This window comes from Stylophora pistillata, chromosome 2 (genome assembly GCF_964205215.1).
Source record: "Stylophora pistillata chromosome 2, jaStyPist1.2, whole genome shotgun sequence".
NCBI classification, from domain to species: Eukaryota; Metazoa; Cnidaria; class Anthozoa; order Scleractinia; family Pocilloporidae; genus Stylophora; species Stylophora pistillata.
Genome location: NC_142520.1, coordinates 10,262,987 through 10,335,075, shown reverse-complemented (window position 1 = coordinate 10,335,075; position 72,089 = coordinate 10,262,987). Strand labels below are relative to the sequence as shown.

Genomic DNA, 72,089 nt, shown 5'->3' with positions numbered 1-72,089 from the left:
TGTCCAGCTACTAATGATAATCTTTATTACTGCAGTGCGATTGGTATGATTAACAAAAGTAAACATATATTTTCTATATCCATAAACAGGATAATGTATCTAATGTTTGTTAATTAATGATAGGCTCATCTGATATGTCTTTAAAACAAATAAATTCCCAATAAAAATCTTCTCAGCGTTCCAAGGACGCGCAGAACCATTAATAGAGGCAGTCTATATACCTCAGCCTTTCTCTTTTTGGTATTCCACGTAAGTAATTAACTGGTGGACGTTTCTCTTCCAATGAATAAAGCATAATAACTAAAGATTATTTTAAATTATGAGAACTTCTTTAGTGAACTTGGGAGTTAACAACTTTTTTCGAGAAAAGGGGTGGAGGGGGGGGGGGGAGGGAAAGGAGAAGTGGTAGGGTGAGAACTACTCCCCGATGTTCCGAGAAAGGTCTTGCTCACAAAAACTCTACATACTGCACGCCCGTTCTTATCTTATACTTATTACTGAAAACAGTTATCATTATCATATTTATTATTATCATTATGATTATTAGTACCAAGTTCCTCTTTCCATTGCTGATATTTAATACGTGCGCTACGTGTTTTGGTTTTGAGCGATTCTCTTACTCGCTTCTGTCGATGGAAGGCGCATTTTTTTCAACGAATGATGCAGCGACCACAGCGGGTGATTTAAAGGTTTGCCTGGATTTACTGTCACCGAAAGGGGTTCCTAATTGCTTGAGTAGGTATCAAAAGAAAAATAAGGTATAATTTGATAGCAAAAGCTCGTCTCGTTATAAATTAAGAAGTGAAGTGCGTTGTAAGTGGAGAGTTGCCTTTTTTAATTTGAGAGGATAACGGTGGTTTTTAAACCAGAACAAGAAACAGCTGTGATAAGTCTACCAAGGGGAGATATCCTTTCAATTTCCTAAACAGGCTGTGGAAAAAGCATGAACAGACTAGTCATTTATTTTCTTAACAGGCTGTGGAAAAGCATGAACAGACTAGTTATTTATTTCCTTAACAGACTGTGGAAAAAACATGAACAGACTAGTCATTTATTTCCTTAACATGCTGTGGAAAAAGCATGAACAGACTAGTTATTTACTTCCTTAACAGGCTGTGGAAAAATCATAAACAGACTAGTCATTTATTTCCTTAACAGGCTGTGGAAAAAGCATGAACAGACTAGTCATTTATTTCCTTAACAGGCCGTTGAAAAAGTATGAACAGACTAGTCAGTTATTTCCTTAACAGGCTGTGGAAAAAGCATGAATAGACTAGTCAATTATTTCCTTAACAGGCTGTGGAAAAATCATGAACATACTAGCTATTTATTTCCTTAACAGGCTGTGGAAAAAGCATGAACAGACTAGTCGTTTATTTCGTTATTAAGAGCAGATCCGTGTAAGAATCAAACAGAATGGCAAATCTTCGGCAAGTCTGAAAAAAATCAATTCACTCGTCTTTTGCATATAGAGAGCCTTTAGTAAGTACATGAGTGCCATGTAGTTTTTTCCTTGAATTGAAATATCTATTAATTTCTGATAAAAACCATGGAAGCCGTTTTCAATTTAGGCATAATCTGACGATGCCAATCACGTGCAAACAGGGTTGAAATTAGTCATGATTTACTTCACTCGCTTGTCAAAACTGTTGCGTTAAAAAAAAGCTCTCCTACTTCCAGTCTTTTGGATAATATGTAAAGTTTCTTTTGGGGAAATGAATGTGGAATTTTATCGGGCTGTGACCAAAAGTAGGACGGGGACTCGGGGAAGTGGGACTCAGGGACGTGGAACTCAGGGAAGTGGGAATCAGGGACTCGGAGACTTCGAGACTCGGAGACTAGGAGACCCAGGGACGCCAGGACTCTGGGACGTGGGGCGCGAGGAAGTCGGGACTCAGCGACGCGCGGGGACTCGGAGACGTAATAAACAAACAGCACCTGATTTTTGCATTGATTTGTAAAGTGTAATTTTTGATGGTCTCGAGAAAGGTTTTATACTACCGAAACAGGCACACTGCCATTTTTTTTTTTTTTTCTGGAGACGTGCGTAACAGTTGTCGTTAGTAACAAAGGACAAAACTGAGGTGTCTACTTTAGATAATATGATGCGAATCGTAGGGAATAAGTTAGAGCGTCTACAATTAATTCGTGATCAAGAATTGCGGATACAGTACAACTCCAGCGTTTACAATTTATTCTTGATGAACAATTAATAATTTAGAGTGCTAACAATTTATTTTACTTTTTTGTCTGGAAGATTGATGCGAGCTTATAACAAAGGACGCAAGTTGCGATTACTTCGTTACGACAGTATCCTCATCGTCCTTGTACTGAATCCGCAATTCTTCCTCAGGAATGAATTGTAAACACTCTCACTTATAATTATTCCTTACGATTCGCACCAGATCATGGAAGGTAGACACCTTAGTTTCGTCTGTTGTGATTAGTTCGCACAGATTTTCCGGAAAAGAAATATTACGAAACAGGTTGTATTACTAAACGAAAGCGGATAAATTACAACAGGTAGCAAAAGCGCGGGCAAAGAAATGCGAAAGAATGTTGAGTAACTTGACCAAAAAAGAACCCCTTTTGTCGTTAACATTACGCACGTCTCTGTAAAATAAGTCTACCTGTTTCTTAAGTGTAATACCTTTCTCGAGGCCACCGAAAATTATACTTTACAGAATCAGGAGTTGTTTGTTTATCAAGTCACTGAGTCCCTGCGCGTCCCCGAGTCCCCGAGTCCCCGAGTCCCAGAGTCCCAGAGTCCCAGAGTCCCAGAGTCCCCGAGTCCCTGAGTCCTCGATTGCCAAGATTGGGTTTTTTTGCCATATGTCTCGTCTCTTTTGTTTTTGACGATCGTTGTCCAGACGTTTTCAATCAATGAGTTCAAAACAGGAAGGAGGTCACGATGGTTTTAATTGACAGAACTACCCTACGTAATTTGCATAGCGCGACAATATAATATGATGAATTTACGAACATGGACTGCCGACTATACTCCCGAAAGAGCAAAAAACTTCCCTCATTTCCTCAGGGGCAGGAACACCGACAGTATTGTCTTTCTTAAATCTATAATCTTGATTTAGTTCTCGTTGGAAATAAACACCCACTAGTAAGGTTAATTCAATTACATAAAATCGACGTGATCGATTCTTCAGAAATAAGTAACGAGAACGATAAACTCGAGGTAAAATAGTTATTAGCGATCTAAACAGAAATCTCCTGCCTCAAAGTAACGAATTATAGGGAGAGATCGCATACTTCCTCCCCCCCCCCCCCCATGAACAAATTCAGCGAAACAAATTACCATACAGTCTGTTAATCAACGGATAAATGATGAACAGTGTCGAAGATAGAAACCTCTGAACGTAAGCTTTAATTACATAGTCGGCTCGGTCAGTGTTTTAATGAATGTTGTCGCTAAGAACACCGACACGTCGTATCAAGCGCACAAGGAACACAAATTGCAAAGTTTAGACGTTTTCAGGAGCGGCTGTTTTGATCGAGGCGCGACATAAAGCGACGGTGCCGATGTCAAACTTACAGAGACCGCAGAATGGAGAAAATGACAAAACAGAAAAAAACTTTGGACTGCTGCGAACAGCTAAGAATATAATATTTGAGCTAAGGTTATTATATTTACTTTGCTATATGCATCGGAGTCGTGGTAATTTTTACTCTATCAATGTCTTGATGATCACATGTACACAACAGGATGGCCTGATTTTATGTCTTTCTTCACGATTTTCAAACAAATTTTAAAAATCCCAAACTTATTTCCCCAAACTCAACTTTACATATTTTGAAAGATCATCAACTCTAGTATAATTGCAATTTGCAATCTTACGAAATTCTGAACAAAGGCACATACTCAAAATTGGCATTGTTTTTCGTCTACCCTTTTGCGCAACACGGAAGAGCCATAAGCTTTTGACTACATTATTAAAATAAAACAAGTTTTATTTTAATAATTAAAGACTACATTATTAAAATAAAACAAGATAAACTTCAGTTATAAGGTTTCCTGAGCAACAACACTCGATTAGGTCTGTACGTAGGTTTTTCGAAGTTCTTATCACAACTGTAATATGATAAAAAAAGGTGTTTACTGCGGTGAAATTATAAGTTTCGTTTTATGTCTTTCACAAGATTGATTCATTAACGATCTGCTGATAAAAACTTTGTCGGTTGCAAAATTTGGAGAAATAAGACTCAAGACGTAGGTGATTTGCATAGAAAAACATAAGCAATGTTTAGCAAACTTACAAAGTGAAGGATGCATCATCCGGCAAAAAGTACATTAAATTATGAGATCTCAAAAAGTAGCCTATTCTTTCGAAAATTGTCTTCATATGGGCTTGAGGCTCCCAATCTTACTGTTGCTTGGCAACCTGACAGATCAACTGACATGTTCTATCAAAATTAAAACACATTAAGAAAATTGGGATGTGGACCAAATAAAAAAACAAACAAACAAAAAAACACACACACACACACAAAATGAATTAAGCAAGTTTTAACTGTAGAATTTGCTAATCTGATAAGATGAGTACGAGTTAAAAAAAAAGTTGTTTACCATCATCACGTAGTGATATAAAACAATCCTCCACGTAGAGTTTCATTATTAAATAATTGTCAATGCACAATGAAGCGGGGAATATCTATAGCCGTTTCAAAGGTCTTTTCAAAATTATTTATGCAATATCTAAACCTTTTATCTTTTAAACAAGTTGAGTTTTTGTGGTAGATATTATTTTATAAACCAGATTTCGGTTTGGCAATGTATGCCACTCTCTCTATGGGCGATCCTCTCGAATTCCCGTCGAAAGAAAGTTTTCCTTTTTAGTTTGGTTGTTCTCCAATCCTACTTTAACGTGTCTCTGCAAGCTAAAATTGATTTCTGGCAAGACCACCCGTGTGGACAGCGATCTAAAGTGTCGAGCGCGCTCATGAAATTCTCTCTTGCTACAAGTTAAAAGATGCACTTAGTCATTTCACAGACAAAATATGGAAACTTCACTTGGAATGAGGGGAAAACCTTTTCTTCGAATTTAATTTGCATATCAAAAACTCACTTAATTGTAGGAAAGAATACTTAAAACGCAGGTGCAAATCAGGCTAAATATAACTCAGTGCGAATGACACTTAACAAAAGGGTCTACCTCATCGAAGCCATGATCTCTAAAATTGTCTTTTAAAATCCCTCTCTGGTCAAAATACCACAGAGGTATCAATCTGAATCTTAAAAAAAAAAAAAAAAGAAAAAAAAACCTTCTCATGCGCTTGCATTTTCCCAAAGTTTTGTCAATTGATGCTGCTTATAATTATTAAAACAGTTATAAGAAGATAAGAAGCCTCCCTAGAGATAGTGAGTGAAAGATATAAACAGCTGCCTGAGGAGAAAACTAACTAAATTAACTGTTTCAGTAGACATTAATAATTAATCTCACAGCCTCTCTGTGACGGGCGGTGAAACATCTTTCATATATCACGGCCAAATATTATTGGCTAAAACGTTTCTAGGGTAGCGTAGCCTTAAATTGGTGGTACATCTCTGTCAACAACCTGCTGTTAAGCTCCTCAGTTTGCTTAACAGCTTCAAAACATCAAAAGGATTTCTTTTCTGCTTTTTATTGGCAGACATGAGAGTTTTTCCCCACTTGTTCCTTATCTCTGTGGTACTTCCCTTCGGAAAATTTCAGTTCTGCGCAGATGGTATGTTTTAAAGCTTGCATTTGTTTACAAGAAACGTTTGTTTTTCTGCTCTTAATTCTTCAGCTATGCAACTTATTTAAAAAAAAAAAATGGAAACGTACATTTTCCAGGACTAAAATTCTCGTATATAGAGGCTTAACTAACAAGATGGCTACATTGCATAAGTAGTAGAGAGTACTACTTATGCAATGTACTCTCCGGCAGTAGAGAGTACATTGCATAATGTACAATGTACACTCTCGCAGTAGAGAGCACATTAGTACTCTTTCGCAGTAGAGAGCGCTATTACATAAATAGCGCTCTCTACTGCTAGGATCGTGCATCATACGTATCTAATAGCGCAGCTCAAAATATATGAACTTCATATATACATTGTATCTGATTTAACATCACGGGTTTATTACGAATCAACTTAACGGCCTGCTCCCAGTTGGCTTGTTAGCTCAATTGGTAGAGCGCTGCACTAGTATCGCAGAGGTCAGTGGTTCGAATCCCGTACAGGCCTGATTTTTCTCAGATCTGATTTTCGCTATTGCATAAATAGCGCTCTCTACTGCGAGGATCGTGCATCATACGTATCTATAACCGCAGTTCAAAATATATGAACTTCATATATACATTGTATAATATGGCTACTGAAACTCGTTTTCCATTTTAATGCGCTGTCATCTTCTGTTCACTCAAAAATATTCTAGATTCTTTTTTTTTTACGATATGCGAACGTGATTCTGCAAAGTTTTTGGTTATGACCGAACAATGTCTGCAGTTACCAAATTGGTTATCGTTTTTGCAGCTTATGCCCTAGAATTCTTTTGAGACACTCTAAGGTCCACTTAAGTTTTATCAAGGCTATCCAAAACTAATGAACATATTTTCGCAGATTCCGTATATTTGTTTGGTGCTCCCACGAACCCAAGGAAGAGCCTATAGTTAGCCTCGCACTCAGGGAAATAGAAATTGTTATATTAACTAGTTGGAAAGGAAATGTTTTCAATTCGAAAAATTGCCTCCCTTCTTTTTACATTCTCCTGTGGAATAACGACCTCTCTTTGGTACATAATTAGTCGCTGGTATCATATTTAGTTGACATCTTTTGTTTTTATTCGAAGAAAACTTTTGTAGTAAAATTTATACACTTCATAAACATATTTCCGACATGTGTTAAACATATACCAATCGGCACTCGAGGCATATTGTTTTCAGTCGTCGTAGCAACTTTCCTGCGTTAGGTATTACGCAGTCTTTGGAAGCCTAATGAGTAAGTTTTTTTTTTTTTCAAAGGTAATAAAAACAGACAGAAAATTGTTACACGCAGACAGAGCAATTATGTTTCCAATAATGCAAACGTAACTAAGTGCGAATGGGCGGAAATATGAGAACTCCGGATCCTCACTTGACAGGTGGCTATACCAAGAGATGAACGACGTGGATGTCTAACCATGAACATATTGAAATTGGTTATATTTCACAACTCTTTATTAGTGCATTTTCATAATTGAATTAAAACCGATGCACAATGAAGCAACGGGAAGATTTTTACTTCAATAGCGGTTTCCAAGGGTTTTTTTGGATATTAATCCATAAAGATGCAAGTTTTATCGAAATGAGGTTTAATTGATATGGACAATGAGAAAAACAAAACAGGACTAAAACGGAATAAAGATCTTAGCGTAAAATTGAGAATTTGATCGTGCTCGGCGCGTGTATATCGTTCAATGGATGCACGCAAGAGGAAGTTCTCAGTGCACGAGGGTAGCATAAGCGCTCCTTGAGGTGAGGGAAGGAGATATGTTAAGACCAATGCTTTTCCCAAACAAGTGCTAAATTTTCTGCTCGGAGGCGAAAAAACAGCGAATTTCCCGCATTTACGACGCCCGCATAGTACATTTAGCATGCTTGAATCTTTTTTTTTGTTTTTTTTGGCTATAATTTACTACGAGAATGTGTGGCTTTATGTTGAAAATCATAAGGTTTTATGACAAAATAATCAATTCAACAACACTCAATAATTCTTACTATTTCAGGGAAGAGTAAAGAAAGTTTAGTTTCCTCGTTACGGCCTTAACTCGTCCCGCGTTTAGGAATAAAATATTGTTAACTCCAAACTTATTTTCGTCCGTTTACAGAGCTAAAATATCATTGTTTTTTTTTTTTTATGCAAATATTTACTTTTGAAATTGAGCTTCAAAAGGATGTATCTCAATCGGGATGAAACATCGAAAAAATTCTTGAGAGCTTTGAAACCACTCGGCTGAGCCAGATAGGAACTTGCCAGCTGAAGAGAAGTGCACACGTCGTGTTCCGGCCATGCATACGTAGAGATGTAGACCATGGTGGCCCATTAGGAGTTAGGCAGGACTTGCAATTACCGCGCGCATAATAACATTTAAGATGAGCGAGGAAAATAATATGATTTGTCATAATGCATACAAGTTGGGAGTTCAAGACTGAAACTTCTTGCCTCTTTTATTATTTAGCATTGATGGAAGTTATCAAAGTTATCTGGATCAAATTTTCTTCGGAGTTTGGGTTCGTTAAAACTACACTTTGTCGATATCATTTTTAACGACTATGAAGCTATTTGTGTGAGCTGTCCCGCAGAAAGTGACCGAGCTGAGAAAAACAAAAAAAAAAAAACACAAAAAAACGATATGTACTTTGTTTAATGTAAGCTGGTTCAGCAGAGGTCGTCGTGAAAATTATTTGCATTTATATAAAGGAAAGAAAAAAAAGACTTTTTCGGCTCTTGGAGAACATACAACGGTTTCGTGATAAACCTTGAAATGAATTGTCTTCGCTAACTCCTTTATTTCCTTCATCTTTTTCTCTTCTTTTTCTTCTTTTTCCTCTAAAACACAACAAGTTACAGCACCTTCTTATATAGTTGCTTACAATCTTTCCAGAAGATTCTACAGGTCGACAACACGACTATTTTAAGTAAAATTACATCATAGAATTATATAGAATTTACGTTAAACAACTCGAGTTTCTATAAATAGAAGTCACGTGCTCATGTCGAAACCACCAGAACTTTCCTAAAGGACTAATCAAGAATGTTCTGGAAATCATAGGATAATAGATAAACGTGCCAAATAACATGTCTTATGTCCATACAATCCTTTTCTAAAGATCTTCTCTCTCGAAAAAAACTAAAGGATATATATAATTTGATCTTGGTATCTTACTGAATATGTCATAATTATCAAAGCAAGACCCAAGCGCTCGGAAAACGAGTTTAACAGCAACCTAGACCTTTAGAACCCATGACGGTATTTGACTTTTAATGATTTGAATTTTTAGATCAATGCCGTATATTAGCGTTTCCATCGACCCTGTTCTTCGTGGGAGAACGTCTTATTAACCACACCATAGCAAATATCAGTGTGATTGACAGGGACACCTGTGAATACCGTTGCTACCTGAACTATAACTGCGTCAGTGTTAACTTTTATTTTGGAGAAAATGGGGCAGAAGCACACAACTGTGAACTGAATAACTCAACTGCTAAAGAGTATGACGAGGATCTGGTACAAGCATCGAATTATGTGTACCATGGAACTAAGGTACATAGACGAGCTGTTAATTAAATGTCAATTGCACCTCTCTCTTTTTAAGCCATTCATGAGAGCTGAGGGATACTTTCACCCATTATTTGTTATTTTTACATAATTTTAACCACCTGCTAGCGTCGTTACGGATTTTTTGTATGTAAGAAATTACCAAAAACAAAAATCCTTTGAGCGCCTTGAGGACGGACACCCAACACCGTTAACAGAAGCGAGTACTTTGTCGTATTCATTTTAGAGCCATGCTCACCTGCCTTGAGTAAACAATTGATCGCTGTTCTATTAAAGAAAGCACAACCATGCTTCTAATAAGAAAATTCTCGGGAGAAAAGATAACTGGAATGGTGATTTTAAGGCATTTCTGCAAAAGGCAGTTTTATTCCATTGGTTCGAAACTTAAAAACAGTCGCGATAATTAGATCAATTTCATGGCCCGGGAGATGCTAAGAACAGGTAGAGAGATACAATTGAGCTATGACCGGGGTTCCTAGATATTGTTCTTAGGGACGTCACTATACTCTTTAAATCCTATCTACAGGCATCCCTTCCCGATTTTCTTTTTCTTTTTGTATTCAAGTTCTCGGGGAGATGTCGGAGAATGTTGTTAAGGTATTGAATAATTACTTGTGACATCCCATTTCCTTTTTTTTTTTTCTTTTTCTTTTAAAGAATTTTTGTGCTCAATCTCCATGCGAAAACCACGGCACCTGCCAGTCGGGATTCACAAGAAAACGATATCGATGCTTATGTGCGTCTGGGTTCACTGGCCACGATTGTGAAAAAGGCAAGACTTAAAATAATAAAAATTAATTTTGTATTTCATTGCAACACGGGGGCCTATTCCCTCGGATGGTTTATAATTCAAAATCGGCTCTACTTATGACGCGTAATTTCAATTTTCTTGCTCTTTCTTTAGAAAGGATCTCAAGCCAGCCCCATTATGTGTTTTCAAGCTGTAGTGTCACCCCAGCCTATTACAGGCATTCCGTGCCGGGAGAAGTAGAGCGAAGAATGTTCCTCTCCAAAGCCTCGCATTTTTTGTTCTAACTGGCTTCCTCACACACCACTGGCGACAAATAGCATTGCACGTCACACCTCCCCCCCCCGCCCCCATCCTCCCTAGCTCCTGCGACCTCTGTAATTCAGTATTTTGACAAAAGGTTTATTGACTTTATTTTAGACATCGACGAGTGTGCTACAGATACCCACAACTGCAGCAATGAAAACGTCGTTTGCCAAAACACCAAGGGATCATTCAAGTGCATTTGTAAACGTGGATTCACCGGGGATATACACAACTGCACAGGTAATGAACATTGTAGAAACACAAGTTTTATAATCCTAATTATAACGTACTCCGAAAATCACATCTAAGACACAAACGTTTCCGTTAAGACGACTGGATTAACAAGCCGTAGATCTGGTTTTGCATTGCACAGCTCCGCGTTCCCCTTCCCTCCCTCTTAGAGACAACAAAAATAACAAGAAGAATTAACAGACATGATTCTCAATCGGTTGATAAGTGGTAATGGTATCAGACGGTAAAATAATCTAACATAATAATACAATGTCATTCAGAACAGATCAGTATTTATAACAAAATGAATTAGTAAGAATCCAGCTTCATGATGTTATTCGTAGCCAAGCTAATGATCAAGAACAATCTAAGACTAGTTACAAATTCACCATCAACGACCGAAGTAGTCTTTTCGATTGGTATAATGCTTACTTCGAGGTCCAGTTGCTGGTTCAAAAGAATGCCGATGGTACTGCCTTTGGAGCAGACCGATTACTCAAGAAGCGTCGTTATAAATAATCTATGGTACCTGGAAACAGAGCACAGAATAGTTAATGCCAATCAAAACGCTGGATTTGAATCACGACACCTGTTAACAAGTGGAAACAATAATGTAAATGTAATCATTCCTCTCAACCGTTATTCATTTTTCGAAGAGCTTGAAGATCGCACGTTACCAACAATGAAATTGCAATTTCAAATCCAGCTATTAGATGACGCAAATATCATCTGCAAATTGAACGCTGTCGATAATGCTCGCGTTGTTATCGATTGATTCTTTTTATGGGTTGCCAGACTCCAACAAAAAGATAGTCTTTACGAACAATTTCTATCAAACTTTATGAAAACGGATCAGTGAACTTATATGCAAGAAATGTTTGAAAAATCATCTCAGTGACACTATATCATCGGGATTTTCTCAGATCAGTACAACCATCGATAATGTAAAGCATGTCTTTGTATTTCTTCAGCGTAATAAAGACGGTAATGGTGAGGCGAATCCGTATGAATATTATACATTCAATATCAACGCTGACCGTGGTGGTGGTAGTTATCTCGCAACTTGTCGTTTAGAATATGGTAATGGCGTATTTTATCCCGACGTGGAATACGAAAGCGACTCCAAAGTGAGAATATTGAATGATTTGAAGAGTTATACAATGTTTAAGAATGATTAAAATTCAGGCACGGAACTTAATCTCAGTAATTTCAATTCTCTTTTCGGAGTTATTTATTTCGATCTCCGTTATCAAACTGGAAAGGTTACAAGAGATCCCAAGCAGCTTATTTTTAGATATAAACTCAATGTTCAAGCAGCTGCTGATAGTGTTTTCAAAGTGAATGCTGTTGTACTATACGATAAAGAACTAATAATAAAACAAGTCGAAAATGAATTGCTGATAGTGTAAATTATTGAAATGTTTGATTGATTGATTTATCTCTTTTCTTGTTGATTGAATATTTTATATGATTGAATAATTGTATGACGTATATTATATACAAGATGTGACACAGTTATTTGAAGTCAACGTTAAACTATCTCCAAATCAAAAAAAATGAATCTCGGTAGAGCTTATAAAAACAAACAGTCAATAAAATTGAGATCAGCCTCGAACGTATTGACAAGTAATGATAAACTCTTGGTTCTAGAGACAGTAGCCAAACGGTTAACAAACATCGTCAATTGAAAAAAGGTATCGATATAAAATTGGCTCAATCAAGCATCAGAAACCAAATTGGAGGCAGCCTTTTAACATCAATTATTAGACTAAGAACTCTTTTACCAACTGTTGGAAAGACATTTGGACTTTCTGCTTTATCTGGTTTGGCAAGTGAAGGAGCATCTCAGTTAGTTAAAGCAATTTCTGGAAAAGGTGCTCAGTCAGGTGGTTTTCTAATACCAGAGAATAAAATAAATCAACTCATTCAATACAATAATGTATTAACTGAAAAACAGAATAGATATATTTTAGGCGCTTTACAAAGTAGACAAGGTGTTCATACTAAACCAATACAGACTTAAAAAGGAGGAGACCTTGGGACTATTCTTGCTTCAATTGGTATTCCAATGGCTATTGGTTTGGTTAAGAACTTAATTTCTGGACGAGAGGCACCACGGTTGGGATCAAAAGGTGGCAAAGGAGCTCCAAGATTGGGTGCTTGCGCATATCCACCTCCATTTATCGGAAATTGGTCAAATGATCTAGTTGGCAGAGGTTTAAGAAAATCCAAAAAAAAAAAAAACCTAAAAAAAAGGCAAAAGATTACTTCCAGGAAAAAGCAGCCCGTTAAATTCAATTCCATTAATCGGAGCAATTTTGTAAGACCACAATTTCACAAAACAATCCCTTTAACAAACTTTGATCTGATTAAATGGTGTGAATATCTAAAAAAAACTCCAATAAATAATGTTTTAAGCAGAGATGAAAAGGTTCCACAAAACCATAAAAAAAAAATCTATTTATTTACAATCTTTACCCATCATACAAGTCAGGATCACATTGGGTAATTTTAACAACTTTTGTTAAAGATAATGTCACCAATTACTTCCATTCATCTGGAATGCCCCCATTTGGGGACTTTTCGTGAACAATTACATACTTTACATACTTGGTACTATACATACGAAAAGATATATAAGGAGTCGCGATAGGTTAAAGTTAGAGACCTTTTTCAGTTAGTTAGTGTTACTACGAGGAGCCCAGAGGAGCGAGAGCCGGATAGGGTAGTTGGAATTATTTACTGGAATCGTCAGCCGTGTGGAAGGCTGCCCTGGAAAAGTGTTGTGAATATTGATAAGCGACAAGGATCTTTAAAGAGAACCGTGAGTTTTGTAGTAGTACACTGAGATTGAAGTTATAGTATTTATAGAGGGCTGTAAGTTAAGAGGATAGTTATTGTATAGGTATTAATTTCGCTCCGTAGCTAAGTTAAGAGGATAGTTATTGTATTAGTTATTGGTATCGCTCCGTACTACGTCAGTCAATAAATTAGCTGATTTAGTATGGGTTATATCTTTCTGGCGGTTGAGAAAATACCGTAACACTACCTATCATCAAACGATTTACGAGTCGTGAACGACAAATTGTGTTCTTAATTTTAGTTTTAATTGCATTGCATTATTTTTGTTTGGAGTTAAGTCAAGTTTACAATTTTTTTAAGCACAGTTACATTTTCATTCTGTAATCATTGCTAGCAATACAGCACGCACGGTTCGCGCCCTTTTTTTCTCTTAGAAGACGCGTGTCCTTTCTTGATGATGTGCCTGTTAATTAATTAGATTTAAGATTGTTTACTTGCGGATTGACCGTTTCAGTGTAAATTAAATGATAAAGATCATTTAATGCGGGCGCTTTCAGTGATATTTGACACCCACCAAGAATAACTGTTTTACCTGTCGTTTATAATTTGACTGGCCTTACGGGCTTGTCAAAATACGGCACAACTCGTAAAAATACTCAGCGAAAATTGTTTGAAGAGCTAACAAAAGGCTGCATGCCTTGAGATTTTCTAAGAAGTCAGAGTCCTATCATACTAACCTAGTGTAGATACATTGTTCATCAATCAGATCTCTTAGTGAACATGCATCACTTATGTAGATATCTTATCGAAGCAGCTCAGAGGAGGGCATTGAAGATTATCTTTCCAGATAATGGTTATGAGGAATCATTTGTTTTGTCTACTCTCCCAACCCTAAGTAAACGCAGGGATCTTGCCTGCATCAGGTTTTTCAAGGACCTTCACAGGACGAAATGTCAAGAATCCGTAATCGGAAACGTAAAAGAGATTTGTGAAACCGTTGCGGAAACATAACAGGTCACACGTGTATCCGCTGGCGGCTTGGTGACGTTTACTCGTGTTTCCGTTGCTGCGGTAACAACGGAACCGAATCACTTTTTTTACATGTTTCCGTCAGGTTTCAGTTGAAGGAAACAAATGTTTCCACATATGTAACCTCATGTTTACATGTGCGGAAACACATGGTAACGTTCCGGAAACATGAATTTTTTATATTTCCGTCATAACGAAACGTTCACGGAAATACAAGGTTACGTTTCGGAAACATGTTTTCCTGTTGTTTCCGTTGACGTAATAAGACAGAATGTCGACGGAAATACGAGGTTACTTGTAGGAAACATTTTTTCCTCTTGTTCCTGCTGATGTATCCAGACTTAGAGGGGAGGAAGTACAATGTTCTGTTTCAGAAACACTTTTTTTTTTTTCAGCATGCGCAGTAGTGGTTTTTTCTCTTGCTTTTTCATTATTACAGGACAGGTTAATATGTTGTGATTGTGCGTTCTTCTATAACCTATACCAGACTTATACTGTTCGTTTGCGAAATCTGTGCTTCATTACTATTGTGTAAAATCACACATACACTTCAGTCGATGGATCGGTGACACATAATTGACTTTTGTTATTTAAAAAGTACATCGTCTTCGAATATCGTCCTCGTTATTTGAGCAAAATGTGCCTACAATTCCTTTCTTAACAAATGAACATCAATAAAATATTTCGGCTAGTATATAGAAAATGTCAAATGTGCTGAAAAAAATGTCTCGACTTAGTCGCTGCGGACAGCCCAACGCGAGCCGTTAGTTGGGTGAGGGCGTGATCGGGCGTGATGATTCATCCTCAGTCCGGTTGACACGTGCACTTGTACGACGTTGCTTCTCAGTTACTGCGGCAAAATACGCCTCATCCAGTATCACTTTAATGTTCCTCAGTTTGCTCCTCTCCCATGAAAGTCTTCTGACTTTTCGTGGTGTTGGACCAACCCTTGGTTCTACTGCCTCTTCTTCGCAGCTTTCTTCCGACGACATAAAATGTAATGCGTCTGGGGAAGACAGAATTTCTCGTGCCCTTTTCTTGTCTCCATCAGACAGCACTGTCGAGTTGTCCAGAGTATACAGTCGTCGAGAAAGTTTCTAAAGGGAATAAAAGATCGAGACAAGTGAGAGCCTTGTCGGACCACTATTGAGAAGTCAAATAACTGCCAAAGTTGCCATAACTGCCATTTCAGTGACACGAAAAGCTCGATTATGAGCTTGCTAAGATTGAAATAGACGAAAGACAAAACAATCAGCCACTTAGCTCAAGCTTTGGAAGAAAACCATGTTGACATTGTAGCAGTTAAACAGCAGCGGAGGCTGCTATTAAGCAACTGATTTAATACACGCGCAGAGTTGTTACCAAGAAAAAATAATAACTGTTTTAATCATATTTTCTCTTCTTGTACTGGATGTAAGTGACTTGTTTCAAAACATAAGAGACAAAGTAGTAAACCTTAACAGTCTGGCCTTATATAATTGATGTAAAATACTTACCCTCTTTAAAAGATTGCTTCGCTTGATTCGCCATCGGTGCTTCTTAAAGCTGTTGTTTGCTTTCTTTATTTTATCATCTCTTATAGATCTCCAATGCTGATGAACCGCACCTAATTTAAAACAAACAGAGTATGTTAGTTGAGGAAGCATGCTGTCGACACGAATTAGTAGAAATTACTCTGAGAAAAATTGGTTGCCACCCAACATTATTCACTCAGCGATAGCACCTTATGGCATTGGCAGCTTTCGACTCGCTTTAAAAATTGACTTGTGTTCAAATATAGATTCAACCGTTTCAACCCTTCAATCCAGTTTTGGAAACAACATCTTTTTATATAGCTACATCACACAAGCAATCTGGCCGGGACATAACGTACGTATAGTTGAGGGCGAATCAAGATTTGAATGGATGAATTTTACTTGTTAGTCAGTATACTTAGATTCGCTACAGGTAGGGTTATGACGCTAATTTGACCTAAGCCTACAAGCAGTCTCTCTTTTGCTCTAAGGAAAGCCAGTGAGGACAAATAAGAAAATAAGTAAAAGTACTGGCAGAGTTAAGCTGGAGCCCGAAAGATGTGTACCGCACATCTTCGATATTGTCACCTTCATTGCCCGGGATTTTAGAGCAAAGAAACTGCTCGCAGTCTATTTTGACCCACTTGTCTAAGAGGCTCGATTGCCTGCACATAGTACCTTCAAAACGGCTCTTATAGAGAAATATTAATAGCAATATAAATTCGATATGGCCAGCTGGTATCTTATTGGAGGAACTTTCACTGCTCTTGTTAAAGAAATTATGAGAGAGGCTTACTTTTGATGGCTGACTTCCTCCACTTCTTCTTACCGTAAACTGCCCGTACTTCAATTAAGAGTTTCTTGGCCAAGGCTTGATTTGATGAAACGTCGAAACTACATGTACACATACAATAGAGAAAAAGGAGAAGATTAAGAATAGAAAAACGATAGCTAGAAAGGTAAATTTTTTAAATCATTGTCCCAAAAAGGCACAGGCCGCGATGAAACAGTTATTCACATCTGCGTAGAGCAAGACGAGTGGAATAAATCATCAACCAAGTGAGAGAAAAAAGAAATTTATAAAGACAGCTTTTGAGCAGCAGTTAACAAATTGTCCCAAAGCAGATCTAGACAGACTAGGGTTGAGAAACATTTCTTCAGAGCCCTGAAAAACTTTTTAACTTTAAATAATTGCGATTAGGTTGAAAAGTTTAAAAAATTAAAAACCATTTTGGTTAAATGTTTAAGACGAATGCTACGACGTTTCAACGTTCGCTTAGCGTCATTATCAAGTCAATAATGATTATTAGTATATACAAAAACAGTGGATAGCGTTCAAGGCGCGCTCTAATTGGCTAGTCAAACTCCGAATATCATTTGCTATTTACCTCCGAGCAACTCGGGAAAAAATGGCGTGCCGGTTTGCAACCGTGACAAGCGAATAAATCACTCAAATAACGACGAAGGAGTCCCTGAAAACACAGAGAAAGCGACTAAATTTGGTTTGGCCGTGTTTAAAGGTAATGGTAACCGGGAGTTTATCGATAAAAACCAATGAAAAATATTTTGTTTACAAATGCAAATTAATCTTGCGTAACCTCACTTGTTCACTTGAAAATCAAAGTTGAATGGTATTTTTTACAGAATGGTTTCAAATACAGAAAGAGTTTGCAACACCATTTGAAGAAATGTCACCACCAGAGCTAAACAAATGTCTTCGGAAATTTTATCTTTCAGCGAAATAACGTGACGGCAGTTTTCACAACAAAAAATCTTTTACCGCGATCCGAGCCGCGTTGGATCGTTACGCGCGGGAAAATGTTGGAATCGTTGCTGGAATGTATGAATTAAAATAAACTTTTGGTGGTGTAGATTATCTCACTGTTTTAGTATATACTAAAACAACTATTCACCTCATTGTCGATGGTTAGCGGTGGATATTTACCTCGCCGCTTCGCGGCTCGGTAAATATCCACCACTAACCACCTCCACTTCGGTGAATAGTTGTTAATTATTTCTGTGTAAGTTTAAATAAAAATTGACTTGACTTAACTTGAATGAGTGAAGTGAGAAAGAATATAAATATAAGAGAATTCCAAGGAGACATGGATAACAAGATGAAATTATGCGTGGTTTACAATTTGAAATAGAGAACTTAAGCACCAGGCTATTTTGCGACGGCGACGGCAACCGGATGTGACTTTTTGTTCCGGTGGGCGTTCTGGAGTTGTCTGTCAAGTCGCCTTCGTTTCGCGCGAACGTGAGAACCTTCATTAGTTTTGGCGTTGTATCCAGAACGTGAGTATTTTTCCCTCGCTAGCTTGTCTCAAACTTGTTGTAACATTTTATTTTGCTCTTGTTAGTATTTTAGAATTATTTTCTTTCATGTTGTTCAAATTGTATACTTAAACATAGATAAACACATGGACATTTTCAATTCTCGTAGCTTTGAGCAAAAGATGTCGGCGCCCGCCTCCGATGGAAAGCCAAAGTAAGCTTAACTATTGAGTCTTTAGAAGAAATTTCAGCGGAAAATATTTTTATGTTTATCTTAATAAGTTTACATTTTTCCTCGACCATAGGGTCAAATAGATGAATCGTCGTAATTTGCTTTTAGAGCTATGGAGTGGACTGAAGATCATGATGTTATTTTGCTTCGAGAAATTCTGGCGAGCGATTTATTTTCGTTCAAAAATGGAAGTTTTGCCAGGCAAGAAAGGTGGGAATCGATCACAGAAAAGTTAAATCAAGTGAAGACACTCTGTTTTCATCTGAAAGATAAAAGGGCAGTAAGAGACCGATGGGTTCTTCTCCAGAAGAAGTATAAGGCTAAGATGCATCAAGAAGAAACTGCATGTGGAATATCTGTGGACGACATGTCTGAAATAGATGTTTTACTTGAAGAATTTGTCGGGAAAGAAGAAAGCTTAAACAAAGTTAGTGATGCTCAGTCAAGAAAGCAAAATGAAGATAAAAGCAAGGCAGAGGACATAAGGCAGAAAGCTTTAGAGCGATACAGTGAAACGAAAAAGCGCAAGTCAACAGAGAATGGCGATGGATGCCAGGAGAAACCGAAGCGCCAAAGGAGAAGTGCTGGCACCGAACCACTAGTTCAATTCATGCAAGAGAAAGTCAAGACTGAGCGAGAATTACGACAACAAGAACTGGACCTAAGAAGACTAGAGCAAGAGCAGAATCAGCAAGTGATGGTGACTGTCTTACAGCAACAACAACAAACAAATCAAGCCATTTTGTCGGTTATTCAAAATCTTCTTTAGAAGAAAGAATGACATTTTCCCTAAGTATTCAGTGTTCTTTTGTTTCAGCAACAAGACAGGTATTTGTTGAAATTGATGTCTTATTATTTACTTGCGTTTTGTGAATTGGAAAAAAAAAAGTTCATTTATTGTTATTGTTACAAGTTTGATCACTTCTGCATTGTTGACCACCAAGAAGAATTCAAGTACTTAATGAATTTATGTTGAATTATAATGGCCTTCATTTCTGCTCGGTTTATAAGAGAGAATTCATCTAAAATAATACTGCAATGAAGGAGGGTCTAGACCAAAACACTCTGAGGTTTTGTTTCCATATAGGCAGGTACCAGCATTATTAAGAAGTGCACATACAAGATACATTTTTCCCACTGAACTCGTTCCAATTCTCAGGTTTTTCTTAAAGTTCAAAAACTTAAGGTCGTTGATGATGTCACCAGATAGCCTCTCCACAGTTACTCTAACAGAACTCATGTCAAAATTGTATTGTTCCATCATCGGTGTTAGGACACCATGGCGAAATGGTGCCTGTAGGTGTATTCGCAGCGGATAGGCGGGATCACCATGAACACTCATGGGTTGGCCAGTTGGGGAAAATGCGTTCCTTTCCAATTCCTGGAGAAGATTGGAATCTACCAAGGTGCTTGCATCATGTTTTCTTCCCTCTGCATACCAAAACGGAAAAATAAAATTAATAAACGAGAGAGACCTTCTGTGGCAGCTTATATTCATGGCATCCCAGTAAACATAACTTACCGAAAAGCCCATACATATTTCCAATGAGTCCATTTGGTAGAGCGACGGACTGAAACTTGAGGGAATGTACCCATTTATGGCCATTGCACACTATTGTTTGGTGTTGGCCTGGGCGAGAAATTGATCTGACTGTTCCATCAATAAACCCAAAGCAGTTGCTGAGAGGTGCACCCTTTGCATGAGTAACATCTGCATACTCCTGTGGCATTGGCGGAATCAATATATCAAAGTTCCATTGTGAAATAGGATGACCATGGCTCAAAAAAATATCATCCATCATCGTATTGGTAATCATACTTATTTCAGGAACTGGTCGTGCGAAACGATGAATCGTGTCTGGATAGCGACATGGATACGAGAAGCGCTTCAGAAGCATACTAAGCCCTTCAGTTCGGTCACACGTTGTTCTTTGTGGACTGCGTATAGTGTCTGGTAATTGAAGGACATTTGCCAATAACGTTATGTCCTGTTTTCGCAGTCTCAACTCCGCTAAACACTCTGATTCATCCATCTGGTGGAAATCAAACTTAGGGTAGGAGCTGTAAGGGATTTCTGGATTCTTGGAACTGTAACTTTCGTACAAGGTCAAAAATTCTTCATCACTGATGATTTTACTATCGTACAAAAAAAAAGCAGGTTTCTCATCTCACTGAAGGATGACATGAAATTGTGGTGCATGCCGTTGAAATATGACTCTTTAAGGATTATTCATCATATCGCACGCAGCACGTGTGGGAAAGATGATGTAAATCCTGTGTTCTAATTGGCTACTCGAGCAGGCAAGATGGGCCCATCTTACCCGCTCAGGATTGCCCGTATTGATCCCGCGCATGAGAAAAATAGAATAAGAACTACGTTCGTAACTCTTGGAGAATTTCGGCGACGGAAAGGCAAAAAGCGGCAGAAGATAGTCAAAACAAAGAAAATAGAAGCAGCTCTCGTGAGTTTGTTGTGCAACAAAACTTGTTGGCTTTCATTCCCAGCTCTCGAAGGAAAAGGTCATTCTTAACTCGTAATAAAGCGATATCTTTTGTAATATAATAAATCCTTTATTAACCAAGCTTGTCCGGTCAAGATGGCTGGATATTAGCCTTGTTCCTTTTTCAAAATTTTATGCACTTCGACTTCGTCTCGGTCTATAGAAATGCAAAGAAAGAACTCGGCCAATATCCAGCCATTTTGACCTCACGCTTGGTTAATAACCCACATACAAATTATTCACACATGAGAAATTGCTCAAATATTATCAGTGCTATTTGTATCATTGTTATAGTGTGTACATACTGCACTGTAATTCAGCTCTGCCTACAAAAGAGTTGATTAAGCATATCTATCTGTCTATCTATCTGTCTATCTAACTATCTATCTATCTATCTATCCACTTCTTTTTGTCTTCTTTTCTTTAACCTACGTACCTGCATGTTAATATCGTGTCAAGCAATAGCTTAGAAATTTAACCTTGCTTTACCACAAGAAGAAAAACCCGATCAAACTGAAAATGTTTCAAAAGATAAGAATTCAACTGTTCTATTAACTTACCAAACCGAATTCTCATAGGGATCGATAATTCCTAATTTCTAAATTTGTTGAGGTCACGTGAAAAGCAAGAATGAAATCCCCCGGTTTAATAGACCCGGACTCTAAATCAGAATTTTACGGTTTGCTCAACTCTCGACTTTTTTCACGCAGAATGGCTGGAGATCATCAGTTACTCGTTAGCACTGAAGCGGAAAATGTGAATTAATGCAATAGCGCATGGAAAAGCCCAACGGAAGGGGAGAAAGGACTTAAACTAGCCCAGTAGCATTGATAAATCTCGTTTTTACGATTTAAAGAAGCAATAAGTTAGAAATCCAAGAGTGGCTTTTTTAGAGGTTGGGTTTATCTATAATTAAAACTTAAGAAGGGAAAGTTTAAAGAAGTATATTAGTAATCTTTGGACTGAAATGAGGAAAAGAAGGGACAGTTCTAGTTGGAGGCCTATTTCAAAAGCGATCTGTTTTAACAAAGAAGATCGACACAACATTTCAATCACAATCAGATGCGATGCTTGATAAACTTTTGGGGGAAAATATTTTCGTGACTAGCGGGTACACGTCCATTGAGAGACAAATAATTGAATAAATGATCAAATAAAAAAAGTTGAATATTAAATAACTTAATGATTGCTAGAATGGTGATTTTAACTGTTCCATGTCCTTTTTGTAGATGCAAATTGACCTCTAATGAAAGAAAAAAGCTAAAACAATTATGGTTATAACGATGTAGATAACTTAACTCTTCCCTTTCAGCTTTCAAGGCCGTTTTTACAAACCTCGACGCCAGTGGAAGAATTGGTCCAACAACGCTAGGCAGTCACTACAAAGGACAGGATCATGACGGACAAGTTACGCTGTCCAGCGGAGTTCAACAGTGGACTGTGCCGTACACTGGTGACTACAGAATAGAGGCAATAGCAGCTGGAGGAGGGTACGATATACGCGCTAACAGTATTCAGTACCGAGGAAGAGGAGCAAGAATGATTGGAACGTTCCGCTTAAACAAGCGTGAAGTCATTCAAGTACTTGTTGGTCAAGAAGGAGGAATAAACACGAATTCATATTCTTCTGGAGGTGGTGGAGGAACGTTTGTGGTGAGAGGAGCCAACACACCATTGATAATAGCTGGAGGCGGAGGAGGGACAGATTATGCATCGTCAAGACATGAAGGATGTGACGCAAGTACAAACACAACAGGGAATCCTGGATACAAATCATGGTCAGGGGGGAGCAATGGACATGGTGCACAGACTGCTGATGATGGATGGTCAGGTTAGAGTATATCGTGATGATTCCTTACATCTCAGCTTTTCATTTAATATTATATCATAATCATATGATAACTGCGCTCTAATTAGCTTATAATTTATCAAAAAGAGATAGAGATGGCTTAGACTGACGTCATTGTTAGCGAGGATTTACCATCGAGTTTACCCGCGAAGTTTCAAAACTTTCAAGATTGTTTTCCCTTTAACCTCTTGGAGCTCTATTTGAAAAGAGGATGTGCTAAAATGATAATCGTTTCTAAGAACAATGAGCATCAGGTAACTCTTAAAAGCCACGGAATTAGTTTTGGAGTCGACGATATTTTATATGCCAAACGCGATGCGTGAATGTGGGTGAAAGCAAAACTGAGCTTTTTTACTTCGACTGAGGCTTCGCGACGTTGGGGTGAATGTTATTCTGAAGAGCTGCTGCATGTATGTACCAAAAGTGTTGTTGAATAGATGATTTTCCTTTGAAATCGTACAATTTTTAAGATTTTCAACACAAAGCGACGCAATCTCTGATCGTCAATTCTAGTAACCAACAATTCAAGGGGGTAAATCTATCACATGGGACTCGTAAATTTAGGAAATTTCCTCTTAGTTTTCTGAACGGCCGGTATTAGTTTTAATGTTGCATTGATAACTCCGAACGCTCCCGGCTGCGCTTCGAGCAACTCCTCTCTTGTGCTCTCCAAAGTTTCCGCGTGCACCATAACTCGAAATATTCATCGGAGGCACATAAATCTTTAATAAATCTCGGATAAACTATGAATATCCCGAGATAAATAAAAACATGTGGGGAGCCCTGAAATATACACATGTGAAAAATATAACTCGCGGCTTACTTAGAAAAGATCATGTCTAAAAATTAAACTATGTAGTTTTAATCTATAAACAATCAACAACATCTAGGTTACTTCTCACATATAAACAGCAGTTCCGCCTTTTTCCCTCAAAACCCCTCTTGACCAGTTCTTGTTCCGTCTGAATATGTTGTAGATAGGCATGCTGACAATAGATTCAGGTTTATCTGGCTCAAGGTGTATCTCGGAGGCGACGCAAACCTCAATATCGTTCTTCTTTAAATGATCTTGAGTGTACAGCCGCTCTAAAGGGGTTCTTTGTTTTAGTTGGGCTACAAATGTTAGTAAATAAAAATTTTGAAACAGCAAACTCGCATTTCGGGCTTTGCTGACTTGTCGATGAGGTCGATTGTCTCGTGTTTTAAATAAGGCAGCAGTCTCGCTGTATACGCTTAGCCGGGGTGTTTGGATGTCTCTGAGTGATGACAACTGGTATCCGATAAGCTTTCGTGCTTTCAGAATTAATGCGTCTTCATCCTCCTCTGTTTCTCGAGATTTTCAGAATGCCAAGTAATTTCAGAAAATATAACGTGTCGTTATTTTGGTCGACAAGCTCGAGCTCGTGATCGAGGGTCGTCTGGGATGGTCTCAATAGGGGCGAAGAGGGTGATGTTCACGGTTGACGGTAAAATTTTAAGTCATTTGACGGTTGATGATTAATTTTTTGGAATATTGTTTATGAAACGAACTAAACGCACGAATTTGGCTGTAAATTTTCATAATGACGCGTTTGTAAAGAACTGTTAGTTCATGACACCTTTCATTGATAAATGACTAACGTCTTAGGACACCGGAAATATTTCCAAACCGGAAACCAGTTCTGTCGCTAGCCAGTTTTACTTGCGAATAGAGGTTAAAGGACTTCCATAAATGTATTTTTTTGATATATCAAAAATTTTATTATAAAAAATATAACTTGACCCTAATTAAGGCAGTCGCATAGTTCTTAATTAAGGATATCTGAGACATTTGACGGCCAACATTGGTTTGCTTATTTGGCAGCTGACGGTAAAAATATTGCGTTTTTGGGTCAAGGTCATGACGCACGGGCCGAATGCGGCGCGGTCCGTGCTACAATTCGTGACCGTAAGCCAAATATCTTCCCGTTTAGCATAATCAAACATGATTAACCACCTCAAAAATTTGGTTTCACACTAAAAGGAGGCGATGCACAAGCGCACACTGAACAATCACTATGAAGATCCTGCAGGAAAAACTTTTTTCTTTGTTTTTTCGTGTCAGAACAAGAAACCCACAGTTCATTAACCCGTCCGACCCTGCGCACGTCAGCTTTCACTATGACTTTAAATGGGGATACGCGCGCCATGATACATATGCGAAAAGTAGAACTTGCTGCGCGTTTATAAAAGATCATATCTAAAACTTAAACTATGTAGTTGTAATCTATAAACATCAAAAACATCTAGGTTACTTCTCACATAAACAGCAATTCCGCCTTTTTCCCTCAAAACCACTCTTGACCAGTTCCTGTCCCGTCTGAATATGTTTTAGATCGGTACGTTGACAATTGATTCAGGTTTATCTAGCTCAAGGTGTGTTTAGGAGGCGACGCAAACATCAATATCGTTCTTATTTAAATGATCTTCAAGTGTACAGCCGCTCTAAACTGGTTCTTTGTTTTAGTTGGTCTCAAATGCTTGTAAATAAAAATTTTGGAACAGCAAACTCGCATATCGGGCTTTACTGACTTGGTGTAGATGAGGTCGATTGTCTGGTGTTCAAAATCAAGCAGCGGTCTCGTTGTATAGGCTTAGCCGTGGAGTTTGGCAGTAGTGTCTCTCTGAGTGATGACCACTGGCATGGTATCCAATCTATAAGTAGTTTACGGTTGGTGGTTAATTAGTTTAGTTTAGTTTATTGAGATTTGCCACTGAAAAATATAATTTACAAGTAAATACATGAACAGAGGCACGCAATAAATAAACAAAAATATAATGGTAGGACTACAGGGCCAGCCCCAATTGACATTTGTCCCCTTAAAAAAAATACAAAGAATAGAAAAATATGGGTTACATATGCACTTATGTACTTTGTCTATAGAATAAAATAATTAGCCGACCAACTGCGACACTTAGTTAGGGCGGAGTATAAATCGTGAGCTTTTCTCTATAAAACCGCTTAACTCAGGCTTTAAAGTTATGTAAATAGCTAGCTTGCTTAATGTTGTTCGGTAAATCGTTCCATAATTTAATTGTGCGAGGAAAGAAAGAGTTTGTAAAATACCGCTGAGTATGAGTAAATTAAGGGCGGATGTTTAAAGGATGATGACGTCGGGTTGCGTATGTATGGTTAGCAGGAAGCAGAAGATGGTTAAAACTAGCGTTGATAAGACCTGACCTAATTTTGTATAAAATGACAATATCATGGACTTCTCTTCTGAATTCAAGCGGCAGTAGGCTAAGAGTTCTCAGTCTCGCAGTGTAGCTGGTTTTCCTATCTGGGTGGTTTAGTATAAATTTAGTAGCCCGTCGCTGTATATTTTCTATTAGCCTACGATGCCTACGGTGCTTTGCTGTGTAAGGAGACCATACAGAGGATACGTACTCGACAATTGGGCGAACTAACGCAGTGTACATCATTTTCCTAGTTGATACGTTAACAATGTCTCTACCGCATACACGCTTTACAAGACCAAGAACATTGTTACACTTAGCACATATCTCTTCGATGTGCGTCGTCCATGATAGTGGAGTCGTCCATGACAGTCACGCCTAAAATGCTTGGTGTCAGGAGGCGAGTCCAAGGTCTGGCCGTCTAAATGGTATGTATGCTTCTCTCTTTGGCGCGAGGCCCTCTTTGACACGTTTAGAACTTTGCATTTGTTTGTGCTGAAAGACATACCATTGTCGTTAGACCAAGTTTTGGAATTGTCCAAGTCAGCTTGCAGCAGGGAGGCACATCCATTGGAAACAATTGGGCGATATAGCTTATTATCGTCCGCAAAGAGGTCAAGTTTACTTTCGTGGGTAATGGATCACGACATGTCATTAAGGAAGACAAGCAATAAAAGCGGACCCAGGATGGAGCCCTGGGTTACTCCTGATGTGAGCGGGAGCCAGTCTGAGGATATGCTGTCAACAACAACTCGTTGCTATCTGTCAGAAAGATAGCTTGAGAACCACAACAAAACAGGACCGGATATACCAAGGAGCTGAGGCTTCGAGAGGAGTAGCCTGTGTGGAACCTTATCAAATGCCTTTGACAGGTCAAAATGGATTACGTCCACTTCTTGGCCATTGGCTAGTTTGTCTAAAATATCGTTATACACCTCAAGTAGTTGCGTTTCTGTAGATTTTCGTTGTCGTCACACTGTCATGGAAGTGTTAGGAATTTATTTATTAAATGTAAATTATTTTTTTTATTCTCTTAGGATCAGTGTAGTTCGTGATTATTTGTATCTGTTACGTAATTTTTATTCTTCACTTGTGTAAACTGTTGTGTAATTAACCTTTATTGTGTATATCAAATAGTTTTCTTCATTCTTTTCGGGCACCTTGCGTCCATGTGTATTTAAGGATTTGGGTGGTTTGGTACGGTGTGGTTTTTTTTTTGAGAGAAGGTCACCGGCGGTGAAGGTTTGAAAGTTACCAAGACTCGTTCGGATCAGAGCACGTTTTAATCACTGAAGAGTCATTCAGCAAAACCGTTCCTTTACACGACAAAAGATCCATTTGTCGGGGAGCACATGTGTGCCGAGAAGCTGGCCGAAGAAATTAAAGCGCAGAACTTGAAGGAAAAGGAGAAGATTATCTTCTGTTAGACAGTAAGCCAGTGAAGACAACTGAGTCAAGAAAGATCTGAGCGAAGACCGAATTACGTGAGGTTGGAAACTTCTACGTTTAGCTGGGTTAAACGTGAGTTCGGTTTGTGAATTGTGAATTTGGTTTGTCAGTCGTTTGTTGGTGGAGCGTGGTGATTTGTGGACAAGAGAAGAACACGGACGCGGGCGTAAGGTGAAACCCAACCGAACTGAACTAAAAAAAAAAAACCTTTTCTTTATCTTAATAGTAATAATCTTGTAAATAGTTTTAGTGTACTGTAGTTTAAGTTAGCGTATTCCTGTAAATTAATTAGATCATTGGACTATCGTTATTGTTAGTCGCTTTATTGTTGTAATTAGCATAATAAATATCTCTAGGCCTACGTTTAGTTGTATTGTGGCGTGTGTTCTCGGGCTCGTTTATGTTCTATGTTTTGTTTGTGTTAGGGGGCACCCACCTTTGTGGCGCGGATTCGTCACATATTTTTGGTGTCAGGAGTGGGATCGCTCCTTAACAGTTTACATAAACAGCTCAACAGGAGACACGCAAGGTAATAGTATACGATTATTTAATATGGCTACTGCAGCGATCGGCTATGATTCCTGGGTCCTTAAAGATCTTAGAGCTGAGGCTATCAAACGAGGTATTCATTTTTCTCCTAAGGATGGTGTTAAGACTTTAGCGAGCAAACTCAGAACTTCAGATCGCATAGGTCAGAGTTTCGATGCACCAGAAGAAAACCTTGCGGAGGAAACTTTGGAGACTGGTCTTAGTTTTGAGCAGAGATTACAGTTACAAGAGCGTGAGCTGCAGATGTTAGAACTGCGGAAGAGAATTAGTCAGGAACACAGAGAAATGAGGGAGTTAGAAAGGGAGGTGGAGAGAGAAAGGCGTCAGGCTGAAAGGGAATTAGAGAGGGAGAGAAGGGAGTTTGAAACTCAAAAAGCCCAAGAAGAAGAAAGGCGTTTGGTACGAGAGGAGGAGAGACTCAGAAACCTTAGAGCTGAAAAGGAAGAATTTGCTATAAGGGAGTTTGAAAGGAAACAGGTAAGTGACAATGAGGTTAAAAGGCCCAAGTTTATCAAAATCAGGGAAATGAGGGAGAGTGAAGATATAGATGATTTTTTCCGGATTTTTGAAATGACTGCAAGGGCGCAATCCTTACCCGAGGGGGAATGGGTTGGTAATTTAGTACCCAAGCTCACTGAAAAGGCTAAGTCTATTTATTTAGAAATCCCAGACCCTGCATGCCAGGATTACCACGAGAGTAAGGCAAGCATTATTAAAGCCTACCAGTTAACCGCAGATCACTATAGATATAGGTTTCGAACCTCAGAGAAAAAGCCCGACGAGGACTTCGTCCAGTGGGGAAACAGAACCCGAAGGTATCTCAGCCGCTGGATAGCTGTTGCCGAGGCTACTGGTGATGCGGATAAGATAATTGAACAGGTATTGATGGAGCGACTTCTTGATGCGGTAAGTCCTGAGCTTAGAGCTTGGTTAAAGGAGCAAAAGCCCAAAACTGCTGAAGAACTTGGCAACCTTGCTAATTTACATGTTCAATCTAGGAAAGGGCCACTTGTTGATGGTAAGTATATGTCAACCGCTAGTTATGAGAAATTTGGGAAAAAGAAGAGGCCAGATGTTAAGGCGGATAACTTATTGTCTGAACAGAAACAAGACCAATACCATGTAAGACCCTCCAAACCATCCTCCCCTCCAGCCCGTAGAACCACGAGGCCTGAAATTAAATGTTACAAATGTGGTAAACCAGGTCACATGTCGTTCAACTGTGGAAAGGGCCGTGGGAAGCCTTCACAGGGATACCTCCTGTGTATGACACCCCTAACGTCAGAACAATCTCAGTTCCCTCCTTGCAATGTTAGAGGTAAAATAAACGGGAAAATTGCAGAAATGGTCATTGATTCTGGTTGTACTAGGACTCTAGTCCAGAAAAGATATGTAAACAATACAGCCTTCACAGGGGAGAATATCACAGTATTAACAGCTGCGGGAGAACGTCTTACAGTCCCACTTGCAAACGTTGAATTTGACAGCAAAGAAGGTAAACACGTAGAATTAGTAGGAGTGTTGGAGAGGCTACCCGTAGATTGCTTACTTGGCAGGTCGTCTTTTGGAAGAACACTGTCGAGACAAAATGTTTTGGACCAATGGGAGAGAAATGTTCTAGCTGATGACATTGGTGGAGATGAGGCCTTCGTGATGACTAGGAGACAGAAAGCATTACAAGAAGCCCAATTAAAAGCAGACGAGCTAATTGACAGGGAAAATTCACTCGCCGTCAAGAGTTTAGCGAAGAAAGAAATAAAGCCTGTAGCTCCAGAGGAAGGAGATTTGCAAAGGTTATTTGAGGGCATGGTTCAGGAAGAGACAAGTAAGAAGAATCCTGAGAGTGATACTTTGATAATAGAACCTAGTAAAGTTAAACCTCCAGTAAACATCCTAGATAGAGACAGAAACCAGCTGATAGCGGATCAGAAGTCAGACGTGACTCTCGAGAAAGTACGCAAGAAATCATCCAAAATGGCACCACAAGAATCGGATGGGTACTTCTTCACTAACGACCTCCTGATGCACCGTAAATATCTTCCCGAAGAACATAATGGAACAAGGTTTGTTGATCGAATTGTAGTACCAGAATCCTATAGGAATGAAATCCTGCGTGTTGGTCACACAATCCCCTTGTCAGGTCATATGGGTAGCAAGAAGACAGTTGAACGCATAACCGCACATTTTTTCTGGCCTGGTCTAAGCTTTGATGTTCGCAAATATTGCGCAACTTGCCCGCAATGTCAGGTGGTAGCCAGGAAGCTGAAGTCAAAAGGGGCACCCTTGAGGCCTGTAGATATTGTTACTGAACCCTTTAAGAAAATTGCCATCGACATTGTAGGAGAATTACCCAGGACAACAACGGGTTACAGGTACATTTTAACAATCGTAGATTATGCTACACGGTACCCAGAGGCCATTCCTTTACGGTCAACGAGCTCGAAAGCGGTCGCAGATGCATTGATTCAGTATTTCTCTAGGGTGGGTATCCCCGATAAGATAGTGTCTGACCAGGGCTCCAATTTCATGAGTAAGCTTATGGCCCAGCTGTATGAGCAATTAGGCATAACTAAGATTAAGACATCAGTGTACCACCCCCAGGCAAATGGGTTAGTGGAGCGTTTCAACGGCACTTTAAAGAGTATGCTGAGGAAGTTTGTTCGAGAGCGGGTTCAAACCTGGGACAAGTATCTCCCATACTTACTCTTTGCTTATAGAGAGATTCCTTGTGAGTCCACTGGTTACTCGCCCTTTGAATTACTTTATGGACATACGGTGAAGGACCCCTCGCCGTTATCAAGGAGACTTGGTCGGAAGGATCATCTTTAGAAGACAATCTGATAACTCATGTCCTTGAGATCCGAAGAAGACTTGCAACGATGCAACAAGTTGTTCAAGAAAACTTGAAGCAAGCCCAAGGTAAGCAGAAACGGTTGTATGATATTCATAGTTCAAAACGACACTTAGAAGTTGGAGACAAAGCCTTAGTTTTGCTTCCCACCCCTGGGAGTAAATTAGAAATGAGATGGCAAGGACCCTTCAAAGTCACTAGAGCACTAGAGGACGGATTGAATTATGAGCTTGATACAGGCAAGATGTACAAACAGCATCGCACTTATCACATTAATTTGCTTAGCAAATGGCAGAGCCGTGATGAAATGGCTGCTTTAGTAATGGCGGAGTCCCCAGAGATGTCACTGCCGCACGAAAGCAACGTTTTCCCATTTGGTCACGATGAGACTTGTAAAGATGTAGTGATCTCTGATAATTTGACAGAAGATCAAAGACGACAGGTAAAAAACTTGCTACATGAGTATTCTGATGTATTTTCAGGAAAACCAAATTTAACCAATGTAGCGGTGCATAAAATTGACACGGGTGATTCCCCACCCATTAGGTGCGCCCCTTATAAGGTCCCTCAAAAACTTGAGGAGGAGGTTAACAAAGAGATTGAAAATATGCTGGAAATGGGCATAATACGCCATTCTACTAGTCCATGGGCGGCCCCTGTTGTCATTGTTCCCAAACCAGATGGTACAATACGACTGTGTGTTGATTACAGAAAAATGAATTCTGTCACAAAGATGGATGCTTATCCTATTCCCTCCATGGAACGTATGATTGAGAAGATTGCCTCTGCTAAGTACATTAGTACAATTGATCTCACAAAAGGTTACTGGCAGATTCCCTTGGAGACCTCTACCATCGAAAAGTCCGCATTTATTACTACCAAAGGCTTGTATGAGTTCTTAGTTATGCCATTTGGTATGAAAACAGCTCCAGCATCCTTTCAGAGGATGATGTCTGAGAAAGTCTTGCAGGGGTTAGATTTTGCAGATGCCTACATTGATGATGTCGAGGTTGACACGTCAACATCTTTTCCCCAACACCTTTTTGAGCTCCAACAGGTTTTACAACGTTTACGAGAGTGCAAACTGAATGCTAGGCCGTCCAAATGTAAGATCGCGATGTCAACGGTCGATTTTGTTGGTCACAGAGTTGGAGGTGATAGAATTCAGCCCCGCACAGCTTTGGTTCAAGCCATTAAAGAATATCCCAGACCAGAAACTAAGAAGCAGGTAAGATCTTTTCTTGGCTTAATCGGGTATTATAGGAAATTTATCCCAAATTTTTCGGAACGGGCTGCTGTCCTTACCGACCTCACTAAGGGTAAAAATCCCTCTAAGGTTCAATGGAGTACTAATCATGAATCAGCTTTTCAGGATTTGAAAGTTGCAATGCAGACTCCCCCTGTTTTGAGGCCACCACACTGGAATGACGAGTTCATTTTGCAAGTAGATGCGTCAAATAGAGGTCTTGGGGCCATCTTAAGTCAGAAAGATCAGGACGGGGAGGAACACCCCATAGCATATGCTAGTAGAAAGTTACAGCCTAGAGAGGAAAAGTTGTCTACCACAGAAAAAGAATGTTTAGGAATTGTTTGGGCTGTAGAGCTATTTCGCTATTATTTATATGGCCGCACTTTTAAGCTGCAAACGGATCACAATCCCCTTGTGTGGTTAAAGCAGGTTCGCGACAAGAGTAGGAAACTATTAAGGTGGAGCATTACCTTACAGGAGTACGACATAAAAATAGAACATAAGAGTGGTAAGCAAAATTGTAACGTAGATGCCCTTAGTAGGGCGTAAATACCTCATATTGCTCTACAGTATATTAATGTGATCTTTAATTAAGCACTATTTTTGTGTTTCCATGTCCCCAAAAAATAGCTATTTAAGGGGGGAGGTGTCATGGAAGTGTTAGGAATTTATTTATTAAATGTAAATATTTTTTTTATTCTCTTAGGATCAGTGTAGTTCGTGATTATTTGTATCTGTTACGTAATTTTTATTCTTCACTTGTGTAAACTGTTGTGTAATTAACCTTTATTGTGTATATCAAATAGTTTTCTTCATTCTTTTCGGGCACCTTGCGTCCATGTGTATTTAAGGATTTGGGTGGTTTGGTACGGTGTGGTTTTTTTTTTTGAGAGAAGGTCACCGGCGGTGAAGGTTTGAAAGTTACCAAGACTCGTTCGGATCAGAGCACGTTTTAATCACTGAAGAGTCATTCAGCAAAACCGTTCCTTTACACGACAAAAGATCCATTTGTCGGGGAGCACATGTGTGCCGAGAAGCTGGCCGAAGAAATTAAAGCGCAGAACTTGAAGGAAAAGGAGAAGATTATCTTCTGTTAGACAGTAAGCCAGTGAAGACAACTGAGTCAAGAAAGATCTGAGCGAAGACCGAATTACGTGAGGTTGGAAACTTCTACGTTTAGCTGGGTTAAACGTGAGTTCGGTTTGTGAATTGTGAATTTGGTTTGTCAGTCGTTTGTTGGTGGAGCGTGGTGATTTGTGGACAAGAGAAGAACACGGACGCGGGCGTAAGGTGAAACCCAACCGAACTGAACTAAAAAAAAAAAACCTTTTCTTTATCTTAATAGTAATAATCTTGTAAATAGTTTTAGTGTACTGTAGTTTAAGTTAGCGTATTCCTGTAAATTAATTAGATCATTGGACTATCGTTATTGTTAGTCGCTTTATTGTTGTAATTAGCATAATAAATATCTCTAGGCCTACGTTTAGTTGTATTGTGGCGTGTGTTCTCGGGCTCGTTTATGTTCTATGTTTTGTTTGTGTTAGGGGGCACCCACCTTTGTGGCGCGGATTCGTCACACACACCAAGTTTCGGAGTTGTTCAAGTCAGCTTGCAGCAGGGAGGCACATCTATTGGAGTTGGTGAAGAAAAGACGATAAATGAGGGTAGCAGTGATTAAACACGCATCGTTCCATAACTTTAGAGACAATGCATAAAAGAGAAACTAGCGTGTAATTCTACGTTAGTGTAGGATCGCCCTTTTTAAAGACGGGTGCAATGTTCGCGCGCTTCCAATTTGCTGGAAAACAGCCCGTAGGCAGCGACATGTTAAAGAGCCTGCATAATGAACGGGCAATTTCAGCAGCAGTATGTTTTAGGAGTGAACCGGGGATATCATCTGGTCTACCGGCCTTACTTGGATCAATATTCGACAAAGCATCCATCACTTTAGCAACTATAAGCATAACATTTTTTGGAATGTCGTTTAGATACCAAACTAAACGCGAATTTGGCTGTAGATTTTCATGATGACGCGTTTGTAAAGAACTGTTCATTTATGACACCTTTTATTGATAACTTACCAAAGTTTTAAGACACCGGAGGTGTTTACAAATCGGAAGTCAGCTCTGTCGCTAACCAGTTTTACTAGCGAATAGAAGTTAAAGGTCTTACATAAACGTCTTTTTGTGATTATCAAAAATTTTATTCGTAAAAAATGGAACTTGATCCCAATTAAGGCAATAGTATGACTCTTATTTAAGGATATCTGAGACATTTTACAGCTAATATTGGCCTGCTTATTTGACGGTTGACGGCAAAATATTGCGATTTTGACAGTTGACGGTTAATATTTTTGCCATTTGACGGTTGACGGTTAACCCAATTGAGAGCCTCGTAGACGTCATATTTACTGTAAAGACGAGTCAGGGTAGCGGTACCTGTGTTGGCGGAAGAACAGAAATCATTTGGTTCGAGGTCGTGACGTACGGACCGAATGTAGCACGTTCCGTGCCTCCTGACCGAGAGCCAAATATTTTCCCATCCAGCCCGACCAAACTCGATTAACAAGCATCTTATCATATGATCACTTTGAAAATTTGGTTTCAACCTAAATAGGAGGCGGTGCAAGAGCGCACGCTGAACAATCACAATAAAGATCCTGGAGGAATAAAAAATTCATTTGCTTTTTCGTGTCAGAACAAGAAACTCACCGTTCATTAACTCGTTCAACCTTACACACGTCAGCTTTCACTTTGACGGTTTTTAATGGGATTATGCGCGTGGGGCCGTACTGGTCAAATAATCATCAGGCATAAACCTGCAATTTAGCATTAGGTACTGCGTTAAATCAACTTATAGTATGTTGGACAAGGGAAGTAAGACAAAACAGTTTATACAACTAGGTATTACAGATGCTATACACAAATATCAAACCTCATGGATAGCGGCTCAATTAAAATACATTACGTAAGGTTTGGCCAAACTGATATGGGTTTACTGAAGCGTTTTACAATACTAGTAAAAAATTCCAAAAATCGAATGGGTTAGCATCCCATTTAAATATAGTTTCGCTTCAGTTTACAAAAATATTGAAATTTATTCATTGTTTTCCAGGTGGTGGTGGTGGCGGGTTTTATTCAAGTGGAAGAAGTGGAAAGAATTTTAATGGAATAAAAGGATTGGGTGGAGAAGGTGGTAAGGGATTTAATCAGGGAGGAGCGGGTGGAAGAGCCAGGTATTACTATGTCGATGGTGGGTTTGGTGGAGGTGGTGGAAGCTATGGATGGGGAGGAGGAGGAGAAGGAGGAGGAGGAGGAGGAGGAGGAGGATATTCAGGGGGAAGCAGTGGAAAAGGGACTCCTGATTCCTGTGGGGGTGGGGGAGGCTCTTACAACAATGGAAACAACCAGGACAATGAATGTTGTTTTAACAACGCTGGTCATGGTCAAGTGACTATTTCGTTCCTGAAGTAAAAAAAACGTTTATCTAATATGATAATGGCACTATAAATTCAGCTTTCATTGATTGGCATTCTAATTGACTGATAGCACTCATTTAAAAGGCCAAATAAAGTGTAAATGTTTAATTTTTTAACGTTCTGAAAAACACAAAAGTCACACATCTTATTTTTCATTTGGTTTTCTTTTAGCCATCATTTCTTTCCGTCATCTATTACATTAACTGAGGTCTGTGCTATTTTAGAGTTGAAAACTACAGATAGGGTTCTAAAACTTGAGATAATGAAGAAAGTTTTTTTTTGCAGAAGTCGAGTCTCACTCGTTATACTTTTTCACCAGGGTCTTAAGGAAAGGTCACAATATCGCAGAGACCAATTATCACACTGTACAACCTAAAACGATTAGAAATAATTCCAGATGATTATATCTTCTGGAAGCCTAGGATTGAGTTTTGCCTGATCTTTCAAATCAATCCTTTGATACGAATCTTCACTGACCTTCTTTTACCGATGTTCAGTGAGATCAGTAAAGATTTTGAGATCAAACAGTAAAGACGCCTATTACAATGTAACAGTCTGGAATCAGTCTGGCTGTTCGAACGTAACACTAATCTTAACATTGAAAACGTGTTGTCAAATGATGAAGACTATCATGAGGGGATAATGACACGCATGATTTTGTCAAAATTGAGATCCCTCCCGGGCCCATTAAGGAAGGAAATCATTTGCAAATTGGTATAACAACCGGAAAACCCAATGAGTTGCTACGGAAACTTTGTAAATTTGCTTGTGAAATTGTAAATTATGGACCAGAATTAAGTAGGAAGTATTCACAAGTACTTCAATTAACGACAGTTGTTTAAAAGTATCGCTAGCTTCGTAAAAAACTGTTCTTTTAATGTGTGAGGTATGCATACTTTTTTGAATAATGGAATAATATTCCCTATCTATCTGTAATAATAATTTATATCATACGCTTTGACAGTCTGTTCTGAATTTAAGAAAAAACATATTATGTATTTCGTAGAAGTACTTGTTATAAAGAGAAATATGTCGTTGCCATCGGCGAAGAAGGTGTCTGTTTGACCCATAACCTTTCCGTTGAATAATGAATTGTTTTAGCCACCTATCAAGCAATTGCAAAAAAGACCACGGCCTCTTACAGGGAGCTAGAAACATTTGGAAAAGAATTATTTTCTTATAAAGATGTTGAAATAGAAGATAAGTGTCAAAAGGGTTTTATGAAATGGCAGCAATGTCTGTGGTGGCCGGGGACATTACTTACATTTACTATTTAACAATTATTCCACGAGCGCGCGTTGGGTAGGAGATGATAGATAGCCAACGAGGCGCGTAGCGCCTCGTTGGCTATAATCATTTCATATCCAACAAGCGCGAGTGGAATAATTGTTTTATTAAAAACGCCCCCAAGAAATTATTATTTTGTGAGAAGAAACTGGATTTCTTAGCTCCCTTTTGATTTTAAGCTTCTGCGTACGCTTACCATATTTGTAAATTATGGTATATTGGCTGATATACCATAGTGGCTAAGCCAATAAAAAGTCTCGGATTGCGTTATCCAATGATCCAATTTTTAATAATAAGAAATATATTGTCAAATAAACAAACGTGAGGTTAAAACTTTCATTCAAAGCTGTTGCTAATAGTTAATACTGGAAACTTAGTGCAAAGCTATTAATAAAAAAAAAGTTCTCTAGTATATCGTTTGTGAACTTCATGATCTTCTAATGGAAATATTTCAAATGTCCTTAAAACTGCGGACAAATAACGTGACATTTTAGATTTAATAACACGAGAAAAGAAGAATAATAGCAAAGGGACAAACGAAGAGTCAGGGGTCAAGATGACTTTCACACAGGTTGTCCAAACGTACGTCACAACCATCGACAACAGTCCTTCTCAAGACTATGCTCACCCGGACGATCACATGATACTTTCACATGTTACCCCCGGGTTCAAGTCATTTACTGAAGAAACAAACCTTGACAAATAGAGAGATTTAAGTGGATGGGGGGAGGGGTGGGGGTAAGAAGGGTTTTCTATATTTCGAGGCACCTCGCTAAGTTACAACTCATCCCTTCCTGCCTACCACCAAACCTTGTCTGTGAGAAAAAGGAGGGGGGGGGGGAGGGGGGAGGGTGTCTAGAACAAAAAACATACATTTGAGATGACAATGTCGAAAAGGATTATGACTTGTACGTGTGCCGGACAGACACTTTTCCCTGTGGGAATCTAAGCCAATGACAATATAACTAGTATCTGTAACTAATATTTGTTATGTAATATTTTGTAATGTTGATGTTATGTCAAGGAAAAAAAAAATGTATGCAAGTCTGATTATGGAGTTCCAGATCATAAAAGTGAGTTACCATGAAAGTAAGCTCTCATAGGTTATGGCTGACTCATTTATCGGAAGGGTTAAATCAACGTTGGGCATACCATCGATTCCCGGGTGCTCTGAAGATATAAGAAAAAGAGGGAAATTGAAAAGTAAAAATACCACCCTTTATGTTTTCCGAAAAATGTGCTCAGACAATTGGGTAATGTTTATAATTGTGATAGAGGTTGGATACAACGTGCGCTCTCATTGGTCAAAAGGGCGTGCTTTATCAGAGTTTACAGTTCAGCACTAAATTTTTTCCGATTCTTATTGTTTTAAATTGATAACGTGACGCGATAGTATCCATCCGTGGAGAGACACTATCAGCCCTTATAGTTCACCACTAAATTTTCTCTGGTTCTTATAGGTTTAAATCGGTTGCGAGTTATTGAAATTTGTGACAGGCTGTAAGCATGAATAAATATTTGATTGACCTGCATTTAGTGGGTTTTGACTGTTTTTCAACTGGTGCGCGGAACAATAATGACAATAGAGCGTTTATGTCTCGGAAGTAGTGGTCTGATAGTTGCCCCATGGAAATTTGATGTTCTTAAAACTAGCATATTTTCCCTCGAAGCTTTGCTTCTGAGGCAAATATTTGTTTTTAGAACATTAAATTTTCGAGGGGCAACTACCAGCCAATAGTTCCTCGACAGAAATACTCTATTGTGTCTGGCGTTTGTTCGTTGATTAATTAAAAGTGAATTTTGGAATAAGTGAGCGAGAAGAAGAACCAATCAAAGGTATGTAGGCACGCCAAGTACCGGGATTTGCAATATTACAACGCGTACAAGGACGAAAATCCTTCAAGAGAAAGCAGAATGGACAACTTGAGTTCCGAAGGCTTTCATGCCTAGTCAGACTATAAAGTTACATACGGTAATAAAAATTGAACACAGCTAACACCTGTCTGGTAGATGTAGTTTCGTGTTTTTGTGATCCATTCGATTTCCCTAGAGCTGAATAAATGAAATCAATCGGCAGTAAATAAGAAAAACTTGGCTTTCACCACGTGACCTCAGTCATTGACAACCTTCGTTAACCGCCATTCCAGGGTTGTGGAGCCCCTCAAAAAGTAAACAGAGACGTTTAGAGAGAGATGGGCGTGAGTTGTATTGCTATGGCTCTCTGTATAATACTTGGCTGTGGAGTAAAATCTGGAAACAAGGAAAGTATTAGTCTGTTCCGTATACCTATAGTTGTTGAGAAGAACGGTGAAAGTTACAAACAGCTAACAGAAGCTCGCCGAAACGCGTGGATTTCACAGATAAGCCGAGACGACACGAGATCGAAAGACATCTTGAGTGTATTCAGACAAATGATTATAAAATGTTCACTCAAGAAATATTTACAAAATGGCTAGACAGTGGAAATGATACGATAACAGGTAAAATGTGTCTGTCCCAGCGACATCAAATACCATTTAGGCATTACTGTTCATATTTATTACCACTTTTTACTAATCTCTGCAGTATGCACCAAAGAAACTCAATGTTGCAATGGGAAATATGATGTTTAGCCGATTAGTTAAACCAAAATGCTATATTGAGATATACTTCGATTCTCAGATAGTCTGCATTAACTACCAAATCAACTGATGGATTTATGCTACCCTTTTGATTGCTGGAATGATTTCTTTCTGTTTGCAATTTCCATCTTTAAAATTGCCTTATAACATTGAATTTTGAGGGGTGATCAAGTGTGCTGGCTACATTCCACAGAGAAACCAGTGGTTCACCAAGTTGTTATATCATTGCAAATGTGGAATTAATAAATATTTGCCAGTGTAATTACATCAACATTGTATAAATGATCCAATGATAATTTCTATAGTAAATGAATGGCATATCAATTGATACTATTTTCTTTATTCATCCGGCACTTTTCCAAAAAAATATTTTATCTTGGGAAACTACTTGTTTCCCTGTGAATTCACTGCATTTGGTTTGTAAAGTCATTGTTCACAGAAAAAAAAATTAAATATTAGTGAGACTGTTTCAAATAGTTCACATCTTTTAAAAAAGAAAGGAATGCAGTCCTATTTTTCAGTAGAATCCAGGCTCAAAACATGACAAGAGGACCAGCCAAATGAGGTATCAATACGCTGTGAAAATATTTTCTGAAATGCTTGCATTTAGCTCAATGAGGTATCAATACTTCAATCATTATTTTTGTAATATCTAAATATCAGCATTTGTGACATACAGCTATTTCAGAAAAGATTATCAGTTGGTGATTGAGTAGTGCTCAACTGAGGGAGATTATGAAAAACAGTATAATTTTAATTTTCAGTAACACTGTGAAAATCTTTTCTGAAATGCTTGCATTTAGCTCTGATCAGATAAAGTGTCTGATGCGCACTAGACATTTACTTTCTGACTGGCACAAGGAAAAAACAGCAGAGGGGTATGCTATGTTGCTATGCCACTAGTGTGCATCAGACTTTTACAAAGAAAATGATGTGTGTGGTTCTATAAAATAATATCCATAAATCCCTTCCTCACCTCGTGGAAGGGATTGGAAATTATAGGGGCGTGGGGGTAGTGGTTAGAATTTTTCATATATACTCTGTAAGAGGAGTGGGGGTTGGATGGACATTATCGGGAGTCTTCAAAACTCTGATATTGCCTAGAATTGTGGAAACAAAGAAATGTTTTTTTTTTGTGTGTGTGTTTAAGGCATGTTGCCAGATGTGGCCGCCTTTTGGGTACATCAAATATCATATGAGCAGTATTTTCACCAAATGCAAGGTATATTGCAAAAGCAATCGCAACTGAATACACCGCAGTCACTGCCATTGGTCTGTAACAAATCCGCTAACGATCTGGTTGTAAGCCTCCAAGCTTTTGGGGCATTTAAACTGCTGCTTAGTGTAGTAACTAGTTTCTCAAACTAGGTAGCTAACCAAGTCTGTAGCCTCGACAGATGGCAAGCATTCGGGATCGAACTGATCGCTGGAGATACTAGCAGGGTCGACTCCAACTTGTGAGATTTTTTGGAAATATCTCCTCTTAACGTGCGTTTGTAAACCTTTTGCGTACTCAGAAAGCACTGGTATATCTTTAGAAAGACTATCCAGGTCCTCATGGCAGTTTTCCTGTGAAGTATTCATGATCAAATCGAAAAGTACTGCGAGACTCGTGTGAACTGGCTAGCATCAGATTACGCTGCCGAGGGGCTCCATAATGGCGGACACCTAATTATGGATACCCCGTGACGTCAAATGAAAACAGGCAATACACAGTTAGGAGAGCTAGATAACAAATATTTTTGGTTGCAGCGCCTATTAAACATGCTAGGCAACACCTCGAGATGCGATTGTTATTGCATCGACTGATCCACCCTATCGGACGTGAGACTCAGACGTGATGCCTTACGATTAGCAATACCTATATTTCAACGTCAAAAAACTCGCACAATGATTGCACTTGACTGAGTTTTTGCTTTTGTTAATCTTCCCTTGGCAAAGAGTTCGCGAAATTTGAAACCCTCATAGAAAAGAAAATTAAAAAACCATCATACTATATTAAAACATGTGCCCTAAACCCTTTTCATACGAAAAAATTAAGGAAATATTTTTCTAAGGACCGCTCTTTGCAAGAGTGGCGCTAAAAAAGCCATTTGCTACATATATGCGCGTGTATGAGCCCTTTCGTATATTTTTAATTGCCTGTACTTGTAGCTTTGGTATCAACCGATCTTCCTCTCGCCCCAGACTCACCTGAACCCTTTTACTTGTGTTTTAACCGAGCAAGACAACAAACAACAAAGGAGTCATTTCTGTTTCGTGTAGATCCCAGGACGCCGCACCACATTGATCATTTAGCCCTCCAAAGTAACAAAGCGCCATCGTAAAATTTTTATGAAACTTTTCATCACTATACTTTTAATACTTTAATAATTGTGCTAATCAATGATGTTATCATGTACAGCTCAGCGCTAGCCTGTTTATTCATAGAGCCTGTTTCATTGTGTCGTCGTTATGCCCACGGATTTACACCACACATTTTAACAACAAAAAATAACCCTCTTATGTCGTTAACGTTTATTCTACAAGTTCTTATCACTAGCGTAAATCAGACTTGGGTTATTGCGTCGCAAAAAAGGGCTAAATCTTAGTTTTTTATTGTTTGCATTAATAACATCTGATGTTGGATTAAAATGTTATTACTTTTGGTTTTGCCATGCGTTGAACGATGAAAATTGTCTCGAGATTACATTGATTATTTACAAGAAGTGCCTCAAACTGTCTGACAAAATAATACAGCCGGAATGGGAACGTATTTTATAACACTAGTGGCGTTAACGGGATTTTACAGCTGTCAAACTCTTCTCTTCTAAAAATTGTTGTTTTCGATCGTTTTCCATCCCCAGCAACGGATAGTGATCCACCCCCTGATTCGAGATGAAGTAAATTAGAAAAGAAACGTTTGTGAACTTAAGTTGATGGCCTTCTGGCATGTAAGGTTGTTCTTTCTTCACTTAGGCAATGGTTTATTTGTCCACAAAACTTGCAAACTTGCGTAAGAACTTAATAAAAATAATGAGTTTGTGTACACTTCATTATGATAATAATCGTGATGAACATTCTAAAAGCTTGGCTGACATGACAGTAATTTGTTTTTTAACTGTTACGCACCGCTGTCGTTTAAACAGACTTATTTTCGCCTGTTAAAATCAATGTAACTTATTTTCTTTATTGGCGATAAAAAAAGCTTGGGAAAAGATCCAAAAAGAATATTTTTGGGACCTAGTTCACATTGCGTGATGTTTCAGAACTTTTTCTTTATTGAATGTTGAAATAATCATTCTACCCCCAAATGCCAAGTCATTGAATGGGAAAACACCAAACCCGGTAGTCGCTTATGTGTTTTTATTTAAGGAGCTTTTTCAATTGTGGAATTGTTTTGACATAGAATACAAAAGACTTACATTAGTCAAAATTGGCTCCAATGGCTAAGAATCTACGTACCCCAAGGGAAGTTAATGAGTAACATTAGAAATAATCATCGCTAGTTAGTATCTGGATTTTTCTCTTCTTCTTTTTGTTTTCTTTTTCCGTCGTTCTTTCATTTCGTTTTGATCAATGTTTCAGAGAAATTACTCTTTTAAAATTCCACAAAACAAGAGGCTTGTAATGGGAACATATCATGCACAAATGATGTTTGAAGAAGATAGTAAACATGAAACGGTTACGAATCTTATTATCCCGCCTAATTTGGTTAATAATAAATGACGGTAAGAATAAAACTTCGCTGTTCAAGAACCTAGCAGTGCCAGAGATGGGTAATTGATGGTTGCTACATTTTACTCACTTTATTGAAAATATTTTTAAAAAGCAAACTACCGTGATAGTGGGTTAAGAAAGTTTTTTTTTTTTTTTTTTTTTTTTTTTTAACAATACTCTGAAGATGGTCCGCCGTCGCTGCCCGATGCTCGCTTTCATATTTCTTCTTTTTTTGTTTGGAGGTTGGTTCTACACCTTAACAGTTGCAAACCATGGTGAGTTAAATTTGACATTCTTTTGTGTGGGTTAGATGAAAATGTAGACTTTGGCAACTCCGAAGCTTGCAAATCTGGAGTTGCAGGAAAGCAAGGGCCCGAAACTTAAGTGAAAAAAATTTGCTATTGTCAATAAGAGTAACTAATTAGAAATGATGAAGAAGGAAACCACGGTTTTACAAAGCGCTGAAAAATTTAAAAACTCTCAAAACGAGTTGGAACAAACTCGATCGTGTGCGGGAACTTCATTTGGGGTATTTTGGTTGAAACTTTTCCGCGACGTTTCCTAAGTTTTGAATTTTTACAATATTTATTCAGATCAATTTCATCATTAAGCAATCAGAAATACGCAATAAAAACTATCTTTTGGAGGGAAAGAAATATTTTACCTGGTTGTTATTAACCAGCAATTCAAATCAAGCTTGCAGAGAAACACTGATGAATTATTCGGATGGCAATGAATAAGAGACACTCAGACTTTTGTAACTTGAGGAGAGAAAATCAAATAATGTAGTTGTATCTAAAGGTTTTTGATGCTCAAGATTTATCTGTTGCAGTTTTTATTTGAGTCTCTAAAACCATCAGATTCGTAAAAATACTCATTGCGTTAGCTAAAGGAAATGGAATGAGTACGAAAACTCTGAGTAGCACTTCATATCATCGTAGCTTTTAACAGCAGGTGGTTCAAAAGTGTTTGACTTCAGTTCTATCTCCATGTCTTAAAATAACAGAGTATTCATTCGAATCGTTTCATGAACGGAAGAAACAAAGGTATCTCCAAGAATGCGGAACACAAGGAAAAACGTCTCGATTATTGTGATTTTTACATTGAAACACCTTCACATGTTTTTGATCAATGAGGAAAACCACCAGTAATATTTTCCTTCATTTACGCTAAAGTCTTCAACTTTCAAGAGAACTAAGCCATACATACATACCTACATATACTTTATTTAATCTCGATTTGGAATAGCTAAAGGATAAGCTAGTATCTTCGAGTTACAATTATAATTCTAAATACTACTAAAATGTAAAATGTAAAATGTAAAGTTGTAACAGTCTAAAATTTAACTATGAGAAAGAGTCATACTGTAGAATCTTCCGCTTGAAATCAGAAAAGTCAGACGTCTTAAAAGAGTCGGGAAGAGAGTTCCTTAGTTTTGAAGCCATATATGAAAAGGAGTGAAGACCATAAGTAGTAGTTTTTGTAGACGGTAGAGACAAATTATAATTTCCGCGTAGATTATAGGATACTGACCGGAAACTAAATATATTCCTTAGATAGCCTGGATGGCAGTTAAAAAACAAGCTCTTGTACAATATAATTAAGAAAGTCTGAAGGCGTCTTTTATACAGAGATTTGGAGTTAACTTTGCTCAGTAGAGAGTCATAGGGAGAATTATAATCCTGCAAGATAACTCTAAGAATTCGCTTGTTTAAAGTACCTATCTTATCGGTACTACGCGCACCACAAAAGTGCCATACAGACGAACATCATCAAGCTAGTATGAGAATTATTTATTTCCGTTATCGTTTCCTTCATTTGAGAAATACCCTATACCTAAACAATATCTTTGCTTGTCCAAACTCCAGGAAGCTTTTTCAAACAGACTACTTTGAAAATTTTGAAATTGGGATTTAGTCTACGGCGAAAAATTAAAAAGCAAACAAAAACTTCATCAGTTATATTGTAGAGACGTTTGTCTCAGTATCATGCCCCCTAGGCAGTATTGTGAAAACTTAGACGCAATTTATTGATATGCCATTATATACTCAGCCTGTGTAAGGAAATAAAAGAACTCCTGCAGGGTAAGGTAGGTCCGTGAGAGCACCTTTACAAGCAAAAAATTGCCTGACCTAACTCACACAGGACGAAATCCCACGTTTCCACATCGCCATTTTTACGATGAGAGATGTATGGCCTACCATCTTACGGAAGGTATTTGCGCTACCTGGGTGCGTTGCGAGCTGTGTTGCAAAGAATACACGCCTTCTGACGACCCGCATGAATGTTATACCGGGCGATGTCGCGCATGCAGGGAAGATGTAGATTTGACATCGCATCAGTGTTACATCCAACGTGTGGAAGAAGAGGAAGACGAGCCCGTGAAAAAACCCAAAGACCTGTACAAAAAGGAGAAACAACAAAATCCCGATGTCAGCCCTTACATAGACCCACCCATTTTTGTCTACGCCCATTTTGAAGCGATGATCGAGTCTGACGTTACCCATGTCCCCATCTTGGTGCGCGCCGAAAAGGGGGATTCGGACGAGTGCCACACCTTTTACGGTCCAGAATGCACTGGGGAATTTTTGTAATTTTTAGATACCCCGATCTACGGCACCGACACTCACCCCATTCCTAAAGAAGAGAGCCGTGACGTCACATGCATATTTCACAACCTCAAAGGATACGATAGTGTTTTTTTACAAGCACAACTCTTAAAAGAAGACCGGAGATTTGAATTCATGATCCCTAACGGAACGAAACAGTTGTCTCTATTATATGGAAGAGTGCAATTCAAAGATTCCTTCTGTTTCATTCCATCTTCGCTCACCCAATTTTCCAGCACGTTTGGAATCGAAGAACTGAAGAAAGGGTTTTTCTCACACGCTTTTCACACTCCCGACAATGCGGAATATGTGGGTGCCTTACCGGATCGCATTTATTTCGACCAGCGTCCATGTCAGAGAAAAAAATGATCGAGTTTGAGGAGTGGTACAGAGAAGAATCTGCCCGTTGTCAACCGCCTGCCGTGTACGATCTAAAACGTGAGTTGATCGAATATTGCGGTTCGGATGTTAAATTATTGAAAGCCGGATGTCAAAAATTTGTGGCCGAATTTCGAGCGGTCGCTGGCTTTGACCCGCTCGAAAAATGTGTCACCATCGCCCAAGCGTGCAATCGCTACTGGTGCAAACGAGTCATGGAGGAAGATAGCATCGCCTTAGAACCGTGTAGTGTTGGCATGGGGCTCGTCCACCGCATTCTTTGAAATCTTTAGAGTGGCTGTTGTGGGAAGAGAGGCGGCGTTGAATTCGCATACGTCACGCAAGAAATGGCGGTGAAGTGGGCTTACGTTTGGCTGGTCACACCTATCACGTGGACGGATATCACCAAGAATCGCGCACCTGTTTCGAGTTTCAAGGGTGTTTGTGCCACAGATGCCGTACCTGCTTTCCCGATAGAAAACAAGTCACTCACTGTACCATGGATTTAAACGTGGAAGGGTTAAGGCGTCAGACGGTTCAAAAACTCAAAGCGTTTCGTGACGCCGGGTATACGGTCGTGGAAATGTGGATTTGGGAGTTTTCCGATCTGAAAAAGCAAGTTGGGGAGTGCCGTGACTTTGTTGCAGATTTGCATCTGGTGGAACCGTAAGAACTGCGCGTGGCATTTTTTGGTGGGCGTACTGGTGCCGTTTCGCTCTATCATCGGGTCACAGGCGATGAACAGATACGTTACGTCGACGTGACAAGCGAATACCCGTGGGTAAACAAGAATGGTGTGTACCCTGTAGGGCACCCCGTCATCTTGTACGAGCCCGAAAATCAAGATTCCTCAGCCTATTTTGGTCTATTGAAAGTGGACGTGTTACCCCCCGCTCAGTTGATTCACCCCTTGTTACCATACAGACACAAGATGGGCTCTGGTTCGTACAAGCTGACGTTTCCCTTATGCACCAAGTGCGTTGAAGAAGAAAGTGGTAAACCGCTGCTGGAAAAATCTTACGAGTGCGCTCACACGGACGCCGAACGCACCTTGCGAGGTACTTGGTGTTCGTCACAACTTGAAAAAGCTGTGTCTCTAGGGTATCGCGTGCTTCGCATTCACGAAGTGTGGCACTTTAAAGAATCTCAAGAAGGATTGTTTGCGCCGTACGTCGACACTTGGCTCAAAATAAAACAAGAGAGCGCTGGTTACCCTCCCTGGTGTCGAAAAGAAACAGATCGCATGCGATATGTGAGTGAATGCGTGAGAAAAGAGGGAATTCATTTAGACGCCGCCAAGATCACGAGAAACCCAGGGAGTAAAGCAGTCGCCAAACTGATGTAAAATTCGTTTTGGGGAAAATTCCGACAGCAGACCAACAAGTCGCAAACCTGCCAAATGACCGAAGCCTGCGGACTGCTGGACATATTGGACGACCCGTTAGTGCACGTACAAGAAGTAAGAATTTTATCGCCTGAAATTGTGGAAGTCATACATCGGCGAGATTCAAAGGATCCTCTCAAAGGTATGACCGGAAAAATTTTCATCGCAGCGTTTACCACGGCGTTAACGCGTTTAAAACTATACGAATCGCTAGAAAGAGTACGACAGCAGGTGTTGTACTACGACACAGATTCTGTCTTGTACCGTTGGAAACCCGGTTTGGCCGAAATTCCGCTAAGCGATCATTTAGGCGATATGACAAATGAATTGGACGAGGGGGACTGGATCAAGGAATTTGTGAGTGCAGGCGCGAAAAATTACGGGTATCGCACGCGACTCGGACATGTGTGTACCAAAGTGAAAGGGTTTTTGTTAAATGTGAGGGGTAGGCAACAACTTAATTTTCAAGTTCTAAAAGACAATGTGTTGCAAGAGCTCATAGATCATCATCACGCAGTCACCCAGGAGTACAACCCGGTGCATTTCGTAAGAGATCTCGTAGAAAAGAAAATTCGCACGGAACCGAAAATAAAAACTTACCAACTAGTATTCGATAAAAGGGTGATAGAGCCTGGAAGTTACGTGAGTTTTCCTTACGGATACCAAAGAATAGTGTGAACCATTTGTAGATATATTAAAGCGGAAAGTGACGCGAGTTTTCCTTACGGATACCAAAGAATAGTGTAAACCGTTTGTAGATATATTAGAGTGGAAATTGCCATGCGGATACCATAGAAACGTGTAAACCATACATATTAAACAACTTTTATTTTAAAACCTGCCCATCTCTTGTTTTTTTACAAGTATCGCCACGGACATTTTGATGGCTTCCAGTGTCGCCTCGGTTTCTCGAAGTTTTTCGACCAAAAACTTGAGGATGCGAATCTTGGCTTCTTCCTTTTCCGCTTGTTGTTTGGCTGCTTCGGTCAACACCTTGTAGACGTGCGCTTCAAATTCCCCCTCGGACATGTCTTCACAGCTTTTCACTTTTTCGTCAATTTCCCTTCTTCTCTGCCTCTCCTTTTCCTGCTCCTCTCTCGGTTCCTGTACCGGTTAACTGCATCGTTGTAGGAGTACATGATCCAGAAACTCCCATTTTGTAGCAGGTATCATTAGTACTGCTATTATTATCATTATCGTGAACGTTTTACCATTTAAGCCGTTAAAAGGGCGATGGTGTCACTAGGTAAAGGAGCAAATGAGATATTTCATATTCTTCCTGTTTAATTTCTTTTTTCGTTTCTCATGATGATGATGATGATGATGATGATGATGATGATTATTATTATTATCATTATTATTGAATTTATTTGTTATCCTCTAAGATTTTGACGAGAGCCGAGCTTCTATTGGCATGTGCAGCAATATCAGTGCCGAATTCCGCTCTCGTCGCTGTTCCTGTAAAACTGGTTTTATTGGAAATGGAAACACATGCACAATTAAAAATCATATAAACCCTGTTGTTATCGTAGACTGGATTTGCATCTCATGACAGAACTGGCACACTTTATTTCTTTACAAACGCACACGATTTCTTATCGTGATTCTGAAACTATAGAATAAAATGCTGATGGAAAAATAGCTAGACTCGTATCCAAGAAAAATTGACGAGGACAGAGTATTTAACCCTAGTAACACTGGAGACCTTAGCAATTCAGCCTATGCTGCTATTAAGGTATCGAATCATTCACTCTCACTTTCACTTTCACTTTCACTTAACATGTCATATATTTTCTTTCAACAAACATTACACCTGGAGCACTTCGACGGGGCGATAGAAAGAATCGGCATATCTCAAATTGTGTCAGGCGTCCTATTAAACCAGAAACTTCGATGACGAAATACCTTGTGTCACTGTTCATCATAATTTTCAACAACCTACTAATTTGTACGGACAGATATTGAAGAGTACGCCAGTGGTATTCAAGATCATCTCTTTCACAATTCAGCCTCCTGCGTCGATACTCTCAAAACGTCTTTAGGGCATGGATGGCCCTTGCGTGGTCGATTTAATGTCGGGATGATGCTTTTGGGAAAAGAGACAAATATGCGCTTAGATGGCAGAGGTAAAGGAGGGAGAGGGGAATGGGGGGAGGGGGCTTAGATCCAACCCAAACATGGTGCTAGATACTGCAGACAAACTTTAACTGAAAGAGCCCAGTCTAGCAAACTGCTGAATTAATTCCTGCCGATTCTTGAAAAGTTGAGGAAGGGTACTCCACAATACATTGTTACGCACGTCTTTGCTATTCTAAGTGTTATTTTAAGGTGATAGAAGGTTGCGTAGGAGAGATGTATCTTTGAAGTTATAAAATTAGTTTGGAAGGAAGCAAGAAAAATCGCTTTTATTTGAGGAATGAGCCCTGGTCAGAAGTTCTTAGAAGTGTCTGAGAAAAAATCGGGAAAAAAATCATTCTTTTTCACCGATATCGACGAGTGTACCGCTTCTCCATCCGTATGTGGCATTAACGCTCATTGCCAGAACACCGTAGGATCTTATCGCTGTGCCTGCAAAACTGGATTTTTCGGAAATGGAAAAACTTATGAAGGTAAGAGTCTTTGGATTCTAAGGGAGACCACATCTCTCTGGAGAAAAAGAAAAACTAAAAAAGGTCCAGACGGACAGGTAGATAGGCAAAAGGACTAAGCCACAGACTGAAGTTAATCCACATTTCCATTGGCATTTGTCACTTATATTAGCAAATTTAAGTCCCTTTTATTTATTTATATAGCTGGATTTGGGGTTGGTGCATATAGAGGACGCTTTGTACTATACAAAAGTTTACTGTTCCTCGGAGCGCCCGCTATCTCATCAAAGCCTGGGGCGCTCGGGGATGAACCCATTCGTACGCTTATGGATACTTTCCAGGGACATATTATGGTGGAAAAGAGGTGTTTAAAGAAGGGAAGTTTAGACTAAGTAATGCAACTGTACTAAATATTGTGGTGGGACAAAGAGGAGGAGATTAGGTGGAGGTCGAGGGCGGACAAAACACTAGCCAAACTGCCGCTCAGCTTGGAAAATCTGGGAAGGACAATGCTGGCACTGGAGGAGGGGGAGGAGGTTTTGTTTACACTACCGATGATGTGGTGTTATTGGCTGCCAGAGCTGGAGGAGGTGCATCCGGTGGATACAATGCTATGGATGGTCAGGCAGGATCAAATGGCACCAGTAGTGTGTGGAAGGTATTGACACAAGTTCGAGATGGAACTCATCCGAAGCGCAGCCAGGTGAATGCAACGGTGAGGGAGCTAGCTACCATGGAGGAATAGGTGCGGGTTGGTTTGGTAAGGATTCTGCCTGACTTGTCCCCTCCCATGGGGAAAGAGGTAATTCACGTGCCGAAGCCTGGGTCGGAGGTAAAGCCGGAAAAATGAATAGTGGTAATAACGGGTGCCCTGCACCAGGAGAAATTGGAGGGTTTGGTGATGGTGGAGGGGGATCAGAGGATAATTGCGTATCAGGTGGAGGTGGTGGATACTCTGGGGGAGGTAGTGGTACCTATGGAAATCAAGCTGGAGGGGGAAGAGGCTGGTATTGTAATGGGGAAGGCTGTTCCGGTTTGACTTGTGGCAACACATATGAAGATGGCCCTGTACAAATTTATGAATGGCTGGGCTTATTTCAAAACATTATTTGATCATTGAATTTGGTTTTCTTGAACAGATTCTCTGTATTGCAAAGAGATATACATCGGCGAAACAGGAAGACAGCTAGATTCTGAGAACACCTTCTGCGATGTAGAAAGGAATGACAAGGACGCATCAAAACCAGTCGCTAGACATTTAAACCTACCTAATCATTCTAAGCAACATATGGCAATCTGCGGTCTTTCCTTGCATTTAGGTAGCTCGGATAGCCGCAAAACTCTTGAACAAAAGTTTATCTTTCAAATCCACACTCTTAATCCCACAGGTATCAGCGAAAACTTTTCATTCTACTAACTTATTCGTGTTTTTCTCGTCGCCATGTTCCCACCAATGGCGTAGCTCCACTTTCTGAACATGAATCCACACACAACCCACAATTCCTCCATTCGCTCTGACGAAGGGCTAACACTCGAAATGTTATTCCTGGGGAAGTCTCTTACCCCTGTTGACTCAGCAAGAGACTTGAGTGTGATCACTGACTCACACCTGACCTATGATAGTCACATTTCCTACTTAGTCTCTTTTTTTAATCAAAACTAGTCCAGATTAACAGAGTTAAAAACAGTTTCGACAAGGAAACACTAATGCTTGTTATTTTATCCCTGGTATTCAGCAAAATGTTTTATTGTTCAACAGTGTGGTCAAGTACATCCTCCACTAATATAAATAAACTGCAACTGATCCAAAACTTTGCTTGTAGGATCATCACCGGCTCCAAGAAGCACGAACATGTCACTCCCCTATTGCACCAACTTAACTGGTTGTCAGTGGGCCAGACACTTCACCTTAGAGATACAATTATGGCCCATAAGTGTGCCAATAATTTAGCACCCGACTACTTAGGTAACAAGTTACAAAAACGCACCACCATACATGATCGAGCCACGCGGCATAGCATTTTATGAGTCCGCGAACGGCTAACGAACCTTTTCCTACAGAGCAGTTTCACTATTAAATTCCCTGAGTAGTGACCTAGTGAACTTCTCTTCAGTAAGGTCACTGACACATTCTTTGAAGGACTCCCTAAGAGGGGCACATTAATAGTCTTTGTATGATACCCATTGGACATATATATATATATATTTTTTTTTTTTCATTTTTATTACCCTATTTTAAGTTGTTCATTTGTGTTTGTAAATTATCTACCATTGTAAATAGTTTCCGAAAAGCCTGTACAGGAGTGATTATAAAAGTTTATTCATTCATTCATGTCAGCTTTTTAACTCTTTATGGTCGCCAATTTACTATTTCAACTTGGTTGACATTACCAAATTATCTAGAAAAAGAGAGATCACTAAGACGAGCACACACACAAAAAAGAAAATGTGTGTACGAGTTTTCTTGGTCATGGACAGTGTCTTCACAAACATATCCGACAGTGGCTGAGTCGATTTAAGGTAGCTCATTCTGAAAGAAACTTATCACCTTTCGTAAAAACACTTGCAACTCGGAAGCGGCAAAGAAGTATCTGGTCCCGTCGAAAGGTAACTTGAAACAAATCTGGCAAAACACTATCGAAGATACAGTTGTTTACCTCTTTCCAGGAAAAGACTGCACTTGTTTTGGTACTGTTACGAAATTTAGACCGCAACGTCTTCTCTCGGATTCCCTCGCACTCATGGCCGGGGTGTGTGGGACAGATGATGATATTTTTGTACATCGCTTTACCGTTTCGAAAGACCTCTGACTTTCACTTATTATCGTTTTGAAAGAAATACAATTTTTGGTGGGGGAGTTTTCGCGTGCGCGACAACGTCGGAAAGGGCTGCAAGGGAGACTAGTCGTCACGATGCCTTTCGCCGATCGTGACGCGCTCGATAGCTACTTCTCCCTCCCCCCCTCCCTCTAACCTAACGTAGGGCTACCAATGATAATTTTCATTACTGCAGTGCGATTGGTGTGATTAACAAAAGTAAACATATATTTTCTATATCCATGAACAGGATAATGTATCTAATGTTTGTTAATTAATGCTAGGCTCATCCGAATGTCATTAAAACAAATAAAATCCCAATAAAAATCTTCTCAGCGTTCCAAGGACGCGCAGAACCATTAACAGAGGCAGTCTATATACCTCAGTCTTTCTATTTTTGCTATTCCACGTAAGTAATTAACTGGTCGACGTTTCTCTTCCAATGAATAAAGCATGTTATTAAAAACTGGATCATTGGATAATGCAATTCGAGACTTTTTATTGGCTCAGCCATTATGGTATATGAGCCAATATACCATAATCTAATTTCTGTACATTGTTAAATCCGGTTTCCTCTCACAAAATAAAGTCGAGAAGATTCTTGGGGGCGTTTTTTTTTAATAAAACAATTATTCCCCTCTCGTTTGTTGGATATGAGATGATTATAGCCAACTCGGCGCTACGCGCCTCGTTGGCTATCTATCATCTCATATCCAACGCGCGCTCGTGGAATAATTGTTAAATAACGAAAGATTATTTTATATTATGAGAACTTCTTTAGTGAACTTGAGAGTTAACAACCTTTTTCGGGAACAGGGGTGGGGGAAGGGGGGAGGGAAAGAGAGGAGAATTGGTAGGATAAGACCTACTCCCCGATGTTCCGAGAAAGGTCTTGCTCACAAAAACTCTACATACTGCACGTCCGTTCTTATCTTGTTCTTATTACTGAATACAGTTATCGTTATCATAATTATTATTATCATTATGATTATTAGTACCTAGTTCCTCTTTGCATTGCTCATATCTAATCCGTGAACGAGGTGTTTTGGTTTTGAGCGATTCTCTTACTCGCTGCTGTCGATGGAAGGCGCATTTTTTTTTGACGAATGATGCAGCGACCACAGTGGGTGATTTAAAGGTTTGCCTGGATTTACTGTCACCGAAAGGGGTTCCTAATTGGTTGAGTAGGTGTCAAAAGAAAAATAAGGTATAATTTGATAGCAAAAGCTCGTCACGTTATAAATTAAGAAGTGAAGGGTGTTGAAAGTAGAGAGTTACCTTTTCTAATTTGAGAGGAAAACGGTGGTTTTGAAACCCGAACAAGAAACAGCTGTGATAAGTGTACCTAGGGTAGAAGATGTCCTTTCAATTTCCTCAACAGGCTGTGGAAAAAGCATGAACAGACTAGTTATTTATTTCCTTAACAAGCTGTGGAAAAAGCACGAACAGACTAGTTATTTATTACCTTCACAGGCTGTGGAAAAAGCATGAACAGACTAGTTATTTATTTCCTTAACAGGCTGTGGAAAAAGCATGAACAGACTAGTCATTCATTTCCTTAACAGGCTGTGGAAAAAGCATAAACAGACTATATATTTATTTCCTTCGCAGGCTGTGGAAAAAGCATGAACAAACTAGTTATTTATTTCCTTAACAGGGTGTGGAAAAAGCATGAACAGACTAGTCATTTATTTCCTTAACAGGCTATGGAAAAAGCATGAACGGACTAGTTATTCATTTCCTTAACAGGCTGTGGAAAAAGCATGAACAGACTAGTTATTTATTTCCTTAACAGGCTGTGGAGAAAGCATGAACAGACTAGTCATTTATTTCCTTAACAGACTGTGGAAAAAGCATGAACAGACTAGTTATTTATTTCCTTAACATGCTGTGGAAAAAGCATGAACAGACTAGTCATTTATTTCCTTAACAGGCTGTGGAAAAGGCATGAACAGACTAGTCGTTTATTTCGTTATTAAGAGCAGATCCGTGAAAGAATCAAACAGAATCGCAAATCTTCGGCAAATCTGAAAAAAATCAAATTCACTCGTCTGTCGCATATAGATAGCCTTTAGTAAGAACGTGAGTGCCATGTTGTTTTTTTCCTTGAATTGAAATATCTATTAATTTCTGAGAAAAACGATGGAAGCCGTTTTCAATTTAGGCACAGTTTGGCGATCCCAATCACGTGCAAACGGGGTTGAAATTAGTCATGATTCACTTCACCCGCTTGTCAAAACTGTTGCGTTAGAAAAAGCTCTCCCACCTCCAATCTTTTGGATAACTTGCCTTGGCCTAAATGCCACGGTTTTATAAACATTAGGTATATCTGAGTAATCAAGAGAAGTATAGAAGTCATGGCTCTCCCATGCTTCGTAAAACCGTAGGCGAAAAATAACGATAATTTTGAGGGTGTGCATTTGTTTAGAATTTCGTAAGATTAAGAGTGACAATACCCGAGGTAACGATCTTTCAAAATATGTAAAGTTTCTTTTGGGGAAATGAATGTGGAATTTTATCAGGCTGTGACCAAAAGTAGGACGGGGACTCGGGGACGTGGGACTCAGGGACGTGGAACTCAGGGAAGTGGAAATCAGGGACTCGGAGACTCGGAGACTTGGAGACTAGGAGACTCAGGGACGCTGGGACTCTTGGACGTGGGGCGCGAGGAGGTCGGAACTCAGCGACGCGCGGGGACTCAGAGACGTAATAAACAAACAGCACCTGATTTTTGCATTGTTTTGTAAAGTGTATTTTTTGATGGTCTCGAGAAAGGTACTACCGAAACAGGCACACTGTTTTTTTTTTTTTTTTTTTTTTTCTTTCTTCTGGAGACGTGCGTAACAGTTGTCGTTAGCAACAAAGGACAAAAGTGAGGTGTCTACCTTAGATGATCTGATGCGAATCGTAGGGAATAAATTAGAGCGTCTATAATTAATTCGTGATGAAGAATTGCGGATTCAGTACAACTCCAGCGTTTACAATTGATATTTGATGAAGAATTAATAAATTAGAGTGTTAGCAATTTATTTTACTTTTTTTTTTTCTGGAAGATTGATGCGAGCTTATAACAACGGACGCAAGTTGCGATTACTTCGTTACGGAAGTATCCTCATCGTCCTTGTAATGAAGGAATGAATTGTTATCACTCTCACTTATAATTATTCCTTACGATTCGCATCAGATCATGGAAGGTAGACACCTTAGTTTCGTCTGTTGTAATTAGTTCGCATTGACTTTCCGGAAAAGAAATATTACGAAACATGTTGTATTACTAAACGAAAGTGGATAAATTACAACAGCCAACAAAAGCGCGGGCAAAGAAATGCGAAAGAATATTGAGTCACTTGACCAAAAAGGATCACTTTTGTCATTAACATTACGCACGTTTCTGGAAAAGCAGTCTACCTGTTTCGGAAGTGTAATAACTTTCTCGAGGCCACCGAAAATTATACTTTACAGAATCAGGAGTTGTTTGCTTATCACGTCACTGAGTCCCTGCGCGTCCTCGAGTCCCCGAGTCCCCGAGTCCCCGAGTGCCCGAGTGCCCGAGTCCCCGAGTCCCCGAGTCCCCAAGTCCCCAAGTCCCCAAGTCCCCGAGTCCCCAAGTCCCCAAGTCCCCGAGTCCCCGAGTCTCTGAGTCAACGAATCCCCGAGTCCCTGAGTCCTCGATTGAAAAGATTGGTTTTTTTTTGCCATATGTCTCTTCTCTTTTGTTTTTGACTATCGTTGTCCAGAAGTTTTCAATCAATGAGTTCAAAACAGGAAAGAGGTCACGATGGTTTTAATTGACAGAACTACCCTACGTAATTTGAATAGCGCGACAATATAATATGATAAATCTACGAACATGGACTGCCGACTATACTCCCGAAAGAGCAAAACACTTCCATCATTTCCTCAATTGCAGGAACACCGAAAGTATTGTCTTTCTTAAATTTATAATCTTTATTCAGTCCTCGTTGGAAATAAACACGCACTAGTAAGGTTAATTCAATTACATAAAATTGACGTGATCGATTCTTCAGAAGTAAGTAACGAGAACGATAAATTCGTGGTTAAATTAACAAATGGTAAACACCACAGCGTACACTATTGAATTATGGATGCACGCAGGAGGTTGCTAAGCACGAAAGAAGCGTAAGAGTCGCTCGAGGCGATAGCCGAGAGCGACTGTAGCTTCTTGAGTGCTTAGCAAACCTCCCAAGTGCATCCATAACTCAATAGTGTACGCTGTGGTGTTTACCATTTGTTTTATAACATAACATTAACACATTGTAGCTAAAGAGTTCCCTTTTATTTAACAAATCTTACGTGACCAGAAAAAAACAAGCGCGCGCGGAAAAATAGTCTTTGCATTTGCTCACGTCAGCAGCGTACACCCATCAGAGCGCGCGCTTTACTTTGGTTATATTATAATAGTTATTAGCCATCTAAAGAGAAATCTGCTGCCCCAAAGTAACGAATTATAGGGAGAGATCGCAGGGTCGAAGATAGAAAACTCTGAACGTAAGCTTTAATTAAATAGTCGGCTCGATCAGTGTTTTAATGAATGTTGTCGCTAAGAACACCGACACGTAGTATCAAGCGCACATGGAACACAAATTGCAAAGTTTAGACGTTTTCCGGAGCAGCTGTTTTGATCGAGGCGCGACATAAAGCGACGGTGCCGATGTCAAACTTACGGAGATCCCAGAATGGAGAAAACGACAAAACGGAAAAAAAACTTTGGACTGTTGCGAACAGCTAAGAATATAATATTTGAGCTAAGGTTATTATATTTACTTTGCTATATGCATCGGAGTCGTGGTAATTTCTACTCTATCAATGTCTTGATGATCACATGTACACAAGAGGATGGCGTGATTTTATGTCTTTCTTCACGATTTTCAAAAAAATTTAAAAATCCCAAACTTATTTCCCCAAACTCAACTCTACATATTTTAAGCAATCTTACGAAATTCTGAACAAAGGCACATGCTCAAAATTGTCATTGTTTTTCGTCTACCCTTTTACGCAACACGGGAGAGCCATCAGCTTTTGACTTCTCTTGAATACTGGGATTTATCCAATCTTTATGAAATCGCGGTGTTTAGACTGTGACAAGTTGTACAACCACTTGGAACTATGATAGCTTTTTATAGCACAATTGTTTTAATACGCGAATCATGACCTTTTTAAACCTGTTCGGTCTCACCAAATCGATCCTGGGACTGAAAACGAAACGTTTTCGTTTTTTCTGAAACAAATAATGTTTTCAAGGAAAAAACTTCAGCAATTGCATACTTTCTAAAGGATACTTGTATGCAAAAGAACAGCGAATTGTAGTTTTTTTAACTTTGCAATGTAATGTTTGATTTTTGCACGGATTTGCTCTTAAATTGTATTATTGCCAACCAACTTGCACAAGTAGGTGTCTGTACAGCACTGGTGAAGCTTGAGTGCTGCGTTTGCTGCAGACTTCCAATCTTTGAAAAAGCGATGATTGCTTCTTAACTTGCGACCTCATGGCCTGCACATTTCTGTAGGATAACTTAGATAAATGCTCAACCGAAAACCAAGTTCACTACATAACTCGTACAAAGTTTTGTTCTCTATGTCGTGAAACTCAAGGCCTCTGTAATCCTTTATTATGGGGATCAAAAATTAATTTTCTTTGAAATGTTAGTGTTTCCCTATCGGAAGACTAGCCTGGTTATACACTCCTCGTTTAATACTTTATTTGTCGATTTCAAATTTTTTACCGCTTAATTTGGTGTCACTGCGCCGTACCGTTCGCGATCACCCCTGACACGTGAATACTTTATTTTGGCAGTATGACACGTTCGTAAGTTTTAGACACGAGGTTCCATTTCATTCCATCTGATACTTCCTTCAAGAATGCGTGACATTTCGGGGATACCATGCAGTGTATAGGGAGCGGTTGGTGAGAAATGATGGGTTTCGGGCAGGCGTTTTATTCCACTTCCTCCCTTCCCCGCGCTTTCAAATGGCGACCGAATATTCGCCGCGCTGAGTCTCGCGCTTGCAGACGCAAACTATCGCCTGCTAGCAAGCTAGAGGCTGTCAGAATAATTGCTGTACAATTATTCTTAAACTTTGAGGAGATTTTTCACCTTTAATTCTAGATCCTTGTGGTTCTTCCTTTTCATTCGTTACAGTAATCATGAGAAATATTCTAACTATCATCGATGCACTGTGAAACGCATGCATAAATAATTAAGTCTATCTTGTGTTTTACCTGGAATAACTTTGATACTGACCGCCAATAAACGTTGTAGATGCTATGCAATTACTATGGAAACACTCACAATGACTTTCTCATATTTCGATTATCGCCCATATCCAGTGAGGCCAAGAGAATATTTCGACTTTAGTTAAAGGACTTCTAATTTTTATTGGATGTGTAGACGTTTTATCTTGAACAAGGTTAACTGACATGAATAATAAGAATGGGTAATATTGTTATACAAAGCAACTTTGAGAATAATTATGGAAATTTCTATTTTAAAAATTAATGTGAAAAAGTCGGGACTTAAAGACTACATTATTAAAAAAAAACAAGATTAACTTCAGTTATGAGGTTTTCTGAGCGACAACACTCGATTAGGTCTGTACGTAGGTTTTTCGAAGTTCTTATACAACTGTAATATGATAAAAAAAAGTGTTTACTGCGGTGAAATTATAAGTTTCGTTTTATGTCTTTCACAAGACTGATTCATTAACGATCTGCTGATAAAAACTTTGTCGGTTGCGAAATTTGGAGAAATAAAACCCAAGACGTAGATGATTTGCATAGAAAAACATAAGCAATGTTTAGCAAACTTACAAAGTGAAGGATGCATCATCCGGCAAAAAGTATATTAAATTATGAGATCTCAAAAAGTAGCCTATTCTTTCGAAAATTGTCTTCATATGGGCTTGAGGCTCCCAATCTTACTGTTGCTTGGTAACCTGACATATCATCTGACATGTTCCAGCAAAATTAAAAGACATTAAAAAATTGGGATGTGGACCAAATAATAAAACAAACAAAAAAAAAAAACACAAACACACAAAAAATGAATTTAGCAAGTTTTAACTGTAGAATTTGCTAATCTGATAAGATGAGTACGAGTTAAGAAAAAAAGTTGTTTACCATCATCACGTAGTGATATAAAACAATCCTCCACGTAGAGTTTCATTATTAAATAATTGTCAATGCACAAAGAAGCGAGGAATATCTATAGCCGTTCAAAGGTCTTTTCAAAATTATTTATGCAATATCTAAACCTTTTATCGTTTAAACAAGTTGAGTTTTTGTGGTAGATATTATTTTATAAACCAGATTTCGGTTTGGCAATGTATGCCACTCTCTCTATGGGCAATCCTCTCGAATTCCCGTCAAAAGAAAGTTTTCCTTTTTAGTTTGGTTGTTCTCCAATCCTACTTTTTCGTGTCTATGCAAGCTAAAATTGATTTCTGGCAAGACCACCCGTGTGGACAGCGATCTAAAGTGTCGAGCGCGCTCATGAAATTCTCTCTTGCTACAAGTTAAAAGATGCACTTAGTCATTTCACAAACAAAATATGGAAACTTCACTTGGATTCAGGGGAAAACCTTCTCTTCGAAATTAATTTGCATATCAAAAACTCACTTAATTGTACGAAAGAATACTTAAAATGCAGGTGCAAATCAGGCTAAAAATAACTCAGTGCGAATGACACTTAACAAAAGGGTCTACCTCATTGAAGCCAGGATCTCTAAAATTGTCTTTTAAAATCCCTCTCTGGTCAAAATACCACAGAGGTATCAATTTGAATCTTAAAAAAACAAAAAATAAAAAAAATAAAAAAAACCTTTTCATGCGCTTCCATTTTCACAAAGTTTTGTCAATTGATGCTGCTAATAATTATTAAAACAGTTAGAAGAAGATAAGAAGCCTCCCTAGAGATAGTGAGTGAAAGATATAAATAGCTGCCTGAGGAGAAAACTAACCAAATTAACTGTTTCAGTAGACATTAACAATTAATCTCACAGCCTCTCTGTGACGGGCGGTGAAACATCCTTTTATATATCACGGCCAAATGTTATTGGTTAACACGTTTCTAGGGTAGCGTAGCCTTATATTGGTGGTACATCTCTGTCAACAAACTGCTGTTAAGCTCCTCAGTTTGCTTAACAGCTTCAAAACATCGAAAGGATTTCTCTTCTGCTGTTTTTTGGCAGACATGAGAGTTTCTCCCCACTTGTTCCTTATCTCTGTGGTGCTTCCCTTCGGACAATTTCAGTTCTGCCCAGATGGTATGTTTTAAAGCTTGCATTTTTTTTACAAGAAACGTTTGTTTTTCTGCTCTTAATTCTTCAGCTATGCAACTTATTTAAAAAAAAAAAAAAAAAAAAAATTGGAAACGCACATTTTCCTGGACTAAAATTCTCGTTTATAGAGGCTTCACTAACAAGATTGCTACATGGCATAAGTAGTAGAGAGTACTACTTATGCAATGTACTCTCTCGCAGTAGAGAGCACATTAGTACTCTCTCGCAGTAGAGTGCGCTATTGCATAAATAGCGCTCTCTACTGCTAGGATCGTGCATCATACGTATCTAATACCGCAGTTCAAAGTATATGAACTTCATATATACATTGCATCTGATTTATTATCACGGGTTTATTACGAATCAACTTAACGGCCTGCTCCCAATTGGCTTGTTAGCTCAATTGGTAGAGCGCTGCACTAGTATCGCAGAGGTCAGTGGTTCGAATCCCTTACAGGCCTGATTTTTTTCAGGTCTGATTTTCGCTATTGCATAAATAGCGCTCTCTGCTGCGAGGATCGTGCATCATACGTATCTAACACCGCAGTTCAAAATGTATGAACTTCATATATACATTGTATCTGATTTATCATCACGGGTTTATTACGAATCAACTTAACGACCTGCTCCCACTTGGCTTGTTAGCTCAATTGGTAGAGCGCTGCACTAGTATCGCAGAGGTCAGTGGTTCGAATCCCGGACATACCTGATTTTTTTCAGGTCTGATTTTCGCTATTGCATAAATAGCGCTCTCTACTGCGAGGATCGTGCATCATACGTATCTATAACCGCAGTTCAAAATATATGAACTTCATATATACATTGTATAAGATGGCTACTGAAACTTATCTTCCATTTTAATGCGCTGTCACCTTCTGTTCGCTCAAAAATGTTCTAGATTCTTTTTTTTACAATATGCGAACGTGAGTCTGCAAAGCTTTTAGTTATGACCGAACAATGTCTGCAGTTACCAAATTGGTTATCTTTTTTACAGCTTGTGCCCTCGAATTCTTTTGAGACACTCTACGGTCCATTTAAGTTTTATCAAGGCTATCCAAAACTAATGAACATATTTTCGCAAATTCCATATATTTGTTTGGTGCTCGCACGAACCCAAGGAAGAGCCTATAGTTAGCCTCGCACTTAGGGAAATAGAAATTGTTATATTAACGAGTTGGAAAGGAAATTTTTTCAATTCGAAAAATTGCCTCCCTTCTTTTGACAATCTCCTGTGGAATAATGACCTCTCTTTGGTACATAATTAGTCGCTGGTGTCATATTTAGTTGACATCATTTGTTTTTATTTAAGAAAACTTTTGTAGTAAAATTTATTCACTTCATAAACATATTTCCGACATGTGTTAAACATATACCAATCGGCATTCGAGGCATATTGTTTTCAATGGTCGTAGCAACCTTCCTGCGTTATGTATTACGCAGTCTTTGGAAGCCTAATGAGTAAGGTTTTTTTTCAAAGGTAATGAAAACAGAGAGAAAATTGTTAAATGCAGACAGAGCAATTATGTTTCCAATAATGCAAACGGAACTAAGTGCGAATGGGCGGAAATATGAGAACTCCGGATCCTCACTTGACAGGTGGCTATACCAAGAGATGAACGACGTGGATGTCTAACCATGAACACATTGAAATTGGTTATATTTCACAACTCTTTATTAGTGCATTTTCATAATTGAATTAAAATCGATGCACAATGAAGCAACGGGAAGATTTTTACTTCAACAGCGGTTTCCAAGGGTTTTTTTGGATATTAATCCACCGTGGACAAGTTTTATCGAAATGAGGCTAAATTGATATGGACAATGAGAAAAACAAAACAGAACTAAAACGGAATAAAGATCGTAACGTAAAATTGAGAATGTGATCGTGCTTGGCGCGTGTATATCGTTCAATGGATGCACCTCTTATCATAAGGTTTTATGACAAAATAATCAATTCAACAACACTCAATAATTCTTACTATTTCAAGGAAGAGTAAAGAAAGTTTAGTTTCCTCGTTGCGGCCTTAACTCGTCCCGCGTTTAGGAATAAAATATTGTTAACTCCAAACTTATTTTCGTCCGTTTACAGAGCTGACATATCATGGTTTTTTTTTTTTTTAAGCAAATATTTACTTTTGAAATTGAGCTTCAAAAGGATGTATCTCAATCGGGATGAAACATAGAAAAAATTCTTGAGAGCTTTGAAACCACTCGGCTAAGCCAAACAGGAACTTGCCAGCTGAAGAGAAGTGCACACGTCGTGTTCCGGCCATGCATACGTAGAGATGTACACCATGGTGGCCCATTAGGAATTAGGCAGGACTTGCAATTACCGCGCGCATAATAACTTTTAAGATGAGCGAGGAAAATAATATGATTTGTCATAATGCATACAAGTTGGGAGTTCAAGACTGAAACTTCTTGCCTCTTTTATTATTTAGCATTGATGGAAGTTATCAAAGTTATCTGGATCAAATTTTCTTCGGAGTTTGGGTTCGTTAAAACTACACTTTGTCGATATCCGTTTTAACGACTGTGAAGCTATTTGTGTAAGGTGTCCCGCAGAAAGTGACCGAGATGAGAAAAACAAAGAAAAACAAACAAAAAAAAGATATGTACTTTGTTTAATGTAAGCTGGTTCAGCAGAGGTCATTGTTTGCATTTATATAAAGGAAAGAAAATTAAATTTTTTTGGCTCTTAGAGATCATGCAATGGTTTCGGGATAAACCTTGATATGAATTGTCTTCGCTAACTCCTTTATTTCCTTCATCTTTTTCTCTTCTTTTTCTTTTTTTTCCTCCAAAACACAACAACCTACAGCACGTTCTTATATAGTTGCTTACAATCTTTCTAGAAGATTCTACAGGTCCACAACACGACTATTTTTAGTAAAATTACATCATAGAATTTTATAGAATTTACGGTAAAAAACTTGAGTTTCTATAAATAGAAGTCACGTGCTCATGTCGAAACCACTAGAACTTTCCTAAAGGACTAATCAAGAATGTTCTGGAAATCAAAGGATAATCGATAAACGTGCCAAATAACATGTCTTATGTCCATACAATCCTTTTCTAAAGATCTTTTCTCTCGAAAAAAACTAAAGGATATATATAATTTGATCTTGGTATCTTACTGAATATGTCATAATTATTAAAGCAAGACCTAAGCGCTCGGAAAACGAATTTAACAGCAACCTAGACCTTTAGAACCCATGACTCTATTTGACTTTTAATGATTTGAATTTTCAGATCAATGCCGTATATTAGCGTTTCCATCGACCCTGTTCTTCGTGGGAGAACGTCTTATTAACCACACCATAGCAAATATCAGTGTGATTGACAGGGACACCTGTGAATACCGTTGCTACCTGAACTATAACTGCGTCAGTGTTAACTTTTATTTTGGAGAAAATGGGGCAGAAGCACACAACTGTGAACTGAATAACTCAACTGCTAAAGAGTATGACGAGGATCTGGTACAAGCATCGAATTATGTGTACCATGGAACTAAGGTACATAGACGAGCTGTTAATTAAATGTCAATTGCACCTCTCTCTTTTTAAGCCATTCAGGAGAGTTGAGGGATACTTTCACCCATTATTTGTTATTTTTACATAATTTTAACCACCTGCTAGCGTCGTTACGGATTTTTTGTATGTAAGAAATTACCAAAAACAAAAATCCTGTGAGCGCCTTGAGGACGGACACCCAACACCGTTAACAGAAGCGAGTACTTTGTCGTATTCATTTTAGAGCCATGCTCACCTGCCTTGAGTAAACAATTGATCGCTGTTCTATTAAAGAAAGCACAACCATGCTTCTAATAAGAAAATTCTCGGGAGAAAAGATAACTGGAATGGTGATTTTAAGGCATTTCTGCAAAAGGCAGTTTTATTCCATTGGTTCGAAACTTAAAAACAGTCGCGATAATTAGATCAATTTCATTGCCCGGGAGATGCTAAGAACAGGTAGAGAGATACAATTGAGCTATGACCGGGGTTCCTAGATATTGTTCTTAGGGACGTCACTATACTCTTTAAATCCTATCTACAGGCATCCCTTCCCGATTTTCTTTTTCTTTTTGTATTCAAGTTCTCGGGGAGATGTCGGAGAATGTTGTTAAGGTATTGAATAATTACTTGTGACATCCCATTTCCTTTTTTTTTTTACTTTTTCTTTTAAAGAATTTTTGTGCTCAATCTCCATGCGAAAACCACGGCACCTGCCAGTCGGGATTCACAAGAAAACGATATCGATGCTTATGTGCGTCTGGGTTCACTGGCCACGATTGTGAAAAAGGCAAGACTTAAAATAATAAAAATTAATTTTGTATTTCATTGCAACACGGGGGCCTATTCCCTCGGATGGTTTATAATTCAAAATCGGCTCTACTTATGACGCGTAATTTCAATTTTCTTGCTCTTTCTTTAGAAAGGATCTCAAGCCAGCCCCATTATGTGTTTTCAAGCTGTAGTGTCACCCCAGCCTATTACAGGCATTCCGTGCCGGGAGAAGTAGAGCGAAGAATGTTCCTCTCCAAAGCCTCGCATTTTTTGTTCTAACTGGCTTCCTCACACACCACTGGCGACAAATAGCATTGCACGTCACACCTCCCCCCCCCCCATCCTCCCTAGCTCCTGCGACCTCTGTAATTCTGTATTTTGACAAAAGGTTTATTGACTTTATTTTAGACATCGACGAGTGTGCTACAGATACCCACAACTGCAGCAATGAAAACGTCGTTTGCCAAAACACCAACGGATCATTCAAGTGCATTTGTAAACGTGGATTCACCGGGGATATACACAACTGCACAGGTAATGAACATTGTAGAAACACAAGTTTTATAATCCTAATTATAACGTACTCCGAAAATCACATCTAAGACACAAACGTTTCCGTTAAGACGACTGGATTAACAAGCCGTAGATCTGGTTTTGCATTGCACAGCTCCGCGTTCCCCTTCCCTCCCTCTTAGAGACAACAAAAATAACAAGAAGAATTAACAGACATGATTCTCAATCGGTTGATAAGTGGTAATGGTATCAGACGGTAAAATAATCTAACATAATAATACAATGTCATTCAGAACAGATCAGTATTTATAACAAAATGAATTGGTAAGAATCCAGCTTCATGATGTTATTCGTAGCCAAGCTAATGATCAAGAACAATCTAAGACTAGTTACAAATTCACCATCAACGACCGAAGTAGTCTTTTCGATTGGTATAATGCTTACTTCGAGGTCCAGTTGCTGGTTCAAAAGAATGCCGATGGTACTGCCTCTGGAGCAGACCGATTACTCAAGAAGCGTCGTTATAAATAATTTATGGTACCTGGAAACAGAGCACAGAATAGTTAATGCCAATCAAAACGCTGGATTTGAATCACGACACCTGTTAACAAGTGGAAACAATAATGTAAATGTAATCATTCCTCTCAACCGTTATTCATTTTTCGAAGAGCTTGAAGATCGCACGTTACCAACAATGAAATTGCAATTTCAAATCCAGCTATTAGATGACGCAAATATCATCTGCAAATTGAACGCTGTCGATAATGCTCGCGTTGTTATCGATTGATTCTTTTTATGGGTTGCCAGACTCCAAAAAAAAGATAGTCTTTACGAACAATTTCTATCAAACTTTATGAAAATGGATCAGTGAACTTATATGCAAGAAATGTTTGAAAAATCATCTCAGTGACACTATATCATCGGGATTTTCTCAGATCAGTACAACCATCGATAATATAAAGCATGTCTTTGTATTTCTTCAGCGTAATAAAGACGGTAATGATGAGGCGAATCCGTATGAATATTATACATTCAATATCAACGCTGACCGTGGTGGTGGTAGTTATCTCGCAACTTGTGGTTTAGAATATGGTAATGGCGTATTTTATCCCGACGTGGAATACGATAGCGACTCCAAAGTGAGAATATTGAATGATTTGAAGAGTTATGCAATGTTTAAGAATGATTAAAATTCAGGCACGGAACTTAATCTCAGTAATTTCAATTCTCTTTTCGGAGTTATTTATTTCGATCTCCGTTATCAAACTGGAAAGGTTACAAGAGATCCCAAGCAGCTTATTTTTAGATATAAACTCAATGTTCAAGCAGCTGCTGATAGTGTTTTCAAAGTGAATGCTGTTGTACTATACGATAAAGAGCTAATAATAAAACAAGTCGAAAATGAATTGCTGATAGTGTAAATTATTGAAATGTTTGATTGATTGATTTATCTCTTTTCTTGTTGATTGAATATTTTATATGATTGAATAATTGTATGACGTATATTATAAACAAGATGTGACACAGTTATTTGAAGTCAACGTTAAACTATCTCCAAATCAAAAAAAATGAATCTCGGTAGAGCTTATAAAAACAAACAGTCAATAAAATTGAGATCAGCCTCGAACGTATTGACAAGTAATGATAAACTCTTGGTTCTAGAGACAGTAGCCAAACGGTTAACAAACATCGTCAATTGAAAAAAGGTATCGATATAAAATTGGCTCAATCAAGCATCAGAAACCAAATTGGAGGCAGCCTTTTAACATCAATTATTAGATTGAGAAGAACTCTTTTACCAACTGTTGGAAAGACATTGGGACTTTCTGCTTTATCTGGTTTGGCAAGTGAAGGAGCATCTCAGTCAGTTAAAGCAATTTCTGGAAAAGGTGCTCAGTCAGGTGGTTTTCTAATACCAGAGAATAAAATAAATCAACTCATTCAATACAATAATGTATTAACTGAAAAACAGGATAGATATATTTTAGGCGCTTTACAAAGTAGACAAGGTGTTCATACTAAACCAATACAGACTTAAAAAGGAGGAGACCTTGGGACTATTCTTGCTTCAATTGGTATTCCAATGGCTATTGGTTTGGTTAAGAACTTAATTTCTGGACGAGAGGCACCACGGTTGGGATCAAAAGGTGGCAAAGGAGCTCCAAGATTGGGTGCTTGCGCATATCCACCTCCATTTATCGGAAATTGGTCAAATGATCTAGTTGGCAGAGGTTTAAAAAAATCCAAAAAAAAAACTTAAAAAAAGGCAAAAGATTACTTCCAGGAAAAAAAACAGCCCGTTAAATTCAATTCCATTGATCGGAGCAATTTTGTAAGACCACAATTTCACAAAACAATCCCTTTAACAAACTTTGATCTGATTAAATGGTGTGAATATCTAAAAAAATTCCAATAAATAATGTTTTAAGCAGAGATGAAAAGGTTCCACACAACCATAAAAAAAAACTATTTATTTACAATCTTTACCCATCATACATGTAAGGATTACATTGGGTAATTATAACAACTTTTGTTAAAGATAATGTCACCAATTACTTCCATTCATTTGGAATGCCACCATTTGGGGACTTTTCAGAGAACAATTGCATAACTTACATACCTGGTACTATACATACAAAAAGATATATAAGGAGTCGTGATAGCTTAAAGTTAGAGACCTTTTTTCATTGAGTTAGTGTTACTACGAGGAGCCTAGAGGAGCAAGAGTCGGATAGAGTTGTTGAAATTAATTACTGGAATCGTCAGCCGTGTGGAAGACTGCCTTTTAAAAGTGTTGTGGATATTGATAAGCACCAAGGATCTTTAAAGAGAACCGTGAGTTGTGCAGTAGTGCACTGAGAATGAAGTTATAGTATTTATAGAGGGCTGTAAGTTAAGAGGATAGTTATTGTATAGGTATTAATTTCGCTCCGTAGCTAAGTTAAGAGGATAGTTATTGTATTAGTTATTGATATCGCGCCATACTACGTCAGTCAATAAATTAGCTGATTCAGTATGGGTTATATCTTTATGGCGGTTGAGAAAATACCGTAACCTATCTTCAAACGATTTACGAGTCGTGAACGACAAATTGTGTTCTTAATTTTAGTTTTAATTGCATTGGATTATTTTTGTTTGGAGGTAAGTCAAGTTTACATTTTTTTTCAGCACAGTTACATTTTCATTCTGTAATCATTGCGAGCAATACAGCACGCACGTTTCGCGCCCTTTTTTTCTCTTAGAAGACGCGTGTCCTTTCTTGATGATGTGCCTGTTAATTAATTTGATTTAAGATTGTTTTCCTGCGGATTGGCCGTTTCAGTGTAATTTAAATGATAAAGATCATTTGATGCGGCGCTTTCAGTGATATTTGACACCCACCAAGAATGACTGTTTTACCTGTCGTTTTTAATTTGACTCGCCTTACGGGCTTGGCAAAATACAGCACAACTCGTAAAAATACTCAGCGAAATTGTTTGAAGAGCTAACAAAAGGCTGGATGCTTTGACATTTTCTAAAAAATCAGAGCCCTATCATACTGACTTAGTGTAATTACATTGTTCATCAATCAGATCTCTTAGTGAACATACATCACGTATGTAAATATCTTATCGAAGCAGTTCAGAGGAGGGCATTGAAGATTATCTTTCCAGATAATGGTTATCAGGAATCATTTGTTTTGTCTACTCTCCCAACCCTAAGTAAGCGCAGGGTTCTTGCCTGCATCATGTTTTTCAAGGACCTTCACAGGACGAAATATCAAGAATCCGTAACCGGAAACGTGAAAGAGATTTGTGAAACCGTTGCGGAAACATGGCAGGTAACACGTTTATCAGCTGGCGGTTTGGTGACGTTTACTCCTTTTTCCGTTGCTGCGGTAACAACGGAACCGAATCACTTTTTTACATGTTTCCGTCAGGTTTCAGTTGAAGAAAACAAATGTTTCCACATATGTAACTTCATGTTTACATGTGCGGAAACACATGGTAACGTTCCGGAAACATGAATTTTTATATTTCCGTCAGACCGAAACGTTCATGGAAATACAAGGTTACGTTTCGGAAACACGTTTTCCTGTTGTTTCCGTTGACGTAATAAGACAGAATGTCGACGGAAATACGAGGTTACTTGTAGGAAATATTTTTTCCTCGTGTTCCTGCGGATGTATTCAGACTTAGAGGGGAGGAAGTACAATGTTCTGTTTCAGAAACACTTTTTTTTTTGTTTCAGTATGTGCAGTAGTGGCTTTTTCTCTTCCTTTTTCATTATTACAGGACATCTTCGATATTTTCACCTTTATTGCCTCGGATTTTAGAGCAAAGAGACTGCTCGTAATCTATTTTGACTTGTCTGAGAGGCTCGATTGCCTGCACATAGTACCTTCAAAAAGATTCTTATAGAAAAACAGCAATATAAATTCGATATGACCAACTGGTATCTTATTGGAGGAACTTCCACTACTCTTGTTTAAGAAATTATGAGGGAGGCTTACCTTCGATGGTTGACTTCCTCCACTTCTTCTTACCGTAAACTGCCCGTACTTCAAGTAAGAGTTTCTTGGCCAAGGATTGAATTGATGAACCATCGAAACTACACATACAATAGAGAAAAAGGAGAAGATTAAGAATAGAGAAATAATACCTAGAAAGGTAAATCTTGGAAATGATTGTCCAAAACATACACAGGCCGCGATGAAACAGTCATTCACATCTGCATAGAGCAAGACGAATGAAATCACTCGTCGACCAAGTGAGAGAAAAAAGAAAAATTTAAAGACAGCTTTTGAGCAGCAGTTAACAAATTGTCCCAAAGCAGATCTAGACAGAGTAGGGTTGAGACACATTTCTTCAAAGCCCTGAAAACTTTTTAACTTTAAAAGAATTGCGATTAGTTTGGTGGGAATCGATCACAGAAAAGTTAAATCAAGTAAAGACACTCTGTTTTCATCTCAAAGATAAGAGGGCAGTAAGAGACCGATGGGTTCTTCTCCACAAGAAGTATAAGGCTAAGATGAATCAAGAAGAAACTGCAAGTGAAATATCCGTGGAAGACATGTCTGAAATATATGTTTTGTTTGAAGAACTCGTCAGAAGAGAAGAAAGCTTAAACAAAGTTGGTGATGCTCAGTCAAGAAAGCAAAAAGAAGATAAAAGCAAGGCAGATGACATAAGGCAGAAAGCTTTAGAGCGATACAGCGAAACGAAAAAGCGCAAGTCAAGAGAGAATGGCGATGGATGCTAGGAGAAACCGAAGGGCCAAAGGAGAAGTGCTCGCACCGAACCACTAGTTGAATTCATGCAAGAGAAAGTCAAGACTGAGCGAGAATTACTACAACAAGAGCTGGATCTTAGAATACTAGAGCAAGAGCAGAATCGGCAAGTGATGGTGACTGTCTTACTGCAACAACAACAAACAAATCAAGCCATTCTGTCGGTTATTGAAAAGCTTCTTTAGAAGAAAGAATGACATTTTCCCATAGTATGAACATGTAGATTCAGTATTTATTTGTTTCGGCAAAAAGACAGGTCTTTGTTGAAATCGATGTCTTATTATTTACTTGCGTTTTGTGAATTAGTAAAAAAACCAAGTTCATTCATTGTTATTGTTACAAGTTTGATCACTTCTGCATTGTTGACCACCAAGAAGAATTTAGGTACTTAATGAATTTGTGTTTAATTAAAATGGCCTTCATTTCTGCTCGGTTTATAAGAGAGAATTTATCTAAAATGATACTGCAATGAAGGAGGGTCTAGACCAAAATAATCTGAGGTTTTGTTTCCATATATGCAGGTACCAGCATTATTAAGAAGTGCACATACAAGATACATTTTTCCCACTCAACTCATTCCAATTTTCAGGTTTTTCTTAAAGCCCAAAAACTTGAAGTCGTTGATGATGTCACCAAAGAGCCACTCCTCAGGTACTCTAACAGAACTCATGTCAGAACTGTATTGTTCCATCATCAGTGTTAGGACGCCATGGCGAAATGGTGCCTGTAGGTGTATTCACAGCGGATAGGCGGGATCACCATAAACACTCATGGGTTGGCCAGTT

The 72,089-nt window shown here is 38.7% G+C and overlaps 2 protein-coding genes and 4 pseudogenes across 2 annotated transcripts in view; 4 read left to right on the top strand and 2 right to left on the bottom strand.

Annotated features, from left to right (window-relative positions):
* Window positions 1-15,116: 15,116 nt before the first annotated feature.
* Window positions 15,117-17,844, bottom strand: LOC148737063 (uncharacterized; annotated as a pseudogene).
* A 541-nt stretch (window positions 17,845-18,385) lies between these two features.
* LOC148737062 (uncharacterized) lies at window positions 18,386-19,216 on the top strand (annotated as a pseudogene).
* Window positions 19,217-19,453: 237 nt separating this feature from the next.
* On the bottom strand, window positions 19,454-20,620 carry LOC148737061 (uncharacterized; annotated as a pseudogene).
* A 1,628-nt stretch (window positions 20,621-22,248) lies between these two features.
* LOC111319182 (uncharacterized) lies at window positions 22,249-37,239 on the top strand. Its single transcript, XM_088747782.1, has 2 exons — window positions 22,249-22,767; window positions 35,193-37,239. Exons 1-2 carry the CDS (start codon window positions 22,476-22,478, stop codon window positions 35,549-35,551), a joined length of 651 nt encoding a protein of 216 aa, XP_088603908.1. The 5' UTR covers window positions 22,249-22,475; the 3' UTR covers window positions 35,552-37,239.
* Window positions 37,240-50,968: 13,729 nt separating this feature from the next.
* LOC111342579 (uncharacterized) overlaps window positions 50,969-72,089 on the top strand; it is a 29,515-nt gene continuing 8,394 nt past the window's right edge. The window contains exons 1-4 of the mRNA XM_088749250.1: window positions 50,969-51,155; window positions 64,489-64,622; window positions 65,424-65,538; window positions 65,931-66,056. Coding sequence (XP_088605376.1) covers window positions 50,969-51,155; window positions 64,489-64,622; window positions 65,424-65,538; window positions 65,931-66,056 — 562 coding nt within the window. The remainder of the gene's footprint in view (window positions 51,156-64,488; window positions 64,623-65,423; window positions 65,539-65,930; window positions 66,057-72,089) is intronic.
* LOC148737060 (uncharacterized) lies at window positions 69,849-71,527 on the top strand (annotated as a pseudogene).

Excerpts from the sequence above, each read along its gene's own strand:
- LOC111319182 (XM_088747782.1), top strand. The coding sequence starts at position 22,476 with ATGATTGGAACGTTCCGCTTAAACAAGCGTGAAGTCATTCAAGTACTT. Across the intron at positions 22,768-35,192 it reads TGCTGATGATGGATGGTCAG|GTGGTGGTGGTGGCGGGTTT; the intron begins GTTAGAGTATAT and ends ATTGTTTTCCAG.